Source organism: Capsicum annuum, chromosome 11 (genome assembly GCF_002878395.1).
Source record: "Capsicum annuum cultivar UCD-10X-F1 chromosome 11, UCD10Xv1.1, whole genome shotgun sequence".
NCBI classification, from domain to species: Eukaryota; Viridiplantae; Streptophyta; class Magnoliopsida; order Solanales; family Solanaceae; genus Capsicum; species Capsicum annuum.
Genome location: NC_061121.1, coordinates 89,975,025 through 90,047,113, shown reverse-complemented (window position 1 = coordinate 90,047,113; position 72,089 = coordinate 89,975,025).

The window sequence follows — 72,089 nt, the reverse complement described above, 5'->3', positions numbered from 1 at the left end:
GTTATCAAGCAAAAATAGAATGTTGATATAGAGGAGAACCCTTTCGACATTTTTTATCAAAAATTGAAGAAAACTAAAACAACATTGACTCAGTGGAGTAAGCAAACTTTTGGATATATTTTTCAAGAAATTGCTACACTTGAAGAAGAAATAAAGGTGAGGGAAAAACAATTTGATGAGGATCCTCAAGGGGTAAACAAATCTAATCTTTTTAAAGCACAAGCTGAACTAGCTGTGCAACTAAAAAAGGAAGAAGATTTTGGGAGGCAGAAGGTAGGCTTTCACTGGTTCAAGGATAACGAAAGAAACACTAAGTTCTTTGATGCTGTGGTAAGAGAAAGAAGATCAAGGCTCAAGATTCAAAGGATCCAGAATAATGAAGGAGACTGGCTTGATAATCAAGATGACCTAGCTGAGGCTGCTATCAACTTTTATCATAATCAATTTCAAAAGCAAGAAGATGCAGATGATTTCACAATACTGGATGGGCTTCCAAGGGTAGTAATAGAAGTTCACAATATGAAGTTAAAAAGTATTCCAACCATGGAGGAAGTGAAAATAGTAGTCATGGGTCTGAATAAAGATAGTTCAGCTGGTCCTAATGGTATGAAAGGTTCTTTCTTTCAGGATGCTTGAAATATATTGTCAAATGATTCACTTCAAATGACAATAGCATTTTTTGTGAGTTGAACTGCCTAGATATATCACAATACTAATTTAGTACTTTTACCAAAAAAGTTAGTGGTAAATACATTCTCAGACTTAAGTCCTATATCTCTTAGAAATTTTGTGAATAAGATTTTTTCAAGAATCATTTATTAAAGGCTAAAGAGTTTATTACCAAATATTGTATCTGAGGAATAGGCAACCTTTGTTCAGGGGAGGAGCATAGCAGAGAATATATTAGTGGTTCAAGAGATAGTTTTTAAAATTAGGAAAAGAGGTAAAATTCCTAATTTTGTAATAAAGTTGGATATGATGAAAGCATATGATAGAGTTGAGTGGTTATTTTTGACAAAAGTGATAAGAAAGATTGGTTTCTATAAAGAAAATATTGACATGATTTTTAGATTATTATCTAATAATTGGTATTCAATTTTGATGAATGGATAGCCTAAGGGTTTCTTTAAGTCCTCTAGAGGGCTTAAACAAGGCGATCCATTGTCACCAACTTTATTTATTATTGTAGCTAAAGTTTTATCTAGAAGTTTGAAGGAGTTGATAGAAAGAAAGGACTTTAAATTATTTGGTATGCCTAGAGAAAGTCAAAAAATCAATCATCTTGCATTTACAGATGATATGATTATTATGTGTAAAGCTGATTTAAACACATTATAGTTAGTGACATCAACATTGGACAAGTATGAGAAGATTTCAAGTCAAAATATCAACAAAGAAAAAAGTGCTTTGTAAATGCATGATAGGGTTTCTAATGGAGTAGTGGTTATGGCTGAAGTTGGTATGAGAATACTGAGGTAGAATTTTCCATTTAACTAATTAGGATGTCCTATCCTCTACATAAGGAAGAAGAAGGTTTATTATCATTATTTAATGAACATAATAAGTAACAAAATGCAAGCTTGGAAAGGTAAACTTTTGTCTTTCGGGGAAAGAGTTGTCTTAATCAATTATATTTTGCAGAGTATTACCATTTATTGTTTATCAGTGATGAATCCACCAAAGAATATAATATCTACAATTCAGAAAAGCTTTGAAATTTTTTTTTGGAGCAGTACTGTGGGAGGTAAGTGTAGACATTGGGTTTCTTGGCCCAAACTATGTTTGCCAGTAGAGAAAGGGGGTCTGGGTTTTACTCTTTTGCAAGATGTATCCACAACATTGTTTTGCAAATTATGGTGGAATTTTAGGGCTAGGAAAATTGTGTGGAGTGAGTATATGATGAATAAATACTACAGGAAATATCATCCATAGGAAATTATGTGGAAAATAGGAGAGGGTTCCCAAGATTGGAAGGAAATGCTACAAATAAGGGACCTCACAGATTATTGCATAATTTGGAGGCTCAAAAAAGGGGATGCTCATATATGGTATGATAATTAGAGTGGTATAGGGGATTTATACTTAGTAATGTAGGAGAGAAGAGAATGGGATGACAGTTACAAGCAATTCAAAGATTTGGAGGTAAATGGACAATGGAATGATGATGTACTAGCAGAGTTATTTACAAATGATATTATGGATCATATAAAGAAAAAGGTGAAACCACCTAATCAGTCAGGTCAAGGTGACAAAGCAGTATGGATCATAGATACAAAAGGAAAATTTAGTGTGAAATCAGCTTGGCAGTTTATGAAGTACAGAGAAAACAATATTGAATTTTACAAGCAACTTTGGATAAAAGGGTTTTCATTCAAAATATATTTCTTCATATGGAGAATGTGGAGAGGTAAAATTACAGTAGATACAACTATCAGAAGATGGGGAGTGGAGGGACTTTCCAGATATTGTTATTGCCAAATCCCAACATAACAGACTATGTCTCATGTGTTGTTGAGGTGTCATATAGCTAACAGGACCTGGTCCTACTTTTCTTCTTTTAAAAGTATAAAAATTCAAGGGATGGGCCTATGGAATACTATTTGTTCTTGGTAGGAAGCACCAGTCAAGGCAGGGGAGAAAGTATACTATAGAGCAATTTGAGGACTTATAATATGGAAGTTGTGGAGGAGAAAAAATTCTCTGAAACATGATGGTGAAGGAATAACACTGCAAAAGTTGATATTTAATGTGACTAGGCATCTCAGAATATTTTTTAAGGTTAGAAAGACAGCATTGGAGTTTCTATATGAATGGCCTAACATTTTAAAGTAGTTCAATCAATTGCAGCCTAAAATATCACCTATACCAGTTCTATGGGAGGCACTATCTCATGATTGGTTCAAGTATAATACTGATAGGGTATCTAAAGGGAATCTAGGAAGAAGTTCATGGGAATTCTATTTAAGGGATATAAATGGAGATCTATTACATGTAGAAGGGGCAACTATAGAAGACACTAATTCCATGGAGGCAGAGGCAATGACTATTCTATAAACAACAATAAATCGTAATAACATAGAGAAGAATAAAGAAATCATTCAAATAGATTCATTACTCATGCAAAAGCTTTTAACAAAGGAATGGGAAATGCCATGGCAAATAGCAGATAAGATCAATCACATATGGCAGCTTTTAGCGATAAAACAAGTGCAGATACAACATATTTATAGAGAGGGCAACCAATTAGTAGATTTTTTGATAATTTTACACTGGAGCAGTAATTCATATTCACAAGTTTCAGTCAACTACCAACTGCAGGTAGAAGGATTCTAAAAGTGATAAACAATAGTGTCTATACTTAAGGATATCAGTAGTTAAAAAGACCGGTAAGGCTAATAAAAAGGGGTGTACATACCACTAATTTACAAATAGAACACCTACACAAAAAGAAGAAAAACATATTTAGCCTATCTATACCAACCAAAGAAAAGCTTTCTCAGTAGATTTGGGGGTCACTTAGTTAGATCTTCAATGCATGCGAGTGAAGAAATTAGTTACACCCAATTATCCGTGGGTTCGAGCATCTCTCAATCTCTATCCCTTCCATAGCTACAAATCCATAAGGATACTGTTATGGATAAAGTCAGGTAAAAAAGATGAACATAGTGGAAAAAGCAGGGTACCTGGATACAAAATCAACTCTTAGTGGACAAGACCCAGATGTTTAGCAGAAAAAATCATTGCGTACTCTCTTATTCTGAGGAAATCAGCTGAAATGAAAGAAAGAAACTCAAATACAAGCAATGGTGTAGGATCTAAAGGTAACTCAGATAAGAATGAGGAAGGACTGAACTAACTCTTGCAAGCTGGACAAGAATCTGAGCTAATCTAACCACGTATGGTGTTTATTACCCACAGGAGAAGCATTTTAAAGTAAAGATTCCAAAAAGAAAACATGACAGAGGCAGTGAAAGCTTGCTGATAGTGGAGCTATTCTTATCTCAATTTAGAAACCCTACCCTCTTTTTATTATTTCTTTACTGGAATGAGTCAATTTGTTTGGGATGGTCTATTTGATATGTGTATTTCTTATATTGTACTTATTTGAATGGATTAGGCCATTATTTGTGGATTGAGTTAATTTATTAATAAAATTAAAAATTTAACCCAAAAAAAATAGTAAGATAAGGTACGATTTGATGTCCCTCTTTTCGTATGATGGATAGTGAGTTTTGGTTGCATTCTACCTAAGGTACGAGTTAGCATCTTACTTCTCATATAATAGGGTAAGGGTGGTATCTTTCCAAGTCATATGATGCTTATTGTCTAATTTAGTAGATTCTGACCAAGGTATGGTTCCTAGGGTACTACTTGTATGCTAGGGTATAAGTTGGGTACTTGTGGTCATATGTTATAAAGTATGGAGGTCCAAAGGTGGTTCTAGGGTATGAGACATGGGTACCACTCATACCAAAAGGTATGATTTAGGGGGATGGGTTATACTCTCCTGCAGTTGAGTTTTCAGCTTTTAAGCTAAGGGTAGTCTGGACATTTTCCACCCAAAAACACTTATGTCCCCCGTTATATAATCCTTGGTAGCCTCTCATATCTTACTTTGGAAATATAAAAAACTCTTAAATTCTCTCTAAACTCTCTCAAGAAGGTTGGCTAGGGTTTTCCTCAAGGTGGTCATCTAGAGGATCATGAGTCAAGTTTCTCTCCATGAATCTTCATAAATAAGGCATGCTACTCCTCCATCATTGTTAGTTCCAACTAAAGACATGTTTTAATATTTTTTAAACATTGATTATGAATCATAAATGGTGGTTTTGAAAACCAGTGTTGAGGGTTTTGATGCATATTGTTGAGTATTGTTTACTCTTGGTCTACATTATGTTTTCACATATTTTGGTGATGGTATGCGCATGTGGGTGCTTGGTGGTTTGTGGTTTGACAAATAGGTAACCCTAAACTTGATGGTTTATGCTTTGATTTTGGTCTTGGTAAAGGTATACCCTCAACATATTTGATAAAATGCCTATGAGAATATTTTTACTCTAATGTTGAACTTTCATTGAAACTATTGCATAGTATGATTTGGTAATGGGACCCTAAATTGGTTTGAATGGTGTTTGAATGACTTAAATGGTTTTGAGTGGTATGAATGGTTTCGAATAGTTAAATGGTAAGGTCTTTGTAGTCATAGTTATGGTTTAATTGAAAACCTTGCGGGGTATACGAGAATCCCCCAAGTGAATGTAATAATGAAATTGGTTTGAGTGATGAATGTCTTGTGGGGTACGTGGGAATCCCCTATGAAAACTTGATAATGAAATACTTATGGGTTAGATGGGACTCCCCCAAGTAAAATTAATAATGTAATCTATGGTTACATGGGAATCCCTTCTTCTATAAAAGGTTGGCTAAGGACATTGCTTGCAAGCTATAGTTGGTATGACGCTACCACTAATGATAGCCTTGGTTAACAATAAATGGAATTGGTGTTTTGGTTATGTCGTAATAGTTTTAATTAGGCAATAATGGAAGGGTGTGATATGTAATTGTAAAGGTATGAGTCCAAAGGACGGACAATGGAAACTCATGTTTCTCAATATTAGGATTGGTTATGGCTAACTCATAATATACTTATGGGGTACACGAGAATCCCCTAAGTATACTTGTATATATGTATCATGGAGAGAGAAGGGTACACTGGAATCCCCTACTCCTATGATATCTCCAATTCGTGCCCTACATGCATTGGGGCCCATTTAGGGGGTTACACTGGACCCATATAGCCTGTGGGTGGTTCTAGGATGGTTAAGATACACATACCCAGGTTAATGGTTTCAAAGGCATGATAAACCCAGTTCCCTTTCCCAGCATGGTTATATCTATAAATATGTATGGTTATGAATGTATATGATTGGCTTACTTAGTTTTAATGGTTGGCATTATTTTATCCTTATGCTTAGTGCGTGCTAGTATTCACGCACTTAGCCATCTTCAAGAACTTTATCCCTACACAATGTAGGAACCAACCATACTCCTCCTCCTACTCATTAATCAAATTTAAGGACAGTTGGTGTTGGATTGAAGTGGGGAACTTCCATAGTTTGGAAGGCATTAATTTCATGTTATGGACCTCTTTATATACTTTTGTCTTTTCATAGACTTGGTTTTTGTCTATGGTCGGGGGCATGTCCCGACTAGATACTCTTTGGTTTGGTTTAGAGGCTTTGTATGGACAACTGTGGACTTGGGTATAAAATGATCATGATATATTAATATATATACATTGGATTATCATTTTTGTTTTATTGGTTGGTTGTTGGGTGGATTGACATGGTTGGGTTGGTCTAGTAAGTAGACCTATCCTAAAGTCATTATATTTCTTATTTGCTATTTTGTTATATGTTCGGAATTCATCCGACTCAGAGGATATGGTGGTTGGTTGGATTGGGTGTCAGGGGTGGTCTCCGATCCTAATTGGACTTAAGATGTTTATTACAACAAGGTCTTGGTTTGGGTCGTGTCTAATGAGGCTACCCGTCGTGTAGTTCTATAGGAGAGACAATTGCCAAGCAGAACTTGATAGATCTAGAAGAAATAGAGTTCACGTACTCCTAGTTTATAACTATATGTAAGCGCATGTGATCTAGAGAATGACCTGGTTTATGTAGAGCCCATAGAGATAGGAGCTATCATTCCTCCCTAGTTTTCCTAGGGGATGAAGTTTATGATCATAAATTGTACAATTTGGCTGCTAAATCTAAAGGATGTGTTTGTGTGTTTGCCTATCGATGATGCAAGCATGCACATCATAAGTTTTATTTGAATTTTCACTTTATATAATATACCTACGGTGAGTAAAGAAGTGTTCAGACTCAGGTTTTTCACATTATCTCTAACTGGTGAAATGACCTTATGATTAGAGGAACTACTTCGTGGGTCTATTACTACTTGGAACAAGTTGCAGAAGGAGTTATTAGACCAATTTTTCCTCCTTCCAGAATGCTGAAATAGAAGGATGAGATCCATAATTTCAGGTAATTGTATTCTGAACCAATGTATATGGCATGGTTTTGGTTTAAGAAGAATTTGATGATGGTGCCTAATCATAGAATTTTAAGGACAAATTTGCTGAAAATTTTCTATCTTGCCTTGAATACTAGTTCCAAGGTTGTTGTGGACACTATTATGGGAGGATCTTGCATTGGGAAGCAACATCGGAAATCTTAGATCGGATCTCTCTAACCAATCGAGAGTGGCATACTTAGGAGGCAAAAAAAGGTGCCAACACATGTGCTATTGGTGCTTCCAGCGACTAAAGAATTGTAGATGATTCTATGGATCAAGAAGTTACACATGTGAGGACAGAGATTGGGTTACTGACTAAACAATTTTCAATTGTGAATTTTGAAATGTTGAATGTTGTTGGGGACATCCAAGCTACACTTCCTCAAGAAAGATGATATAGTCGCTTCTAAATATAGTAACCCGACAAAGGTTGGGGTCGAATCCCGAGGGAGTACGTGGTATTATGGCTCTCATCTATTGTAAGTAATGGGTGGGACTGGAAAAGTAAATAGGGAGTTTTGAGTATCAATTTCAAACTAGTAGAAAATATCAAATTCAGTTGTAATTAGTCATAAGTGAACACTAGGGTTGTGTTTCCCCGGGCTTCTGAACTTAGTAGGTTTTTCATGCTTTGTTGAACAAATCCGATACCTTGCATGCAGAATCGATAAGTTATGTACCTTCTACAGTCTTTTGGACAAGTAGAAGTATTTTTCCCTTTACCTTTTGAGTCTTAGGATGTCACCTTACTAACCCTAATCTTGATCTCTATTAACTATTATATTTTGAGACTCTAATTATTAGATGAAGTCTAAACATCTTACTAAGATGAAACCTAGAAGTGTGGATCGACAATTAAACTTATTACTATTTCCTTAATCTTTTCCTTGTCATTGCTCTTTTGGAGTAAGTAGCAATAATCTAGGTAGGATCTTAATGTGTGCACCCATTAAGAAAACTATTATACTAAATATAAAGCAACATATGCATGGGTATTCTTTCAGGACAACAATAGCACTTCCCCTACTTTGTCAATCCACTAGGGTTTCCACAACCCTAGCTATGGGTTGTAAGCCGCTCTTATGTATGAAGTAATCAACAACATTCATGATCAAAATCGTAGATCAAATCACAATAATAAGAAGTATAAAACCCACAATCATAACTAAATTAATCAACTAAAGTTAATACAAGAGAATCCAAAGATCAAAATCTAATATTGGAATCAAAATATGTTTGTGAGTATCGAAAGTGCATAACTTCTACTAAAAACCCATAAAGGATATTTATAGTACATGAGGAAATCCTAAAATCAAATCCCAAATGAAATAGAAGAAAAAAGAGTTGGTGCACACTTATGGTCCTACTTGCACCCTGTCCTTGGGCACAGATAGTACTTGCAGCCATTAAGAAGGGCGCAAGTGGCAACTTCAAGTGCCAGACAAAAATTTCCTACAAGTCAGCTCTTGGTATTTTGGACTTCTGGCACTTAATTTGCCCATATGCAGTCTACATGCACTACATGTGGTCCACATATTAAGTTAGTAAGTGTCAGGAGTTATATTTTCAGCTCTTTTTCGATTCCCGCACATGCTTTGATAACGAACAAGTTGAAAATTATCCCGAACATCCATAATTGTTTCAATAAATATCCAAAACACCTTTTTCATCTTTTTCACAAACATAGAATCCAAAACATGATTTCCTACAAAACATACCTAAAATGCATAATTTCTAACAAAACAGCCTCAAAAACTTACATATTTTCATAGTTTTAAGCGTCGAAAGTGCTATGTTTATATAGCATATCAGTTGTGGGTGCACAAGGCCAAGCACCTAAGTTGTATGATTCTGATACTGGTGAAGAGGCAAAGTATATAGATAGAGCATTAGAGGGTTTTTGATCCAATGGTCTGCTTAAGATACTTGGAACTCGAGGCAAGGGAATCATGGTCAGAATATAATGGGGACAAATGTAGGGATCAAAGGATAGAGAAAAATGGTGACTATAGGTGTAAATATGATTATAAGGAGAAGAGTGGTGCATATGTTCCATTGAAACCATGACACTGAGTTAAAGATGGAGGCATTACTCACTAAACTAGTAAAGGGGTCAGAAAATAAAGAAAGTTGAATTAAGAAGATATAGGTAGATATTTCTGATTTGATCTAGAAATTGGAATTGCATGCTACTGCAATTAAGCAACTTGAATAGAAATTTGGCCAAATGTCAACAACCTTGAATCAGCGTTAACCAAGTACTCTTTTGAGTAATACTATATAAAATCCAAAGAATGATAGACACTTTTGGCTATCATCACTTTGAGTTGTAAGGATACCATTTACCCCCTACACATGTATCTTATTATATTTGGGATAATATTGTTGATGTTGAATATACACCCGAAGTGGAATCTAAAAAGTTAGTGACTAGTGGTAAGTCATCATAAAAATTGAAGAGTGTTGATAGAAGAGATAGGAAGGATAAAAGAAAGGGGAAGGAAGTTGAGCATGTATTGAAGACTATTCCATGACCTCCTCCTCTTCTTCCTCAAAGATTGAAGAAGAATAAGAAGTAAGAGGAAGAGAAGTATCAAAAATTCATATCGATGTTGAAGGAACTATCTATAAATATTTCTCTTGTGGAAGCATTAAATTAGATACTAGGCTATCCAAACTTCATGAATGATTTGATTACTAAGAAATAGACGTTGACTTTTGAGCACGCTAATAATATGAACCATTGTAGTGCTATTATTTCTCTATCTTTAGTAAAGAAAAAGGAGGATCTCAGAGCCTTCACTATTCTATATACCATTGGGTCCTTCAAATTCTCTTGAGCTTTATGTGATTTGGGAAGTAGGATCAATTTGACATCATTGTTGGTGTACAATCAGTTAGGGTTGAGAGCTCCTAAACCAACAGTTATAAGGCTATTAATGGTCGACCGCACTATGACAAAATCGATTAGTGTATTATGTGATGCGTTGGTAAGGGTGGAATCTTTCATATTTCCAGCTGCCTTTGTGATCCTTGACTATGAGGTAAACTTAGAAGTTCCTATTATCTTAGGAAGGCCCTTCCTAGCTATAGAAAGAAATTGGTTGATATGGAGGTGGGACTGATAATATTCAAAGTAAATGATGAATAGGTGACTTTAATGTGTGTCATTCATTACAACAGCCAAAGGATATATGAGTGGTGTTTGTGATAGATACTATTAATAATAAAGCATTAATTGTCACTATTTAATAGAGACTTGGGGTTGAGGAACTAGAAATGATTATTATGATCTTTGACAGTGATGGTATCGAGGAATATGATAAGATGGTGAGCTCACTATATGGTAGAGGGTCTTATTCTTATACTCCTAAGAAGTTGGATCTTGACTTACAGAATAGAGCTAGTCCACCAGCTCTACCCTCTTTTGAGGAGCCATTAGTCTTTGAATTGAATTCCTTCTCATCTCACTTACAATACGCATTTTAGGGGCCAACAATACCTTATCGATTATTATTACTATGGATTTATTGGATTCATAGGTTGAGGCATTGATTGAAGTCATGTAGAAAATTAAGAGGGTCATTGGATGGACTATTATAGATATTGTAGGGATTCAACTCAGGATTTGTACTTACAAAATATAGCTTGAATCAGATTGTGTTCTCAGGATTGAGCACCAGTGTCATTTGAATTTACCTATGCAATAGGTAATGAAGAAAGATTATAATGTGGTTATATATAGACATAGTTTTCCCAATTATAGATAGCCCGTTTAATGTGTACCTAATAAGGGTGGAAAACTATGGTCCCAAATAAATGGAATGAGTTAGTACCCATGATATTTGATACTGGATGGAGAGTGTGCATTGACTATCAAAAGTTGAATACTTAGACTCAAAAAAACCATTTTCCTATTTCGTTCATGGATCAAATACAAGACAAACTTACAGGTAGGGGTTGATACTATTTTCTTTATAGTTATTTTGGGTACAATAAGATTTCTATTTCTCCCGAAGACCAAGTAAAGACTACCTTTACTTTCCCATATGGTACTTTTGTATTCAAGAGGATGTCGTTCGGACTGTTCAATGCCTCTACCACCTTCCAGTGCTGTATGATGTTGATATTTTCTAATATGGAAAAAGACACAAAGGAGGTCTTCATAAATGAATTTTTAGTTGTTGGGGACTCTTTTGATGATTCTCTGACCTATTTGGCCAATGCACTTTGAGAGATGAGGAGTGGAACCTAGTTTTTAATTAGGAAAAGTGACACTTTATGGTAAAGAAATGGATTGTTCTCAGACAATATTTCAAACAAAGGTATCAAGGTTGATAGGATAGAGATAGAGGTGTAGTTTTGGGTGACATCAAATTTTGACGTTGTTGTCGGGGGTTGAAGAGATGATAAAAAAACTACCTCCTCCGATTTTAGTCAAAGGTATCAAAAGTTTCTTAGTTCATCCTAGGTTTTATAGGAGATTCATCAAGGACTTCTCTAAAATTGCTAATCCATTATACAATCATTTAGACAAGGATGTGAAGTTTGTGTTTGATGATCATGTCTCAAGCCATTTGAGTGCCCTAAAAAGCTATTGATCTTAACTTTTATTATTGGGTATCTTGATTGGTCCTTACATTTGAGGTGATGTATGATGATAGTGGTGTGGCCTTGGGAGATGTCCTAGGCCAACGACATTAAAATATCCTTCACCCCATCTACTATAACAGCAAAGCATTAAACCCCGCACAGAAAAATTACACAGTCACTTAGCAGGAGTTACTCACTGTGGTTTTTGCTTTTGAGAAATTCTAATTTTATTTGATAGGGATAAAGTCATAGTTCATACCAATCATGTAGTATTGAGGAATCTCATATCGAAGAAGGATACAAAGATGAGATTGATTTGCTGGGTCCTCTTGTTACAAGAATTTGACTTAGAGGTGAAAGATCAGAAAGGCACTAAGAACCAGGTTGTGGATCACTTATCATTCCTTGAAGAGGAAGCAATGCAGAAGTTAGGGGATGAGCTTGATATAAATGAAACTTTTCTAGATGAGTGGGTCTTGGCAACATCTTAAGACTTAATTTCCTATTTCTCTAATTTTTCTAACTTTTATAAAGTGATCTTGTTCTAAAAAATTTTCCATTCCAGCAGTGTAAGTAGTTCATGTATGAGGTGAGGAAGTTATTCTGGGATAAACCTTATCTCTTTTGGATTTGTACAAATGGAGTTATTTGGAGATGTATTCCTAAAGTGGAGATGATGAGCAGTCTTGAAACTTTTCATTCATCACTAATTAGGGATCATCATAGTGGTACCCTCACAACCCACAAAATTCGATAGTGTGGGTATTATTGGCTTACTATCTACAAGGATCCTCATGATTTTTCTCAAGCCTGCAATTAGTGTCAGCGGCAAGGTAATATTTTGCAAAACATGAACTCCCCATCACACATATCTTGAATTTAGAGTTGTTTGGTGTGTGGGGAATTGATTTCATATGTTCATTTGTGAGCTATTATAGGATGAAGTACATTTTGGTGGTTATTGAATATCTTTCTAAATGGGTGGAGGGTGTTGCATTTTCTAATAATGAGGGTAGAAGTGCCACCATATTTTTGAAGAAAGACGTATTTCCTTGATTTGTCACTCTCTGTGCTACTATTAGTGATGGTGGATCTCACTGCTTTAATTTTCTATTCAAGACCTTAATAAAAAAAATATGGTATAAAGCATAAGGTGGAAACACTCTATCATCTTTAAATAAGTAGGCAGGTTGAGGTCTCCAATTAGGAGATCAAGTCTATATTGGCAAAGACTGCGAATGCTAATAGGATTGATTGGTCAAGAAAGTTACATGATGCATCGTAAGCCTACCGGATAGATTTTAAGACCCCCATAGGTGCCTCACCATAGTAGTATATGTATCATAATGCATGCCCCTTGTTGGTCGAACTGGAGCACAAGGCATTGTGGGTGTTGAAAAAACTAAATTATGAGTGGCATGATACGACTAATTTGAGGATGAGCAAGGTCAATTAGTTGGACGAATTTCGGCTCGAGCATATGAGAATTTCGTAATGTACAAAGAAAAGATAAAGTTGTATCATGACCAGAAGATTGAGAAAAGGGTGTTTGAACCCAGTGATATGGTCTTGTTATATAATTCAAGACTTTTCTTGTTTCATGAAAAGCTAAAGTCTAAGTGGTATGGACCATTCACTGTTGTTAGGGTGTTCTTGCATGGTGTTATTAAGCTAAAATATGATGGTGAAGCCTTGTTAAAGTACCATACGGGAAACACTGATGAGGTGAAATTATGTGTTAAGATGATCCTTGGTGAAGTTTGAGTAACCAAGGAAACTGTATCGTGATACAATTTAAATTAAGCGCTGCATGGGACGCAACCCATGGGCTAGTTGGTGAAGTCTAAGTATCAGACCTAGCCATATCATGTCACGATATTAAATTAAGTAATTCATGGGAGAAAAACCATGTTTTGTACTTATTACATTATAGGGTAACTTGTGTGTTCAGTGTGCAAAACTAGAAATTATAGAAAGGACCAAAAAATTTTCTGGTTCCCAGGTCCCTACGAGGGATCCTATTAGTTGTAGGGTGAAACAACCTGGGTTGCAGTCCCAAGAAAATTTCCTATAGTTTTGGATTCAGGGCTACATACTACTTGTGGTTACTAGTCGTATGATGGGGTATGAGTGGTATGCCTTGGTCATATAATAACCGGTGATGGTTGGTGGTACGAGTTGTATGGTTGGTGACGGGTCTTATGGTATGGGTTTTTCCTTCAATTATTCTGAGACTTAGTAAATTAACTTGGATTTGAGTATGAGTGGTTCACTATGAGCCATAAAATAGGGTATGAGTCCTACCATTGACTCGTATGGTAGGTAGTGTTCAAACTTTCTTTGATTCTATTATGTCAGGGATACGGTTTAGGTATATTGACTGTATAGTTTGGGTACAACTAAGTTTTGGGTAAGTCATATAGTGGACAGTGTTGGGTCCAAGGGGCAGGTTTAGGGTACGAGTGGTGGGTACCACTCGTATTGGAGGGTAAGCCTGGTATAAGGGAGTCGTACCATCTGCCAGGAATTGTAAGTAGTTTAAGTTAGGGGTAATCTGGACATTTCTGCACTTAACCTCTTAAGTCCCCATAACTTATAACTCTAGTGAGACATTATTTACCCTATTATTCTAATCTTACAAACTTATAAACTCTCTCTAGCTCTCTCTAAGTCTCTTGGGTAAAGAAAGGATAGGGTTTCATCAGGAGGATCAATTTGGGGCTTGTACGAGTGATTTCTCTCCATAATATTTATAATCTAAGGCATGTACTCCTCCCTCATTGTTTGTTCCAACTAAAGGCACGTTTTATACAATGTTTTCATGGTTTGATTATTGTGTGGTTTTGGGGTTTTCAAACATATGTTGGAGTTTTGTTATTAAATGATTGGTTATGGTTTTTTCCATCTTTTAATCACATTTTTACATAGTTTAATGATGGTTTAGACAATTAATTGCATGGGAATGGTAAATTGGTAATTGGAATTGGATTTGGAAACATTATGCCCCAACATGTTTGATAAAATGCCTATGATAGTGCTTTTACTATATTATTTGACTTTTAATGTAACTATTACATAGTAAGGTTTGGTAATGGAACCCTAAAATAATCTAAATGGTTTAAATGGTTTGGAATGACTAATGGTAAAGTTTGGTGGTCATGGTTATGGTTATTTAAACTTCCTTGTGGGGTACAGGGGAATCCCTCAAGTACATATGTTAATGAACAACTTGTGGGGTACATCGGATTCCCCGAAGTAAACATAATAATTGAACACTTGTGGGGTACACAGTCTTTCCCCAAGTTAACTTGTTAATCTAATCTATGGGTACATAGGAATCCCTCTACATAAAAGGCTGGCTAAGAACATTGCTTGCAAGCTATAGTCAGTATGATGATACAACTACTTATAGCCTTGGTTAACAATATTGGAATAATGGTTTGGTTTGTTGGAAATCGCTTTAATTAGGTAAAGATAGAGGGGTGTAATAGCAAACCGTGAAGGTGTGAGTCCAATGGACAAACACTGGAAACTTATGTTTGCCGATATAAGGGTTGGTCATAGAGACCATATATGATATTATGAGGTATATGGGAATCCTCTAGGTACACTGTACATATGTATCATAGAGGGAAATGGATACTCAGTAATTCCCTGCTCTTATGGTATCTCTGATTCATGTGGATACATGTATCAGGGCCTACTCACGGGGTTACACTGGACCAACATAGCCCGTGGATGGTTCTAGGATGGTTAAACTACACATACCCAGGTTAATGGGTTTAAATGCATACTAAACCCGACTCTCTTTCCTGATATATATATGTTTGGTTGTGTGTATATGGTAGGTTTACTTGGTTTTATTGGAAGATCTTATTTTATCCTTATCATGATTTCTTGCTAGCATTCACCTGTAAACCCATTTTAGGCAGTAGTATCCCCATGCGATGCTAGAACCAACCATTCTACTTCTCTTTCTTAGTGATTGGATTTGGGATCAGCTATTGGATTGAATTGGTGATCTTCCATATTTATGAAGGCTCTATTTCATATCATGAATGTCTTTACATACTTTGGTTATTTTATGGATATTGGTTTTTTCTATGGTTGGGGGCATGTCCCAATCAGATATTGTTTTTTTTGGTTAGAGGCTTTATGGAACTACTATGGGTTGGAATGGATAGGATTGGTATTGGTTTCAGCCTTAGTATTAACATTGGTATTGGGGTTGATACCATTGAACTGAATTTATGATTGTTCTATCATTTTATGTTATGTTGTGGACAGGAACTTGGTTTTTATATTGGTTTAGTTACGGTTGTTGGTTGGTAATAGAAGGTTGGGCTTATTTGGGTTGGTCACAGTTGTAAACCTACCCCAGAGTGTTAGGTTATGCTTAGACGCTATCTTGTTATACATTCGGAATCCATCCAAAATAGGGTACATATTTGGATGGTTAGGTTAGGTATCGGGGGTGGTCCTTGGTCCTAGTTATACTTGGGATGCCCATTAAGAAAAGGCCTCGGGTCGAGTCATGTCAAGTTGATATTAGAGCTTTAGGTTCATGGTCAATTAGGAGTCTACAAAGCCGTGTTGAGTAAAGACTCTTTTAAGGGTGCGTAGCTCACCATACTCATAAGGGAGAGGCTATAAGGAATTTTGGAATGTTTTATTTTCTTGGTATTCTATTTTCAAACTTGTAGTTGGAGTTCTAAAATCTTCTCTAATGCTGGTTCATTTTTTTTTTAGATCATGCCTCAACTATTTAAGATGTAAGGAAACTCATCTGTTCTAACAGAGGCTAATATTGCAAGGACATGCACTACTCAAGGGATCTATACTCGGTCTCAGGGTCCCTTCCCTAATATTTTTAGAGTTCCACTGGTTGCTACTAGTCTTTCTCATGATGATTTGACTAATACAAAAATTCATCAATCAATTCATATTATTGCTCATCTAGTTACTGCTCAGGCTGAGCGTGATGCGTCTAGTGTTTCATCTGCTAAGGCCACAAGGGTTGGCCAGTTTATGAAGATGAATACTCTTAATTTTACTGTTGTGAAGGTGGAAAAAAATCCTCAAGGATTCTTGAATAAGATGGAGAAAATCTTTAGGGTAATGCAGGCCACAAATGTGGAAAGGTGAATTTTGCTTCTTATCAGCTTAAGGATGTGGTGTACCAATGGTACAAAGAGTTGGATAGGGAAAGAGCTGATGTTGAGAAGTCAATTTTGAGGGAGACTTTCTCCAATTCTTTTTTGTATAGCTTCTTTTCTCAGGAGTTGAGGGAAGTAAAGCCAGAGGAATTTTTCAATCTAAGACAAGGAAAAATGTTTATCAAGGAATATGCCTTGAAATTTCATCACCTGTCAAGGTATGCTCTGGAATTAGTGTCTAATATAAGGGCAATAATGAGAAAGTCCACTTCTGGACTATCTCAGATTTGATCCTTGAAAGCAAAAATGTATTGTTGATCAAGGATATGGATATTTCTAGGTTGGCAGTTCATATGCAACAGGCAGAGAAGGAAAATAAGAAATAGGATGAGTTTGGGGAAAAGAAGGGTAAGAATTTTATGTTATCTATATATGTTAATGATCAATAGCAAGGTGGCAGAGATGGAGGTAAGTGGCCAAAGAAGAAACAGAGGACTTCTGGTTCCTTCTCTACAGCTAGTGCTTCTTATCTAAAGTAATTATGTGATAGGCGTCAATAGGGTGGCGATAATTTCTGGGTACAGGGTGCCTAATCTCAGGCAAGTGGGGCTTAATCGGCCTCATCATGCCCTTCTTATCAGTTCTATGGTAGGTTTCATAGGGGCTTCTGTGATGAAGCGAGGGGCAGGTGTTTCAAATATTGTCAGCCAAGCTATATGCTCAAAAATTATCTGGTTGGTAAGGGTGATTCGAAAGAGAGTAAGGCTATGATTGCTTCATCTGCTCATGCACCAAATGGTGCTTCATGTGTGTTTGTTTATTCTTTTTGTATCGGTGCAGGTCAAAATAGGTTATATTATCTTGCTACTCTACAAAAATCTGAGGCATCACCTGATATCGTTACTGGTACATTATAACTCTTTTCTCGTGACATATATTGTTTGCTTGATCCAGAGTCAACTCTCTCTTATATGACCCTATTTGTGGCTATGAATTTTGGGTTTGATCTCAAGGTTATTTTAGATTCTTTTTCTATTTCTACCTCCGTAGGTGACTCTATGTTGCTAAAAGAGTCTATGTGGGTATGTGGTATCTGTTTTTAGTAGGAAAACTTTGGTGGATTTGATTGAACTTGATATGGTGGATTTTGATGTTATTCTAGGGATGTATTGGTTACACTCTTGTTAAGCGTCCTTATATTGTCATCCCGTAAGGTTGTCTTTAGGTTCTCTGGTGAATAAATTATTTAGTGGGAGGATGGTTCCTTAGCTCCTAGAGAGAGGTTTATTTCCTATCTTAGATCTTGGAGATTAATCTCCAAAGGGTGTCTCTATCATATGGTTTAAGTGAAAGATTCTAACTCAGAATGTCCTTCTCTACATTCGGTTCCGGTGGTGAATGAGTTTCCTGAGGTCTTTTCGGATGACCTTTCTGGTGTTCCTCTGAATAGGAAGATTGATTTTGGTATTGATTTAATTCCGGACCCTCATCTAATATCTATTCCTCCTTATGGAATGACTTCGACTGAGTTGAGAGAACTCAAGGAGCAACTTAAGGATCTTTTGTATAAGGGTTATATCCATCCTAACATATCCCTATCCGGTGCACCGACGTTATTCATGCAAAAGAAGGATGGTTCCCTTCAAATGTGCATTGACTATTGACAATTGAATAAGGTGACGGTTAATAACAAGTATCCTCTCCCAAGGATAGATGACTTGTTTGATCAATTGTAAGGTTTAAAATTCTTTTCTAAGATAGATCTTCGGTCTGGGTATCATTAGCTTAAGATTAGGTAGGCGGATATCCCTAAGATGGTTTTTCGTACTCAATATGGGCACTTTGAGTTCCTAGTTATGTCATTTGGTTTGACTTCTTCCCCGACGACATTTATGTATTTGATGAATAGGGTTTTTACGCAGTTCCTGGATTTTTTATCAATGATGAATTTTGTTTTATTACAAGAGTGAGGTAGATTATGTGAATTACATATGTGTGGGGTTGCAGACCTTGAAAGAGCAACAATTGTACCATAAATTCTTCAAGTATGAGTTTTGGTTGAATGTTGTAACTTTTCTTTGACATATTATTTCAAAGGGATCATGGTGGATTCGTAAAAGGTGGTTGTGGTTAAAAGGTGACCTAGCCCCATGACTCCAATCGATATTCAGATCTTCTTGGGTTTGGCTAGGATTATAGGAGGTTCGTAGAAAGTTACTCAATTATAGTTTCCCCATTGACTAAGTTGACTCAGAAGAAGGTAAAGTTTTCTTGGTCAGGTTCTTGTGAGGGGAGTTTTGAGAAGCTGAAGGATAAGCTAACTTCGGCTCTAGTTTTGACATTGGCTGATGGTAATAAGGGGTTTGTGTTTTATTATATTACATCTCGGGTGGGACTTGTTTGTTTTTTGATGCAATATGGGAAGGTGATTTCCTATGCTTCCAGGCAGTTGAATGTGCATGAGAGGAATTATCTTACTTATGATTTGGAGATTTTAGCGGTGGTTTTTGCTTTGAAAATCTAGCGGCATTATTTGTAAGGAGTGCATGTGGACTTATTTTCTGATCATAAGAGTCTACAATATGTGTTCATTTGGAAGAAGCTAAATCTCAGACATGGGAGATGGTTGGAGCTTCTCAAAAACTATGATATGAGTCTTCATTACCACCCAAGTAAAGCTAATGTTGTTGTTATGCTCTTAGCATGTTGTCCATGGGGAGTTTAGCTCATGTGGATAAGGAGAAGCAAGAATTGGATATTCACCGCTTGGCTAACCTTGGAGTTTATCTCTTGGATTCCACTAATGGTAGTGTAGTGGTACAAGAAGTGGTTTAGTCGTCTGTTGGAGCAGAGATTAAGGAGAAGCAAATGCTAGATCCTATCTTGATGAAAATCAAGAGTGATGTTGGTGGGAAAAAGGTAATGGCATTTGAGAATAGTAGTGATGGTACTTTGCAGTATCAAGGGAGGTTATGTGTTCTTGACGTCGATGGTTTAAGGCAAAATATTTTGGCTGAGGCGCATGAATCGCGCTATGTTGTTCATTCCGGTTTGACAAAAATGTATCATGATCTCAAAGAGATGTATTGGTGGAATTCTATGAAGAGGGATGTGGCTGATTTTGTGGCCAAATGCATGGTATGCCAACAAGTCAAAGTTTAGAACATGAGGTCTGGAGGGTTGTATCAGGAAATTGAGTTGCCTAAATTGAAGTAATCAAGATTGATTTTTTTACCAGTCTTCTTCGGTCTCAGAGTCGACTTGATTCTATTTGGGTCATTATGGATAGGATGACAAAGTCCACTCACTTCTTGCCTATGCAGACTAACTTTTTGGTTGAGGACTATGTGAGGTTGTATCTTTAGGTGATTGTAAAGCTACATGGGGTACCTATTTCAATTATCTCTACTTGTGATACGCAATTTTTATCTGACTTTTGTTGGTCTTTGAAGAAGGGTTGGGTACTAAGGTTAGTTTGAGTACTGCTTTTCATCCACAGATGGATAGGAAAGCAGAGAGGACTATTTAGACATTGGAGGACCTGCTTTGAGCGTGTGTGATTGATTATGGTGGCAATTTGGTTGAGCATCTACCTTTGGTGGAGTTTGCTTTTAACAATATCTATAATTCTAGCATTGGTATGGCCCCTTTTGAGGCATTATATAGTAGGAGGTGTAGATCTCCAATTGGTTGGTTTGAGCTTGGTGAGGTGGATATGTTTTTCCCGAACTTGGTTGATCAGGCTATGAAAAGGTAAAGGTGATTCGGGATAGACTTAAGTCTGCCCAAAGTCGCCAAAATTACTATGCAGATGTAAGGCATAGGGACTTAGAGTTTGAGGTTGGGGATAAGGTCTTCTTGAAGGTATCTCCCATGAAGAGAGTGATGCATTTTGGTAAAAAAGGGAAGCTCAGTCCCCGGTATGTTTGTATTGATAATACTCAACTTACTCCCATGTTTAAGGGGTAAGGTGGTCATTTTCAATATCCCAACTAGCATTGGGGTCGAATCCATAAGGAGTGAAATGTATATTCCAAGTCTTATAGGTGCTCTAGTTACTAAAAGGATTCTCGAAATTCAAGAAAACACAACATATAATAAAAGTTGGGGGATTTGGTTTGTATCAACTTTTGGGTCACAACAAGCTATAATGACATATTTGGTTTAAAAATTAAGTTTTGGGAGGATGTTTGGATTATGTCTTCCGAAAGGTATAAAGTGTGTAGGTTAGAGATGGTTCAACATGATATCTAGTTGTTGAGTGAGATATAGCCTAGATCAAAAGTCTTTGCGGCTAGTTTTTCAACAAAACCTAAAAGATTTCACCCATTGGCTCTTTCGAGCACCAAACAAGAGTGCCATTCATAGTCACCCAATAACTCAATCGGGCATCCCTATTTCTAGGAAGATGCCTATGACATTTCTTACACTCCATTTACCCTTATTTCTAAGATTGTAAAAGGTAGTAAACCACATACTTAACTGTCCACCATTGCCTTGTCGCCCTATAGCCTTTTTCAAGGATGCTATGGGTTCCCATGGGTTCATATTCATCCCTCTTTCTAGGATGATGAAGGTTTTCTAGAGTTTGGGGTTTTCACCCATCAAACCCATTTGGAGATTTGGGGTTTTCACCCACAAAATTCGGACTATTAAACTCAAAGCTATGGTGAAATCCATACTCAACAACTAGAAATCATGAAAACACATCAACACCCACACACAAATATACTTTAGTTCAACATAATCCTAAGACTAAATTACTTAGCTACTCATGAAGAAAGTATAGAAATATATACCATAAGGATTATCCAAAGCATCCATCCTTCCCAAAACACTAACAATTCAAGTCTACAAAATTATTTACAATCTTTCCCCATTAGGGTTCTTATTTTTAAATTCAAAATTATCTATGATGTAAGAAATACCCAAAGAAGAAAGTGTTTTTTCCTACATAAGGTTTTGGATTAGGCTAAGTGAAATTGCTAAACTGCCCTGGACAACATTCCCTCTTAGCTACGATGACATGAGGTTGCCCACGGTTGTGTGTATGGTTTCGCGATTGCATTCTATTGAACATCTTGATTGACCACGTCTGCGGCCTTTGGCCCACGATCGTGGTAACTGGGGCTTATGACTGTTCCGGGTCTTCAGTTGCACTTCTTTGCTTCCACTTGATCTCTTTTAGCTTCAATCCATATCTTTCTATCTTACCAACTCTATGCCTGTAAAATATAGATATTAGTTCATTGAATCATGATTAAGTCTCATTTATTTATACAAAACTTGGTAGTGTGCATGAAAGTTGAGTGCAAATGAGTGGTTAAATCACCACTCGTCGACACCCCCAACTTAAAACCTTGCTTGTTCTCAAGCAACACCACCCCTTATAATGAGACAATTTCACATGTATGCCCACATTCTATTACCCAATGATTATGATGACTTTAACTTGATTATTGCCATAAATAGTTCTTCACACATGGGTAAAAATGATTTTGACTACATCCCTCAACATAAAATGAAATATTGAAGGGTGTAATAGACTGTAAGGAGCAACCATGTGACAACTACTAGTACTCTAGAAATGACTCACTTATTGACCTTAACCACATTGTACTACCTTTTGTCTCATTTTTTGAAAGATGACAAAATCACCCACCTCAACTTATTCACATCCCTGCTCAAAAGAAAGAAAATTTAACACACCAAGTCATCAACCATGCAATAAGGATTTTTAAGTACAAACACTCTCTTTCCTAAGAACTCTCAATGCTAACAAGTACCATATCATAGGATTGCCCCTATTTTTTAATTGCCACTACAATGACCATGTTTGGTTTGGAAACTGAAAGGATTTTTGTTTAGGCTCTTAATGTAGGTTTGGGGTAGGGTAGGATATCAATTTAGGACAACAAGGCTAAACCCTCCTTGAACTTCTACATCATACTCTTTTCACTTTCGATATTGGTCCACTTCTTTTCTTTCACTATTATGCCTACTTTGGATTTCTTGGTTTACCCACTTTATTTTCACTTCTCTCTCTTTTTTGTGCATAATTCATATATTTTTTTTCTTTGATGGATCCTTTCTTTCCTATAATCATTTTGCTTTATTTTCTTAAGCTTGTAGGCACTTTCTAATGACTCTGTGGCCCAACAACACCTCTTTCTATTTTCACCACCCCCAACTTAGGCTTTTAACCTGAATTTATATTATTAAGTTCAAGGAGGATCAGGTTCAAGAGAGGTACAATAGAAGGGTCACGGCTTGCAATGTGATTCCCAAAGAAAAGTCCAATGTCTCGAAGTAGGTGACTAAGGATTATATCTATGTATTGGTAGGCTTTTTAGGCTAAAGTGGGCTTCTAATGTCACAAGGATGGCCTAGGATAATTTTACCAACCAATTACAATCAATATTTAGCCTTGAAAGACTAATGGAGCAGGTTTTAAATGGTACAAGTACACATGAGATATAGACAAATAAGCTCCCACACATGGCATATGAATCTCTTCGAGGGAATTCAATTGCTCCTCCCGATCGAGAAAAATAATTTTCCTATGTCAATTTCTGGAGTTATAAAAAGAGAAAAAGTTTTGTCACAAAGTTGTTAACATCCATGCCCTTGAGTTTTTCAAAAATTTTGGATAGAAGGGGGTGTTTTGCATTCTCATCACACATAATTTGATAATCATGGCAACAACCAAGGATCTTGTCTCATATTAAGACTTTAAAATCGGGGTACCCACCCATAAGGCTACTCAGACTTTACCAATGGGTATGAATGTGATCCCAAAATCAACAATGTTGCAGGCACTCAGACTTTCCTTGCATTTGTGACCTTTATTCCACGAGTACTCAGACTTCCCCTGCATCCATGACTAAAAACCAATAACGATGCTTTCCCCTTAAGAATGTCGTCACTCAGTCTATCATTGGGAAAAGCTCATCAAGTGACGAAAATTAAATATAACAACAATCTAGGAACAAAGTAACTAATTCATGCAAATATGGGCACCATCACAGTGCCCAAAGATTCAACCCAAATAAAAATAAGAATCATCTAATAGAGCAAAAAAATATGCAAAAATATCAATAATATATGCCCAAATAAAATGAATACGGAGACAGGCACCCTCAACTTAAAAGGTAGAAGTGTTCCCATTGCATAAATAATCAAGGATAAAAGAGATAAGGGTGCTCCCTAAAATCGCATCAGGGGTTGATGTCACTCTCAAACTCAGCCTCATCATCATTATCGTCAGTTTGGACCAACCGGCTGAGGCCTCATCATCATTCTCCGCCCAGGAGAAAGGAAGTCGATCTTAGGGTTTTAGGACCTTTCATAGGTCCTTCATCCCCTTCACATGTTGTTGAAGAACTCATCCCTCTTCTTCTCCCTTATGACCATCTTTTCATGTGCAATCCAGAGAAATCTCGATGTGATTCTACAAAATATGAGTAGGCTTTCTTAAGCCTAGCAATAGTAGCTTTCAGCTTTTTTTGGTCCTCTCAATACTTCTTATAATTAGATCGTAACAGATATGAATGATGAGTGGTGAAGGGCTTTCCTGGTCCCTAGGGAAAACTAGACACAAGCTCCCTGATGAAAGCAATATTAACTGCAATATCCTTAAGAGGCTGATGGTAGATGACCTATGAAACTCAGGCTCAATACATGCCTACTTCCCTAATATGATCTTTTGCTTCTTGCCTTTGCCAGGTGCACCCTCCGCTCGAATCATCAAGGGGTGGATGGAGCAGGAAGGGGAGGGCGCACCCAAACATTTCCAACATACTCCTTAACCCCTTTTCTCCTACAAAGCTCAATAATCAATGAGGGAAAAAAGAGATGCATACCACCTTGGTCCTTGAAGTTATCTATTTCATTGACTAAAGCTGACCAATATCCAGAGGAATACCGTCTAAGATGCAAGCAACCATTCGAGCATGCAGACCTGGGATTATTTTTATGTGGGTGCAAGGAGAGACTCAGCTACATATAATGTACAACCAAATTCGAGCCTCATAAGTAAAGTCATTCATGGAGATGTTGCTTTTTGTTTTTGTCCATGAGACTTCCTTTCTAGGACATAATCTTTTCACCAACCAACTTCTCGGCTTACACCCTTTTGCTTTAAATTCCTCCATGTCTACATATGGGAGCCCATAAACATCATTAATTTGCTTCACCCTAAAGCACACCATTATTTACTAGATCTTAGTAGCCATGTTGGATGGGTCCAAGAAAGAAACTTCTCTAATGTTGTCATAGAATTCACAAACCCATTGCTCATTTGTATTGTATGGATCTGGGGAAAAACATCACCACCTTGTGGCCTCAAGCTTGTCATGAAATGCTAAAAAAGCAAATCTCTCTCTTTGGGAGAAGCTTTTTCCTCAGAATATCACTATAGTAGTGATTGTGGCACTCGGCTGCCATGAATCGAATATGATCATACTTGTCTATGAGATTATCCTGAAAGCACTAGGAACAAACAACATTAATCATTGATATTTTTATGCACCAACTATGCCACATTGTTCACTAAAGCTCATTGAATAGGCACTTGGTAGTGTTTGGCTAAAAATTGGTGTTGCAGGACTTTTGGGCATGGTAGTAAACTCCCTCGGTTACCACAATCATAGGCTATACCTGCATCCGTGCTGACGTAATTACAGTTCAATTACTGCAATCATGGTAACTAAGACCAGTTCCTACCAGCTTTCCATGTTCAACGTCTCCAAATTTGTAGACCACTAGCATGTTCTATAATATGGATTAACATTAATACTAATGAAAAGGCTATTAGGTGCTCGATTATGCCTTTTTGAATACAAAAACCATTATTGAATACTCATTTGGGTAATATATCAATAACTTGGAGTGCACACTCTATTTCGCACACATTTTTGGGTACTCAAGACTTCCCCACTTATGTGTACACCATACTCTAGCAGCTAAACACCACACAAATACCCAGTATGAAAACATGGAAGCATAAAAATTAAAGATTTAGGCCCTCTCTTTATTATGCATTTTATGGCCTATTTTTAAAAATCAAAGCATGAATTCATGGCACCTAACGGGTTTGTGATGGAAGAGGGATGCAAGGATACTGTAGGGGAGCTCACAAACTTTGCCAGAATTTGGTTCGATTCAAGCATAAAACTTAAAAGGGAGTGTGAGGGAAATGGGAAAAATTAGTTAGTCATCTAGCTTAAATGACCATGATCACGGTCATATGCCCGCGGTCATGGGTGGCCAAAATCGCTCCAAGGGGCCACGATCGTGGTAATTAAGTGCACTTTTGCTCTCCTGTTTTCCCCTGTTCAACTCACTTATAAAATTGACAAATTTTTCCCTATTCAGTTTTCACTGCAAAAATTTGCACACTTTCCCTTTTTAAGCTCATCCAATGCACCCCATAGTGTCATAAATGCATGAGTTATTCTAATGCAAAAACCAACATCTATGCTACAAAAACATAACAAAATTATAAGAGCCACTTTCGCGGCATTTGTGGGTTTTCTCCTACATGGTGCCTTAGTTATTGTCATGGAATGACGTCTTATTTCTTTAATTCTCAAGGTGGTCTTCAAGCCCCCCGTCATTCACCTTCTCAATATCAACATCAACCACAGACACAACTTGAGGTTCCGTAGATTATTTCTTTTTCTTACAAACTTTGAAAGAGACCTCATCCTCTTGCACTCTAAACTTTATTTCCCCCATATCTAAATTAACAATGGCTCTTCCGGTGGGTAAGAATGGATGACCAAGGATGATAGGTACCTCGCGGTCTATTTCACAGTCCAAGATAACAAAGTTCGTTCGAAGTATAAGCTTGTCCACTTTAACTAGGACATCTAGTAAAATTCCCACCAGCCTTTTCATAGACCGGTCCACTATTAAGATTTCCATAGAGGTCGGGGTAGGGAATTCCAATCTAATATTTGTGTAGATGAAAAATGGCATAGGGTTGATGCTCTCACCAAGGCGCATAGAGATTTCGCAAACACATGTGTCCTGATGGTACAAGGAATGGTGAAAGCTCTAGGATCATCTTTCTTTTCCTCTATCTTACTATCCATGATAGCACTAAACCTATGTATGCCTTCAGTGGTGTCACCTTTGACGAGCTTCATTTGAGACATCAACTTTTTCATTAGATTAGTATATCTCGGGATATCTTGGATCACCTCAAGCAATGGGATGTTTATTAAAAAATTGCTAAGCTTTTCCATTAATTTTTTCAACTTGTCACCCTACTTTTTTATGTAATCATTGAGGGAATGGGAGGGGAACTTGGATTATGGGCCTTCCTAGACTTACTTAATTTTGTGGCTTTTCATTCTCAACCACTTCTTCATCAACTTTGTCAGTCCCTTTCTCATCATCTTCTTCCTTGATTTTGAGGTAACACTTCTTTTGGCTTAGCCTTAGGCATCTTCCCACTCAAGTCTCCTTTCAAGAATTCATCAAGTGTCTTCCCACTCCTAGTGACAATTTCTAGGACTTGAGTGTTATTCTTTAGATTAGTAATCGTGTCACTAAGGATTACACCTCTAGGCCTAGCATTTAATTGCGTGGATATATTTGCCCAATTTTGGTCTCCAATTAATTGATGGAGGCAAAGTGGGCCACCATGGTTTGAGAGAGTTGAGAGAAGTCACCTTTCAATTCACGAACCATATTTTCTGTACCTTTCACCCTATTTAAAATTCGGGCCAAAACATCCTCGATCTTAAAGTTCTTAGGGTCAATGGATCTTGACTCTTTATTCTTAGCTCAATCATGGGAGGGGCATATTGAGTTCATAATCCTGCTCTCTATCCATACAATCCCTATCATGGTCACGGTCCATCAAACCTTGATTCCTACTTTCGTTTGATAGGCAGGGCGGGACCCTCTCCCCCAAATAATTTGCTAAATACTGAATCTGCTCATCCAACTTCTTGGACTCCTCATCATCCTTATAGGCTGAAGATGCTACATTGTTTATAACTTTTGTGGGTGTACCCATAACATGCTTTGTCAAGAGCTCAAGTTAGGTCATCATTTTTTCTATGCTCTTTTATATTTCTTCATCCCGCTTTCTTTGCTCTTTGTCAACCATGAATCTAGAGAGAGATTTTGGGAAATTTGGTATCCCGGGCATGCCAACCCCGGGCATGCCAACCCTAATTTTGCTTTGTCACCTCCAAATAATTGAATTGCCACATAGTAGTGCATCTTCACTAGGGAACCTCTTTCCGCATTGTCCACCACGGTTTTGTTAAGAGGATCAAGGGCTCGATTGAAGATTTGGAGAAACAACTTCTCTAGGACCTTGTGGTTTGGACATTTTACCAATTTTCCATTTTATTTTTCCTATTCTTCAAGCAATGGTTCCCCGTTCAATAGCCTAAAATTTATGATCTTATCCTGCATTTGGAGAATTTTGGATGGTGGAAAGTATCGATCAAGAAAATTGTAATATGCTCTTCCAAGTAGTAATTGGACTGGGTGTAAGTGAATGGAACCACAAAACAGCCTCGCCCGTTAAAGAGAACGAAAAAGGTAAAGACGAATATACTGTTGAATGATGTATGTGATGTTGAAAGGTACACACACCTCCATAAAATTTTTCAAGTGAAAATTGGGGTCCTCATATGCTTGACCACCATATATTCCTTTTATTTGTAACATATGTAACATAACACTAGTTACATGGAAAACTCTGTTTTCATTAGTTGGTGGGACACTCATTTGGATCGCATCATTAAGTTGTCTCTCTTCATCAAGAAGAACATCAAAGGGCCTCGTGTTACTACCATTGTCAATCATTGTTGCAACAACACTACGATCACCTAAAAAAATAAAAAACAACAAAGAGAGTAAATCATACCACCCCGAGTATACCCAAGTCAAAATCATATCGTATAAGTAAAATCTATATTCCACTTTCTAGAAACAGTGCCATTTTGATAATGCTCAACTTACTCCCATGTTTAAGGGGTAATTGAGTTGTTGCCAATATCCCAACTCGCATTGGGTCCAAATCCACAAGGAGTGAAATATAGATTCCAAGTCCTATGGGTGATCTAGTTACTAAAAGGATACTCGGAATGCAAGCAAACACAACATAAAATAAAAGTGGGGGGATTTGGTTTGTATCAACTTTTAAGTCACAACAAACAATAATGACACTTTTGGTTTAAAAATCAAGTTTGGGAGAATCTTGTAATTATGTCTTTCTAAAGGTATAATGTGTGTAGGTTAGAGATAGTTCAACATGACATCTAGTTGTGAGTTAGAGATAGGCTAGGTCGAAAGTCTTTGCGGCTAGTTTTTCAACTAAACCTCAAATATTTCACCTAGTGGATATTTTGAGCACCTAACAAATGTGTCGTTCATAGTCACCCATTACCTCAATCAGGCATCCCTATTTCTAGGTAGATGCCCATGACATGGCTTACACTCTATTTTCACTTATTTCTAATATTGCAAAAGGTAGTAAACCATATACTTAATTGTCCACCATTGCCTCGTCCCCATATATCCCTTTTTCAAGGATGCTATGGGTTCTCATGGGTTCACCTTTATCCCTCTTTCAAGGATGATAAAGGTTTTATAAAGTTTGGGGTTTTCACCCATCAAAACCATTTGGATATTTGGGGTTTTCACCCATAAAATTTAGACAATTAAACTCAAGCAATGGTGAAATCCATACTCAATACCTATAAATCATGTAAACACATCAACACCCACACACAAATACACTTTAGTTCAACATAATACCAATACTAAATTACTTAGCTACTCATGAAGAAAGTAGAGAAATATATACTATAAGGACTATCCAAAGCATCCATCCTTCAAAAAACACTAAGAACTCAAGTCTCCAAAATTAGTTACAATCTTGACCAATTAGGGTTCTTGTTTTTAAATTCAAAAATATGTATGAGGTAAGCAATACCCAAAGAAAAAGGTGTTTTTTCCTATATAAGGTTTGGGATTTAGCTAAGTGAACTTACAAAATTACCCTGGACAACATTCTTGCTTACCCGCAATAGCATGAGGTTGTTTGAGATCGCAGCTAACACGACCATGGTATGGTTCCATGATCACACTTTATTGGACATCTTGATTGATCGCGACTACAGCCTTTAGCCCATGATCGTGGTAACTGGGGTTGATGACTGCTCCCGGTCTTCAGCTGCTCTTCTTTGCTTCCACTTGATCTCTTTTAGCTTCAATCCATATGTTTACATCTCACCGACTCTATGCTTGTAAAATATGGATATTATGTCTCATTATTTATACAATACTTGGTAGTGTGCATGAATTTTGAGTGCAAATAAGTTGTAAAATCACCACCCATCAGTCGTTGTGCAGTTTTGTGGAGGGTTGGTAACATGGAGTATGAATTTGAGTTTCCTTCTAGTTTGAGATCTATTCATCTGATATTTCATATTTTTATGTTGAGGAAGTGTCTCGGTGATCCTTCTTTGGTGGTTCCCTTCGAAGGATTGAGTAGCTCGAATTCTTTATCTTATGAAGAGGTCTTGATTGAAATATTGGATTGGCAGGTTCATTGGTTGTGGACCAAGGATGTGGCCTTGGTTAAGTTTTTATGGTAGAACCATAAGGTGTAAGAGGCTACATGGGAAGCGGAAGCAGACATGAAGTCAAACTATCCGCATTTTTTTTTTGCTCAGGATAATTGTACGGAAGGTATGTGTTCCTGATCACGTCTTTGTTTTATAACTTGGTTAGAGGTTGGATTAATGTTTGATAATAGAAATGACTCTATTTGTGTTGGACGTACCTTGTCCTTCATTCGGGGATAAACGATTCTAGTGGGGAGACTAAAATACCCTAGATTATGGTCCTTAGATAATATCCTAGATTTTTGGATTCTGGGCTACATGCAACTACTCCTGCATAGTGATCGGATTTGGGATCATCTATTGGATTGAAGTGGTGAGATTCCATATTCTGGAAGGCTCCATTTCATATCATGGATGTCGTTACATACTTTGGTTATTTTATGGATATTTATTTTGGCTATGGTTGGGGGCATGTCCTAACTGGATATTGATTTTCTTTTGGTTAGAGGCTTTGTGGAACTACTATGGGTTGGAATGGGTGGGACCGGTATTGGTGTTAGCCTTAGTACTGGAATTGGTATTGGGGATGATACCATTGAAATTTATGATTGTTCCATCCTTTTATGTTATGTTATGGATAGGAACATGGTTTTTATATTGGTTTGGTTATGGTTGTTGGTTGGTAACAAAAGGTTAGACTTCTTTGGGTTGATCACGTTTGAAGACCTATCCCAGAGTCTTAGATTATGCTTACATTCTATCTTGTTATACGTTTGGAACCATACAACATAGGGTATGTATTTGGATGGTGGGGTTGGGTATTGGGGGTGGTCCTCAATCATGGTTGGACTTGCGATGATAGTTATGACAAGGCCCTGAGTTGGGTCGTGTCATAGGGATATCCTACAACTCAACGCCAGAATTCGTATGGAGCAAAATCCTAGACTCTTCCAAGGTAAAAGCTCTCTAGAGTCATGAAGACTCTCAAAACAAGTCGTTGTTAGTTGCAACAACTTATAACCTTGAGTTGTATGACTAGAGAACCCAAGTAAGTTTCTATTTTAAATGAAGGGAGTCTATGACTCATAGCCTATCACCATGAATCATCATCGGGCCCAAATCATAGAACCAACGAGTTGACCTGACCTAATTTGTATGAATTAAAAGATAATTAACCCCCATAATTGCCCCACCTTCTATTTTAAAACGCACGTGACTCCCTCCATTCCCAAAACCATTACATTAACGGCTAAAATACACTCCAAATTTATCCCCCATAATAAAAACTTAAATTCAACTCTCCCAAAAGATCTTTTCTCAAGAACTAAGGCAAATACTAAACTTCTAAAGGATCCAAGAAAGTGTTCTCTTGAGGTAAGTACTTCACTCTAATGTTCTATATTCAAAGTTGATACTAAATTATTGTAAATATATTTGGATTCCTTGTTTGATGTTGTGCACAAGGTAACAACCTACTAAATTATTCTTGAGAAATATTAAGAATTTTGAATAAAAAGGGGAGTAGGCCAAATTGGTTATTAAAAATGGATGTGGCGATGAATTAAAAGTATAAAGTAGATGTTGAACTCATAGGGGAAGTCTGAGTACACCTTGGGATTATGAAATCAAAAAGCAAACACCTGAAGCACCTATGTTACAATCGCTATGGCACTCATAATAATTTATAGGGTGATCTGTCAAGTCATTACGTGACTTTTAGCCACTGATAACATGGGTGGCAAAGGGTGATTCTCTCTAGTAACACTATGACTCACACTGTGAGTCATTATCTCACCGTATAACTCATAGTGTAGATTCATAGTGACCTGGCAGGAGAGCTCAGTGAGGCATAGTATCTAGTAAGACTACGAGTGTTGGTGATGAGTCATTGCATGACCCAATAAGTCATTAAATGGACTCATAATGTGGCCAGGGTATGGTCCCCATAAGTCCATCTACCCTACGAGTCTCTAGAAAATTTATAGCCTCTGGCAATGATTTATATCTTGACTCAAAGGTGCTTAGCGACTCATTAGGAGAACTCATATGGTGACCAGTGAAGATTTCCATAAGTCCATCCACCCTACGAGTCTCACGACGACTTATTTCCTCGGGTAATGAGTCATACCCTGACTCATAAGGTGCTGAGTGACTACTACATACTTATTGTTCTAACTTGCTTTTTTTCCCTTTTCTTTGTATTAACTAATATGTGTGTCTTAACAGGTACAAATAGCACCCAAAGCTGATTCCACAAAACAAACACAAAAGAAGCACGCTCGCTCCTCCACTCGACTTCTTAGGAATAAAGCCACTAACAATAATTCAAGTGGCTTTATCAAAGAATATCTAATTGCAGAGGTGGTTGAACCAAGGAAATGCTTACTGTAGGGCACAAAGGGTTCACACCCGATCCAATTACCTCCATAGGCTAGGCTTTGGATGAAGAACTCCAGTCAGTCACCACCCCACTCACCTTTCTAGTCTAAAGAGGGGAAGGAGGATGAGTCCAATTATAAGGATGAAAATAATTAGGCTGATGATGTATCGGATAATGGATTCAACAATAAAGAGTTTGAGAATGTCGATTCGGAAGATGAAGAGGAAAATAAGGATGAAGAGGGACATGAATCTAATGATAGCCTAGTCGAGGTACCTCCTCCTCCCCTACCTGAGCTATTACAGATTAGACCTACCCTAATATGCATCATTAATAGATAGAGGTACCCCCAAGATGTAACAACTATATAGAAAAGATAGTGTTACCACCCCTACCACCCAATGGCCAAATAAAGAGTTCTACTTAGAGCACAAAGTGAGTATGGTGCGCATGTCTGAGATGCAATAGTTTGATGCCCAATTCAGACAGTAATATTTTGAGTGGATGACAAGATCTTTAGGTTGATATAGCTCGACATTGGTTCAAGAATTTTATGCTGCTAAACAAATAGAGCTGAAGGGGGTTTACCCACAGGGGATGGTGTGGAAGGGTGGTGACCTATTATTCTTGATTTTGATTAGAGGTATTCTAGTGAACATTTTTACTCAAATGATTTCTAGATTCATTCAGAGATCAACTTTCCAACTGCTGGTAAACACTTTTGAAATTGATCACCGAATGGATAAAATACAGAAAGTGGAGACTAAGAATATTGGGTAGTTGGATAAGTTCACCCATTTTGGGTGGATGGCTAGTATTATTATTGCAGCACGAGAAGAGGCGTCGTGGTGGTCAGCCCCTTCGACACAAATCAAGAAGTGGATATAGATTTTTACTGCAAAGACGTATTAGACACTGGTCTATCATCGATTGAGTCCCATAAAGGTGGAGAATGTGTTGATTCTTGATAGAGCTTCCCTAGTTGTGGGTATTATAAAGGGATACTAATGAGGTACAAGCAACACCTCCTTTTACATGATAGTAAGATCGCTGTCAAGATATAGTAACCCAACTAAGGTTAGGGTTAAATCCCAGGAGAACACGTGGTTTGACAGATCTCAGTGGTTAGAGTCTATGGGGAAATTTGATTTTAGTGGATGGCACTTTTAATGGATGGGATTTTGGGTGTTTGGCACCCTCTTTGTCTACATCTGGTCCATAGATGTACATGTTGTCCATATATCAACTTATTAGGTGCAAGGAGTCAGTTTTTTTGCTTTTCTTTGAATCTCTAACATGTATTGATCATGATCAATCCAGAAAATATCTTAATCATCCATAATCACTCCAAAAGTTGCCAAAAACACCCTTTTCACCATTTTCTTGAACTTATCTTCCTAAATATAGTTTCGTGTAAAACATACCCAAAATAGATCATAACTAACAAAAAAGCCTTAGAAACTTGCATATTTTACTCGTTTTAACAATCAAAAGTGTTATATTTCTATGTCATATCAGCTACGAGATCGACGTATCCAAGATTATTCCTATAGAAATCCACTATTAGGCAGTATAGATACCACATTAGTCTTCCCATGTTTGTTTATATGAATTTGTTTGGTAGAGCGTGCATTAAAGATTTTAGGAGTGGATCAGTTTTTAATGGTCTGGAAGACCACAAATTAAGGCTTGATAAGATATTTTGCAAACCCCATCTCAAAGTCTAAGGTGGGAACTACACTACTTCAGGAAACTTTTCAGGCTGGGGACAGACAATGTTGATACTCTGAGGTTTCCAAATCTTGGTGACACCCCCATAGAGACTTACCACTCTAAGAGCTAGGCCTTTACTAATGCTGCTGGTTTTTCACTGGCCTCGACTGTGTATCCTACTGTGATGCCATTTACATCTAGGCCATCTCCAAGTGGTTATGTCCTAGTCCCATAGTATTTTATGAAAAATATGTTAAAGGTACTGGGTACCCTTAAGAGATGAGTGACAAATATTAAGCATGGAGTGTATCCTTAGGTGAATAAGGAGATCCAAGGGGATATTAGAGGTATACAAACCCAATTTGATGGATTCGAGTGGTGGATCAGCCAAAAGTTAGCGAGCATTTAGGCCCTAAGATCTGGTGATCATGCAAGTGGATTTAGACATCCTCTAGGCTATGTTGAGGATATGCATGTAAGGACATTCCCATTATTAAAGAGATACCTATTGATTTGTACTAGATATTTGGGGCATGAAGAGAAAGGAAAAGACTACTGAGGAAAAATATGGTAAAAGAGGGAAGAAGAAGATGAAGAGAAGAAATAAGAAGGATGATATAAAGGTGACTGCATATGCATATTGTACAAGACTACCAAACGAGGGACCATGAGATGGGTACTAGAGCTGGCAGCTCCCAAGTGGTTGACACGATAGATATAGTTGTAGTAGAGTTGAGTGAAGTACCTTTCTACTTCCCTAAAGCCAAAAACCATTGAGCGCACCGACCATCATTGGCGCCACTATAGATGTAAGCATCCCATCCATCTTTAAGACCACGACTTTTTAGAGCAGGGCCCAATTTTAGGGCCTCTCCTGCTGAGAGTTCATAAGTGGGTACCTCTCATTCCCAAGTATGTCTTCATTCCCTCTTTTTACCTTTTATATACATTAGGTACATTGCATAATCTTTAGTTAGTGGTGGGGGGTACCATTGTCGAGGGTGTTTCTTTCCATGTTTCTTCTCTCGTCGGTTGTGTTATCATAGTAGAACCGGTATGTTTAGGTCGTATTGTGTTTTTGTTTTTTGTTATTTGGTCTTGTTTATGTTTAACTAGGAGAAAAATTTATAAGCTTTGTGCATTTAACGTATTTTTAAAATGTCTAAGTGTTTTTGATAAAAAGGACACCCCTCCAAAATGTTTATTTTGAGTTGTGTGATGTGTTTATATGTGTGACCATTGTGAATTTTATGTGGCATTAGGATTAAGGACATAATAATCATAGCTATCATTTACATGAACCATATCGGTAGTAATTTGTAATACAACCATGTGCCATGTGTGTGTGAGATTATTACCTAGTTCCCCTTATTCGTTTAATCAAGAACTTGCCCGATTAGTCTTGCCTAGGTTGTAGGATAGTCGACTAGAAAGTGATCATAGACTATTCTTGATTTAGTCCACTCTTAGCCTAAATGACCTTCCAAATGAGAATAAAAATCCATTGATCCCTATGTTGAGCCTACATAGACTATTTTTTTTGTTTTCACCTTTTACCTTCCTAATTTAGTTAGAATGAACCTATTTTAGTCGTAGTCCCTCTTTGGACATTGTGCACCTCAACTCAGGAAAATCATCTAAGTTGAGGGTGGCTATCATAGGGGTGCATAATTAGAATTGGGTATGAAGAAGGATTTTAATAAGATAAAAGAAAATAGGGTTGCATGAGGTAAGAAGAAGAAAAAGGGAAAAAGAGAAAACAAAAGAAAAATGGAGAAGAAAAAGACAAAGAAACCACACCCAACCTAAATAAGCCAGGAAAAAATAAGGGAGGAATAAAAGAAAAGTTGGTTGAGAAGTGGATCCAAAAATATAATTGTAGTGTCAATAAGGGTTAGTCATTTAAGTCCTAAATGTACCATACCAACCCCCAAGCCTATGTTACAAGACGAATAAAGTCCTAAAGTCCTATAGTGATCCTAGTCTGACCGTGCAAGAAACTAGGGTAAAGAAAATAAGGGAAAAGATATGATATTCTACACACATTGATTAGAACTTCTTTTATGAGTGTGAGTGTCTCATGATCGTTCCTACATTGACATGCATAATCATATTGTGAGAGGGGGACTTCTTTGTTTAAGGGTGCATAGGTTGTGTTACTAGCTAATTATCTATACAGGTAGTTTGATTTGTACATATGCTTTATTGTTTGTTGCCAATGTAATGTCATAAATTGATTCCTTTGTGTTGAAATATTGGGAAACATAAATCCACACAATTGGTTTTTAAAACTGAAAATTAGAAGGGTGATGTGTTTTAGCTGAAATTGAGTTAACTGTTGTAGGCACCTTAGGTTTCTCTAGGTTAAGAATCATTATGTATTTTTTGTTATTGTTCTTGTTGACTAAGGACATGCAAACTTTCTAAGTTAGTAATGTTGATTTGCCATAGTTTCATGGCACTCTTAATACTTAAAACTATGAAAATATGCAAATACTTAGGCCTTTCTATTAGATATGATATGTGTTTTTGTGTAAGTTGATGGAAAACAAGGTTGGAAGTGATGTGGACCAAAATAAGAAGAAAAAGCTCTAAAAATTAAAGTTGTTGCCTAGACCGTGATTCATTGGGAGACTATGACTCATAGCCCAAGGCATCATGATAACAGTGATGATTGCTTAGAGAAGGAGTGAAGTTGAAGTTAGCTACAATACGTAAGGATTGGTTCTAATCAAATATGGCCAAACTTTTGAATATATATAAGTTGGAGACCTAGTGGAAATAAAGGTGACTATGAGTCATAATGATAGTCCATAACTCGTGGGGGGGAACTGTTTTGATAACAGTGAGAAAAGTCTCAAAAGGTGAAAATAAACTAGAGTGACAATGAGTGCAACCAATAACTCATAAGGTCTTTTTGATGATTCGTCATCGCTGAGTACAGAAGGAAGACAATGGAAGCTGAAAACGAGTCATCATTATTCTAGATGACTCATTGCCTGAGGCATAGCCATTGCTGACCTTATTTTCCTATTTTGTTTTGGTTAGGTTTCCTATGTTGTTTTGAGATGTTATAAGTACCCCTTTGATATTTTTGTAATAGTTTTATGCACTTCCTACATTCACAAACATATATTTATTTCAAGATTAGAATTTTGATCTTGAAATCCTTTGTTCTTTCTTTCTTGGTTGATTATTAATTTGAGAATTTGGTTTTGGTTCTTTAATTATTGTGATATGCTTTATTCATTGAATTCCATAGGTGTTCTTGCAACTATGCATAGCAAAACCACCTAACTGGGGTTGTCGGAACCTTGGAGGATTAATGAAGTAGAGGAATTATGAGGTCTTTCTAAATCACTGTGTGTGCATGCATTGCGATTTTGTTTGGGTTGTATGCTTTCTTCACTACTGCAGAAGTTAAGGAATTGCATGTATTTAAGGTGATCATCACAAGAGTGATCAATATTTGAAAAAGAAGATTACAACAGTAATTAAAGTCTACTAACCCTCATCAAATCAACTTGAGACCCAAAAGGAGATAGTTGATCAACGGTCAGAGAAAAGGGTTAGTAAGGCAACACTTTAAGTTTCATAAGGTGAAGAGTGAAATTTACCAAGGTGTTCACAAGATGGTTGGTGATATCTATCTTTTCAGCTCGGCAAGAATTGTATTAAGATAGTCAGATTGATCATGATAAGCCTATTGCGTTAGGAAGCCAGGGAAACATAGTCCTAGTAATCATCTTAGATTAATTTTAATTAAACTGATCAAGACTTGTTGCTACTTTATTATTTTCACAGCAAAGCCCCCATTTACTTTTTCTATATTTTTTAGCTAATTCAATAGATTCGTGAGAGATATTCAACCTATTCCCTATGGGTTCGACCCCAACCTCTCTTGGGTTACTATATTTAATATCAACCATATTACACTTCAAGGAGGTATAGTTTGGGTAGCATTAACTTCTCTCTATGGCTCATTTCCATATTTTCTAAGTAGGTTACTATTGGCAGTTTGTTGAGGATTTTGCAACTATTGTAGTATCAATGACCAAACTGACCAAGAGAAGGTTTCTTTCTAGTAGTATAAGGAGTGTGAGTTAATATTTTTAAGGGTTAAAGATTTTCTCACTTCAGTTTCTATATTGGCTTTTCTTTTAAGGGCAGGGGATTAACTGTATATTGTGATGCTTTTAAGGCTGGCTTGGGTTGTATTTTAATCTAGTAAAGCTGAGTTATTACTTATGCATCAAGGCAGCTGAAAGTGCATAATCAAAACTAGCTTACACATGATTTAGAGTTGGTGAAAGTAGTTTTTGTGCTTAAGATTTGGAGATATTATTTATATGGCATTCATTGTGAGATCTACACTGATCATTGTAGTCTTTAGCACCATATGACTAAGCGAGATTTTAATTCTAGGTAGTATTGATAGATGGAGTTTCTAAAGAATTATGATATCTTTATTATATATCATCCAAGCATAGCGAACATGATAGTGGATGCCTTGAGTTAGAAGGTGGTGAGTATGGGTAGCTTGGCTTCTTATAGGCAAAGATTGATTGTTGGCATGGGATATCCATTTCTTATCCAACTTGATGGTGAGGTTAATAGTTAAGATTCTAGAAGGATCCTAGCTAGTGTTTAGGTAAATTTTACCTTATTTGAGGAAATTCAAAGTCATTGTTCTTAGGAAAAATGACTTTGTTTCATCCTTAATCAGGTGTTAAGGGGTGAGTCCGAGAGGGCTACCATAGATTTTAAGGGTATTTTGAGATATCATAGCTGCATTTATGCTCCAAGGGTTGGAGACGTGATTCAATTTATATTGTGTGATGCTCCCAGCTCCAAATACTTTAGTCACCCTAGGTTAGCTAAGATGTATAGGGTTTTGAAGCAGCACTACTAGTGGAGTGGCATGAACAAAGATATGGCAGAATTTATAGCTCATTTCCAATGTTGTAAGTAGTTGAATAACGAGTATTAGAGGCCCAATGTCCTAATTCTGAGATTGCCCATTCTTGAGTGGAAGTGGGAGCAGATCATAATGGATGTCAATATTGGGTTATATCACATGTTTTGTGGTTTTGATTCCATTTTGGCCATTTTAGATTATTTGACTAAATTGACATATTTTCTTTCTATTCAGATGTTCTTCAGTGCCAAGAGGTTAGCCCATAACTATGTTTTTAGATAGTTAGCATACGTGGAGTTCCTTGTCTATTATTTTAGACAAAGTCTCAGTATTCACTTCTAGTTTCTAGAGGGTTTTTTAGGAGGATTTGGATACTCAGGTGGATGCTAGAATTACTTTTCACCTTTAGATTGATAGGAATTCAGAGCGGATAATTTAATTTCTTAAGGATATGCTTTGAGCCAGCATTATAGATTTTAGAGATTAATGTAAATAACACTTAGAATTAGAAGAGTGCACATATAATAATAGCTACCATTGAATATTGATATGGCACCATTTAAGGAACAATATAGTAGGCATTGTCGCTCTCTAATAGGATGGTTCGAGACCTATAAAGTTAGGCCTGTGATACTAAATTACTTTGGGAGTTGTTGGATATAGTCAGGGTAAATTAGGATAGGTTGATGGAAACTTAGAGTAGGAAAAAGGCTTATACAGACCGTAGACTTTAGGCCTTGAAGTTTGGAGTTAAATAGCGTGTATCCCTTTAAGTTTTGCCCATGAAGGGCATAATGAGGTTCGAGAGGAAAGGAAAAATCAATCCTAAATATATTCGACCTTTTGAGTACTTTGCACAGTTAGAAAGGTGGATTACGAGTTGGACTTTCCCTAAATTTTTCATTGTTCATCATGTTTTCCATGTTTTTATGTTGTAGTATTACATCCTGAATGAGTCACATGTGTTTCGATGGGACTTGGTTCAGTTGGATAAAAGATTGGCCTTTATAGAGGAGTCGATTCTCAAATTTGCTAGGGATATCAGGCGGTTGCACTCTTGGGAGATTGTTGTAGTTATAGTTTGATAGAGACACCGCCTACTATAGAAGGCTACTTAGGAGATCGAGAGCGATATACAAGCCCAGTATCCCCACCTGTTTGAGCCTTTTGGTATATCTTAACTCTTACTTTTATGGAAAAAAGTCCTTTTAGTAGTGGATATTTTAATGACCCTTCAGATCATTTTTTGCATTCCAACACTTTTTTTCCATTGATAGCTTTTTGATAGCTTTCTCGAATCATTTTGACTTACAGGAGATGACAATTCAGTTCCCGTGTAGTTCATTCGATTTATAAATTCAATTCTCTATTCTACAGTTTTCCCTAGTAAGGATTGGCTATCATGTGTGTACTTTAAGTTATCAGCCTTATATGATAATTTTGATAGTTTCATCTGCTCTAGAACATCGATTTTAGGCTAGGGTTTGGGTCCCAAGACTTCCAAACTTATTTATGGTTGTTGGGAAGAAATTGATAAAAGTGCCCTTTGGGTGTGGGGTCCATATTTCATCACAAAGACTCCATATGGAATTTTTTATTGCATCATTGAGTTCAAAATATCAAATTTGATAGGGTAGCATAGTCTTTTTGTGTTCACGAGATTCCAAATGAATCTTAAGGGCTTGATGGAAACTTGGAAAAACCAAGTTCAGCTAGTGCATGGCCTCAGTTGATGCATCTGCTAAAGTTGACCTTTGGTCTCTTTAGCAGAGGTCATTTATCGACCAAGGCTAGTCTTTCCTTAGTGGCTTTATTGGAGCCCTTACCTCTAAAGCGGGTATTTCTTAAGTAATACCTTGACCACTTTAGCAGAGGGTGACCTATGGCCAGGGACCACTTTACCGGTACTATGTCACTTTAGCGGTGATCACTTAAGTGGTCAAATGACCGCTTAAGTGTTTAAGTGACCCCTTAAGTTGTTAAGTGACCGCATAAGTGGCACCTGGGAGGGCATCTAATTCAGCCCTTACTTAATTTTCTCCCATTTCTCGTAAGTCTCAAGAGCCATTAAGCCCTAGAGAGTTTGGACAATTGAGAGACTAATCTTTGGGTGATCATGGGGTGTTGGTGATTTTGGAATAATCATTTCCTCGACGTAATCCTTGTAAGTTTCCATATAATTCTTGAGTTAATGCTCTAATTTTTTCATAAATCCCTAGTTTCTTGATTGGTTGAGTCTGGTATCGTTTGATCTTGGAATTTACCATTTTTGAGGGTAAATGATCCTTTAACATAGAGGGACGTATTGATAATTTCAAAAGTGTGAATCCATAAATGGGACTCACATGGAATTTTTACTTTATTTTTGGACCCAAAGCATAAAATTCTATTGGTACCATTATTCTGGTATTAATACATAGATTGCTATTTTGATAGCGTGGTATTGTGCAAAGGCTTCTCAGAGGGGAGAAATTGCCAATTTACTAGACTTTATTGGGCTTTCTTTGGAATCTAGGATTACTAGGCTTACCTTTTGTCTTATATTTAGCTTAATTACAGTATCGATATGGTATTATACTAGTTTCAGGTTGGGGATTAAGACTTGGAGGTATATTTTGCAAATATAGGTTATTTAGCCGATTGGTGAACCGTAATTACGCGTATTTGACTCAATTATCCATTGTTTAGGTAGAATTTCTATTCTAGAACCTAATTAGTCTTATTTAGCAGCTTGTAGTGGAAAGAACTTAGTCTAGATTAGGGTAGAAATTTCTTTAGAATGGACTTTCGGTGTTAGAAGTGGGCCATTCCGGCTCACCTTAAGCGAAGATTACTGTTAGCTCCTTGTAGTCTCAATAGAGCTTCTTATGTCATCTTAATTACATTTTTGAGCTCGAGGAGGTTTTAGGCGTATTATGGCTTGTGATATATGTGTGCTTGGGAGATATTAAGATCAGTTCAAGTCCAACAAATTATGACATTAAGACTGGTTCAAGTCCAGCATCTATGATGATATTACTTACAGTTCAAATCTGGTATTCAAGAGGAAATTATTTTTGGATTAAGTCCTGCATATAAGACATTATTTATGGTTCAAGTCTGGCAATGAGAAGTTATTTATTGTGGTTATGGAACTAGTTAGAGTATGGTATTTATGGTATGGAATGATCCACGACTATGGTTTTGGGATTTAGATGGTTAGAATATTTATAGTTAATAATACTTCTTGATTGCATCCATTGGGCATATAAAGGCTCACTTTGGGTTATTTACTTTTGTTTGCATCTTTTGGGCTTATGGTGGCCCACTTATGCTAGAAATAGCTCTATTCTCTTTAGAGTATTTATTTCGGTTGCTTACTTTGAGTATTTTGAGCAGTATTATAAGTTTTCCCTTTTTCCCTAACTTAACTTATCATCCCACATTTTATTATTTTTATATTATGAGTTAACTCAGTCAATTGATGATGCCTACTGAGTACCCAATCCTTTGATACTCATACTACACTTTTGTATCCTTTTTACTCATACTACACTTTTGTATCCTTTTTAAGTGCAGATCTGAGTACTAGATATCGACAATGATGTTGTGATTTCCGATCAAAATTTGGAGATTAGGTGAGCTCTTGGAGTCGGAGTGGACTTTCTCTCCTTTTTCTGTTTTGAATAGTCTTTCTGCTTTGAGACTATTATATATTTGACATTGATAGTACTCTTATTCTTTTGCAAGAGGATCTTGTACCGACCTTACTAGGTCATGGGATATTTTTACTTTTCTCTTCTTTTCTCTTCAGTTATGCTATTATTCTTGTGTTTTGTAGCTTGTAATCTAATTACTTGCATAATTCCAGCATTTATGCTATTTTCCACCAACTAGCCTATTACTTGCCATTTCTGGCAATATTTGACTTACCAACTTGAGGGATAAAGTAGGTGACATCATGACTCATGAAATGGGGTCGCGACAGTGAAGGATTGAACGCGTTCGCAAGGTGCTATATACTAAAGTGTAGAAAAACCCATTTTCACATTTTTCCTCTAATTTTGGAACTCAAGCTTTGGATTTTGGGCTATTTCTTAGGGTTTCTTAACCATTCGAGCTTGGATAAGCATCAAAACCTTATTCCTAATATTTTTTATAGATTATATCATCAAAAACACCGTTAAGTCGTGTTTTCAAAATCAAAATTTAGTGTTGGTAATATTTTTAAAGGGGTTTTATTCTATTAGGACCTCATTTTTACCTATTTTTTCATGGGTTTTATCCTCTACACTCCTCTAACCTTGGGGGATGTGTTTTTTAAACAAAATTTTAGTATTATCCCTTTCATTTTTTAACTCATTTTTCAAACCCATTTTGGACCAGCCCAAATAAGGGCAATATGGGTATTGTTAGCTTTTGTTTAATGCATAGATGTTATATTTGAATATTGTAGTTGATTTTGAGGTCATTCATATGGGGATAGCTCCATGTTGAAGCACTTTTGATTTTGATTTCATTATTTTTGCGGTAGGTCATGGACTAACTACTTGTAAATTGAGCTGGGTAGTTAATAAATATGTAAAACATACTATGGGTTAGGGAAAATAACTATGGATTTTATATCTCAAGAATATTATTACTATTTTGTGCTCGTGTGGGGTTTTATAGTCAGATGTTGTTGACTTGTGATATTTGATATTGTTTGTTTATTTTGTGGGTGCTTCATTTAACATCATTGGCATTATCTGTGCATTTGAATGCCTTCATTCTAGATATGATACACTTATAGGGACTTATCATGCTAATATAGGCCTTATTTGATCATTGGTTACCTTTATCATGATGAAATTACCCATATTAGGGGTTTATATGATATTAATCATGTCTTACATGCATAATAATTCTGACAGTGCCTAATTAGAGTTGATGATCATAAATTTTGGACATTTTAAGTTGATTATAGGATCACTTATATACATGCATGTTGATGGATTAGATATCATAATATATAGTTGATTATGAGCATTAGATCCTCATTCTATACATATACATTCATGAGATACTGGTATAATTGAGAAACACTATTTTTGGAAAAAATAAGACACTTTTATGAAAACCCTCTCCGTGAACACAAGCCAAAGAGGTGAGTAGAGATTCAGATATAAGATATAAAATATAGGTTGCGAACCCTCCATGGGTCCTACCTGAGAGCTACGAGCTCGATAGGTAATGCAATGTCTTTCAACGTTCATCCCATCCATATTGCATTGCATTCCATTTACACAAGTAACTTGCTTGATTTCCTTATTTTCCTTGACTTGTGCTTAGTTTCAATGTATTTTTGTGTATGTTTATGTTGATTTACATTTCTCTATGTATATGTATATCAGAACTATTAGAGGAGACAGTGTAAATGTCACAACCTAAACCAGGTCCTAGCCGTGATGGGAATCTTAAGTCCACCGAGGAACGGAGATCACCCCCTTTGCCTAGTCAAACAGAACATAATACATAAATAACTGCGGAAGAAATCCAAATAGACATGAAAAAGAAAAGCAGATAACTCAAAAAGAAACTACGAATCCATTGACTAACCCAATCCACAGTAATCCACAACATCTTTAACATCCAAAGAACAACCTAAGTTGGGATATGCCCCCAACAATAGCCAAAGAAGAAACCAAAGAAATAGTCTAGGACATAAGCTAAACAAAAAAGTAATAGGCCTTCCAGAAGAAGGAGGCTCACCACTTCAAGCTGACTCAAAAAAAAATCCAAGAATCACCTATCACTACATAGGAAAAGCAGAAGTGTCTCCAACGCCTGCATCATGTGTGGATACAATGTTTGAAGACAGTTAGCAGGGTGAGCGATAGCATGTAACTCAGGGAATAAGGATAAAATAATTCCATGTTGAAATCAGTCCAAAATCTTTCAAAACCAAATGCACACAATCATTTATATGTATAGAGATATAAGATGCTAGGATAAGGAACAAGATTTAGTATTAGAGTAAAACATTAGCCTAGATTGTCTATTTCAAACCATCATAAAAACACCCATAAGCGTCTAGGCCTCCTTGCTGGATAGGCCCCAGTGCATGTAAGCCACACGAATCGAAGCTATCATAGAAGGCTGAGGAAGCCACGATCCTACGCCATCCATGATAAGAATATATTTCAAGTTTGATACAAGAACACGGTCATCAAGACCAACCATCATGCTGGAAAATATGAGTTTCCAATATCAGTCTCTCAGGAACTCCACCTTCATGGCATAGCTATACCCTTTTTTAAGATAAATTAAAACTTTTACGCACATTACCAACCATTAAGAAAGAAGTCATCCGTTAAGGCATGATCAGAATGGTATCGTCATACCAAATAAACAAGCTTCCAAGCCAATGTCATTATGCAAAACCAAACAATTTAGCCAACTGGGACTCTAACCTATCAGCTACTAGCGGAGGCACACTGCCTCTATGCCATACCAATATCGCGGAAGGTAACCTCCATGGCACGCCAAAAACGCAGAGGCTTACTGTCTTAGATTATCAAAACAGCCTCGAATCCCTTTTAAAAATTCCTAAACACTTTTGAGACACCCTATTAACATACCTAAACACAATTTAAGTAAAAAATGGATGTTTTGAACACAAGAGGGCAAAAAATAAAATGATAGAAATTTTTAAGGGTGTTATATTACCCCCTTCTCCCCCGCCCTTTAGGATCATTTGTCCCTACATGATGGGCTAGGAAACTATTAGCACGAGAATAGAAAGCGTATACCATAACCCAATGATAAACTCAAAAAATAACAAGAGGAAAATGAAACTCATACCTTGAGCACCTCCGTTTGACACATGAAACATGAATGAGTACTTAGCCTTCGTATCCTTTTCAGCTTCCCAAGTAGTTTCTTCTACCTTTTGATTTCTCCAAAGGACTTTTACCAAAGCCACATCCTCGGTCATCAATCTATGAACCTATCTATCCATAATCTCAACTATGAATTCCTCGTAGGACAAATAATTTATCACGTCAACACTCTCAATGGGCACAACTAATGAAGGATAAGCCGCACACTTCTTTAACATCAAACATGAAATACGAGGTGAATAAAACCCAACTTTGCAGGCAGTTTTATCTCATAGGCAACATTACCCACTCTACTCAAAATTAAGTATAGGCTAACACAATGGGGATTGATCTTTCCCTTCTTCCCAAATATCATCACTCCATTCATGGGAGACACCTTCAAGAACACCCAATGGCCTACGTCAAACTCTAATTCTCTTTGCCTCACATCCGTATAGGACTTTTGGCAACTCTAATAGTCTTAAGCCTATCCATGATTACCTTCACCTTCTCCATAGATTGTTGAACCAAGTTAGGACCAAAGAACCTAATCTATCCAATTTCAAACCACATAATAGGAGAAACAATATCTCCTATCATAAATATCCTCTAACGGAGCCTTCTGAATACTCGAGTGATAACTAATATTATACGTGAACTCAATGAGAGGAAAGTGATCCATCTAAAACCTCCAAATTCAATCACATAGGCCCTTAGAATATACTCCAAGGTCTGAATAGTCCTCTCCACTTGTCCATCCATCTGAGGATGCAAAGCAGTGCTAAGGTTCACCTTCGTACCCAAACCTCTTAGAAATGAATGCCAAAAATAAGAATAGAATTATGTACCTTGGTCAAAAATAATGGAAACTGTAGCACCATGTAACTTGATGACCTCCTAAATGAATAACTTAGCATAATCCTCTTAGAGTAGTTAGTCCTCACTGGAAAAAAATGAGCAAATTTAGTCATCCTATCCATGATGACCCAAATCAAATCAAAATAATGGAGAGATCGTGGAAGACCTGTAACGAAGTCTATATTGATCACCTCCTATTTCTACTTGGGAAACTCATCGATGAATGCATTGATAATATTTATGTTTTAAATAGTCTTGACTTTGCTACCTTAACCGTCTTCACTGTACAAACCAATGATATTTGGTTATGGTAAGAAATATTGGGCATTTTGGTATGCATATCATTGAGAAACTGTCCAGACTGGAATTGGTGAAGGGTCTGCCTAATGAAATACCTAGGCTTTGAACCATGAGAAAATCTCCTCATTTAAAGTCACTAGACTAGATACGACTTAGGGTACTTATCATACCTCATAGTTATAACTTGATAACTCTCTCTCATACCCTACATAGTGTGGTGGGAGTTACTCACTATCCTAGGTATGAGTTAGCCTTTCTTCAATCGTACATTAGGGTAAGACTCATAATAAACCTAGTCGTACAGAGTGTTGTCTTGAACTTGAGTGGACTATTTTTTATATGAGTCAGGGGTACAGTTTAGGGTACAAGTCATACCCTTTGGATATGAGTCAAGGGTATGTAGTCGTACCCTGACTAGTGTATGAGTCCTAGGTAAATCCTAGGGTATGAGTTAGGGTACCATTCATAGCCTAGGGTACGATTGACTCAAGTGAGTCGTACCCATCTGGAAGGCCACTTTTATCTTCTAAGTCAAGGGCTTTATAGTCATTTCCTACCCCAAAAACCTATATTTCCCTCACTATATAAGTGTGCATGTCCTTCTAAAACATATTTCAGTGGATCAAACATCCTAAATACTCTTTCAAACATATTTTTGAAGAATTGGAGGATAGGGCTCCAAGGGTGTTCATCTAGAGGCAAAGTAAAGTCAATTTTCTTGGTGGATCATCTTGTTTAACGCATGTAACTCTTTCCCTTGTTTAATAACTCAAAAATTATGTATTTTACACATGGATCAAAAATTACAAATGGTGATTTTGAATTCAAATGATAAGGGTTTTGTTGTCTAATGATGAATAATGTTGGTTCTTGCTTAGACTTGTGTTTATATAAGTTATTGGTGATGATTTTCTTATATGGGTTCTTTTTGTATGTGATATAAAACATGGGTCTTGAGTAACCCTAATAATGATGAATTATTCCATGAATTTGGCCTTGATAAAGGTATGCACATAGGGTGTTTGTGAAAATATCTAAATGAAATATCTAGTCACATATTGACAATATTTTGAACTAGAAAATGGACCAATAAGTATGAATGGTTAATAAGTGGTATTGTAAAGATATTGTTGGTTGATGTCTAAAGAGGGGTTAAATTCTCTAGCATGAAATTGAATTGTGTTTAACTAAAAGGTGGTATAAGATTGCTAATGAGGAATGAATGGATTATAGGGGTCTTGATGGCCATAAAATGAATTGAATGAGGAATTGAATTAAGGCATTAGCCTAATGAAATATTTGAATGACAAATGACCATGAAAGTCATGTGTGGTGTGGAATTGGTTAAAAAGGTCAAAGTCGTAGAGTGTTAAATTAGTTAAATGGGCTAGAGTCCCTAAGTATTGAAGTGAATGAATGGTGAGGTATGAAAAAGGGTTAGAGTCCCAATATCAATAAATGATAGTCATAATGGATCGAGATTAGAGTCTCTTTCATATCAATACGGATTAAGGTTAGAGTCTCTTGCCTAGTGAAAAAAACGCAAGAGGCTAGAGTCTCTTGCCTAATAAAAACACAAGAGGTTAGAGTACCTTGCCTGAATAAGCCATCTTGGGTTAGAGTCCCCTATCTAATATGGCTTATGGTTAGAGTCCCTTACCCAAATGAAATGGCATAAGGTTAGAGTCCGTTTCCTAGCTAAAATGGCTCGTGCTTAGAGTCCCTTGCTAAATGAATATGCATATGTGGTTAAAGTCCCTTGACTAATAAATGTGTATATGTGGTTAAAGTCCTTCACCTAATAAGAAATGTGCGAACCTGTAAGTGTGGAAGATTGGAGTCTCCACCACATGGCATGTGAATTAGTACATTGAGAATGTTCCTAAGTATTGTTTCCTTTTGACACATTGTGAATATGTTATATATATTAACCTACTCTTCTAATTATGTATATAAATGTGGTAGAACATGATGTAATGATTTGTCTTTAATTGATAATGTTATTTATCCTTATCATTGAGTTATATGCTAGAGCTCTAACTGCTAACCATCTTCGAATGCTATGTCTCCATATGACATAAGGGCCAGAGCATCTTCTTCTCTTCCTGAGCAGTAACAAGTGTTCGAGAAGATTGTGTAATTTACATAGAAGTGGTGAGCTTCCATACTTTGGGAGTGTCACATTTCATGGTCTTTCATTTATGTCATAGACTTGTCTCAGATTTTATTTTTTGCCATTGTCTACATATATACACTTAAGATTTGTGTAGTGATGTTATGGTGACTGTGGACTTGGGTATATTGGTTAGAAGGTTGCCATTAATGAAATGTTTGATATTATATGTGTGACTATCGATATTACTTTCCATTACTTTGATATATGGTCAAAATTCATCCAATCCTTTTGGTTCGATATGATGGTTAGATCGGGTTGACGGGGTGATCTCCAGTCCAAGTTGGGATTCAGATGCCCATACGACATGGCTCGATTTCGGGTTGTGTAATCTAAACTCAAGTTTGAAAAGGATCACATCTGTGATGCCTACTAATTTGGTAAATTGATCCGGACATGATTCAAAGTCAAATACACTGTATCTACTACCAAACTGCTTCAAACAATCCACATGGATCTATTTGACACCTCCAAGACCATAAGTATTGGTGGAAAGAGATATATTTTCATTATTGTTGATGATTACTCACATTTTACTTGGGGGATGTTTCTTGCTCATAAACACGAGGATTTCATAAACTTTGAGTTCTTTTGTAGAAAAGTACAAAGAGAAGCTGGACACTTCATTATTTATGTTCACAGCGATCACGAAGGTGAATTTGAAAATAAGGCATTTGAGGAGTACTGTACTCAGAACGAATACTCTCAGAACTTTTCATTACCTCGGTCTCCTCAGCAAAATAGTGCAGTAGAGCAAAAGAATCGGTCTCTCCAAGAAACTGCCAGGACCATGTTGTTAGAACATAATCTCCCAGATTACTTTTGGGCAGAAGCAGCAAGCATAACATGTCACATCATCAACAGATGCCTGATCAGACCTATTCGAAAAAAGAGACCTTATGAACTCTGGAGAGAAAAAAAGTACAACATTAGATATTTTCATCCTTTTGGATGCAAATACTTTATCCACAACAATGTTAAGAATAACTTGGGAAAATTTGATCCACAAAGTAACGAAGGTATTTTCCTTGGGTATTCTCCAACTAGTCGTGCTTACAAAGCTTACAATAAAAGAACATTATGTGTTGAAGAATCTATGAAAATTTTATTTGATGAATCTAATCACCCCCTCTATGAGTTTTAAGTATTGATGAAAAATAAGTGAGCGATCTATAATATGGAGAAAATGCTAGCACAACCTCTGAGCTATCACAAGACAAGTAGACTATACTCCCTCTGGAGTTAACTTCTACAGCAAAAATAGTGAAACTGTGTGTTCCAAGAGAATGAAAACACGATGCTATCTATCCAAATAAATTCATTATCAGTAATCCAGATGATAGGGTGCAAACAAGAGCATAATTGAGAAAACAAGCATTTGTTACCCTTGTATCTCAAATTGAACCAAAGAAGACTGATGAGGCCCTCAAAGATGAATCATGGGTCGAAGATATGAAGGAATCATTGGATTAATTTGAAAGAAACAAAGTTTAGACTTTGGTTAAAAGACCCAAGAACTGCTCAGTAATTGGAACTAGATGGGTCTATAGAAACAAATTGAATAAGAAAGGTAAGGTTATCAGAAACAAAGCCAGACTTGTAGCTCAAGGCTATTCCCAACTAGAAGGTATTAATTACAATGAAACCTTTGACCTCGTAGCAAGGTTAGAATCAATTCACATTTTATTAGCTTTTGCTGCTTTCAAATGATTTAAGTTATATCAACTAGAAGTCAAAAGTGACTTTTTAAATGGTTTTAATCATGAGGAAGTTTTTGTAGAACAACCCCTAGGGTTTCAAAATGTTTCTAATCCAAATCTTGTTTTTAAATTGTCAAAAGCACTCTACGGTCTCAAACAAGATCTAAAGGCTTGGTATGAGAGATTGGGTACTTTCTTACTAAATAAAAATTTTGAGAGAGGTAAAATTGATACAACTCTATTCATAAGAAGCTTGATTCAAATCTTTTTATTGTACAAATTATATTGATGATATCATTTTTGGTAGTTCTAACATCTTTCTGTGTAAGAATTTTGCTAATTTGATGAAAAAGGAATTTGAAATGATCCTTATGGGAGAGCTCACATTCTTTTTGGGATGACAAATCATACAAACTCCCAAATGTACCTTCATCAATCAAGCTAAGTACACGAAGAAACTCATCAAAAAGTTTTATATGAAAAAAGGAAAGGTCTATGGAGCTCTGATGAGTCCATCCATAAGCATTGATTCAGAATTATCTGGAAAGGACATTGATGAAAAAATGTAGAAGGAAATGATTGGATCACTACTCTCTTTGACCGCCAGTCGACCAGACATCATGTTTAGTGTATGTAAGTGTCCCAGGTTCTAGTCGACTCCCAAAGTGCCTCATCTGAATAACATCAAAAGGATCATCCGATAACTCTAAGAAAATCAAGACATTGGACTATGGTAACCTTTATCTTTTCATTTAATTTAATTAGATATTCAGACGCTGACTTTGTAGGTGATGAAAGTGATAGAAAAATCACTAGTGGAATGTATCAAATTCTTTGTGATGCCTTGATTTCATGGCACAGTAAGAAGTAAACTTCAGTTGTCCTTTCAATAACTGAAGTCGAATACATAACTGTTGGAAGTTATGGTACTCAAATTTTATGGATTATGCATCAATTACATGATTTTAATTTGTCTTTTGAATCCGTTCCCATAATGTGAGATGACACCAACGCTTTTAGTTATCTAAATATATACTGTGCATCATTCTTGGGACAAACACATTGATATTAAGCATCATTTTATTTAGGATTATGCAGAAAATAGTGATTTTTTATTAACTTTTGTTGACTCCAAAAATCAACTGACAGATATTTTTACAAAACCTTTGTTGGAAAACAGATGTTGTTAACTTAGCAAAAGACTTGGTATTCTTAGTATTAATGAATTATGAGCTTTATTTTTGGGCAAAAACAATTCTCTTTTTACTTGTTCTAATTTTCTCATCTATTTTTAACTAAAAAAACTGGTTTTCAAAAAGAAAGTAGTCATTATTATCACCGATATTCACGCCACCTCTGCTGCTTCTACATCTCCATACCTTCCCAACACCCTCCTGCCACCCTTTCACTTCTATCAGTCACCTTTTCCCCTTACACCTCTTTTTTTTCAAATATGAATAGATCATACTGCGTATTTTAATCGTACGCCTTCTCTGGAATTCGTCCTCTGAATTTTGGTTAAGTGTTGTTCCTTCCTCCTTGCATCCCTTATCTTGTGGTGTCTTTCCCATGATTTTCCAGCCTCTATATCATCTATATATAATTATATTAAGCTCACAAAGGATCCTACAAGAAAACACCATGAAAATTAGAAGCACAAACACACAACATCCATCACGATGAATAAAAAACAAGAGCTTAGACTAGGTTGATTTCCATGATTTTTCACTTCAAGTTTCCACTCTTCCCTTGATCCATTTGAACTTTATACACTCCTAACAACTTGTTACACATATAATAACAGATTTAAAACCATTTGGAACACATAGAATGAAATAGAATCCAACAAGATAGACTAGATAAGCAACTAGCTCAAGCTAGAAAGACTAGTTTTCTCTATTGAACTCTAATTGACTCTTTGAAGTCTAAACTTGATGGCAAACCTTTGTAACCAATATAAACACATGCTTAAATACTTTGATACACACTTATCTCACTATCAACCAATATAGTATAGAATCATTCTTAAAATAAGGCTAAAAAGGACTAGAATGCATAAATACACCCAACATCACCACCTCACACTTAAAACCTTATTCGTCCTAAAAAAACTCTTCACTATAATCATCATTAATTATGGAGACTCTACACTTCTACTAAATGCAAGAAACTTAAGCTAGAACTGTAATGACTATATAGAATGCAAGTTACTACATTAAGCATGTTATTTACACAATTGAAAGCTTATGAACACTACTCCAAAACATCCTAGACTCAAGAATTGACCCACCTTGTGGAAAACTCATGCATATTGCTCAATTAAGGACATCATACAAATCAACCACACTCATCAAACATGTGCCCCTCACAATAAGAGAGTTACCCATATTCACTCACAATTAAGCAATTCATAACATGATAGGTACAAGAATCAAATTACACTCACTGTCACAAAATATTCACAAGTGACACACAATGAACCATAGGCTTGACCTCAGTGTAATGCTCCACTAATATCAGAATGTAAAGCTTAGGATCAATTAGGACTTTTCTAGGTTGTAATATAGGCTAAGGGACAAGTAGGAACTAGGTGGGAATAGTGACTAGCCTCTCTAAGTGCTTTAATACACTACATTATGCATTTAAACCAATCTCCAACAACCAAATTACTCTATTTTTGTCTACCAATATCTTTTGTTTTTGCCCCATCTCTTTTAAGCATTTATATAAACACTTGGTGGACGCATAATTTACTACCACAATAATCAATTTTTCTTTTTTTCACAACCATGGCGATATTTTTGACATAATTTATATCACATTTATCCACCACACATCAAATATAAACACAAATAACCATTACCTTGGGGCATCAATTTCACCTTTTCCTTCTTATTTCTCAAACTCCTTACTAATTCATTTTTCAATAAAGTACCTAGGAGCTTTTTGGATCAAATTACGATCTATCAAAGAAGGGATTAGGCTACTTATGAGGTTTCGAAAGAAAAAGCTAAAGCTTCAATGGGGGTTGGCTAAGATTAAGCATAGGGAAAGGACAAATAGAAGGTATAAAAACAAGGATATCAAAGAAATGCCTATATCATCTCCTAAACTCACATTCTTTATTTTGCTTCACACACACACACCGGGCAAGTTCTAGACATCACACACAACTAGGAATATACATAAATCTCACACTCATATGGCACATGCTCGACTCATATAGGATCTTCATAGACTCCCAATCAAACAATAACACAAAATTAAAATTAAGCCAACAAGTACAAGAGTCATTAACATCAACCTAAGAATTTCAAAAGTAGCAATTCACACCAATCAACATGCTTTTACAAACAAACCCACTTGCATCATGCAATCAAAAAATAGCACCAACTTAAATATCTTACGCAATTTTTTTAAATTGAGCCAAAATTTGGGAATTTCCCCATGGTGGTATGGCTGCTGGGATACTAAATAAAATTAGATACTGTACTTGATAGCGCCCAAGCGAACACGTAAGTGTACGTGGTCTAACAAATAATATAGTAGCCTTCAAGAAAGCGAAGTTATCGATCCCACAGAGACTTTATTCGGCTATGATTTGATTTCAATTCACAATTCAGATTTAATTGATGCAAGAGTAACCAAATAAAGAGTTTAAAAATTGTAAATTAAAACTAAACAATGTGAAAGTAAAGGTCTTGAGATAATCAATAGGAGAAAACCCAGGGTTGAAGAACTCTGAACAATTATATTATGCAATTGGATTTTATTTGTTAACTTGCTTATCTTGGTTGTTAATTCGTAGGGTTAACTAAACGATTATGGTTTCTCAACCTCGAATCTTTTACCTAAGTTGCAATTTACAACTATATCGTTGAGCAGGAATGTAATAGTTTACTTAAATTCTTTACAAATATCGTCCTATGTGTGAATGAAGTACGGTATCTAAGTACATCCTTGTCCTAGATACTTATTTGAATTCCTTATTTCATAAAAAAATACAAACCAGACTCTTGCTTATTACCATGTTCTATCTCCCTATTCCCTCTCCAAATTCACAAGGTCGACAATATATATATTATAAGGGTGATCAACCCTCAAAATAATTAAAAAATAATAACAAATAACCAATAGTGATAAGCAAATAAAAAAAACCTAATCCATAGCAATAATACTCATGTTCTTAGCTTCAACCCTGAAAAAAGGCATTTGGCCATGCATAGTCATAATCCTAATCACAAGGTTGTAATTAATGACAAAAAATATGTATGAAATAAATAAAATTAATAAGAACCTAATAATGAAGTTGTATCAGTCTATTGATCTCCAAAATGTGTCAAAAGATATGTTAAAATATGATACAACATGTATTTATAGCATAAGGGTAAGACAACTCCAAATAGAAGTCAAACTAGCTTGAACTGCCCAGGTGTGGAGTAGAGCGTGCGTTTCATCCTCTATTAATATGGAATGGATCATGCGTCGCACGCTCTATTCCATAGGAATAGAGCATGTTGCGCATGCTCATCGCACGCTTTCTCTGGAATTTGTCCTCCTAATTTTTGTTAAGTATTGGTCCTTCCTCCTTTCAATCCTTGTCTTGTGGTGTATTTTCCATGATTTTCCAGCCTATATATCATCCATATATAATCATATTAAGCTCACAAATAATCCTACAGTAAAACACCACACGAATTAGAAGCACAAACACACAACATCCATCATGATGAATAAAAAATAAGAGCTTAAACTAGGTTGATTTCCATAATATTTCACTTCAAGTTTCCACTCTTCCCTTGACTCATTTGAACTTTATACACTCCTAACAAAATTTTACACATATAATAACACATTTAAAACCATTCAGAACACATAGAACACAATGGAATCTAACAAGATAGACTAGACAAGCAACTGTCTCAAGCTAGAAAGACTAGTTTTCTCTATTGAACTCTAATTGACTTTTTGAAGTATAAACTTGACGGAAAACCTTTGTAACCATTATAAACACATGATTAAACACTTTGATACACATTTATCTCATTATCAGCAAATACAATATAGAATCATCCACAAAACATAGCTAAAAAGGGCTAGAATAGAGACACTAGAATGCATAAATACACCCAACATCACTACCCCACACTTAAAACCTTGTTATTTTTTGAAAAACTCTTGAATATAATTATCAATAACTATGGAAACTCTACACTTCTACTAAATGAAAGACACTCAACCTAGCACTATAATGACTACATAGAATACAAGTTACTGGCCTAAGCATGTTATTTACACAATTGAAAGCTCATACACTACTCCAAAACATCCTAGACTCAAGAATTGAGTCACCTTGTGGAAAACTCATGCATATTTCTCAATCAAGGAAATCATACGAATTACCCAAATTCATCATACATATGCCCCTCACAACAAGAGAGTTACCCATAATCACTCATAATTAAGCAATTCATGATATAATAGGTAGAAGAATCAAATTATACTCACTCTCACAAAAAATTCACAAGTGACACACAATGAACCATAGTCTTGCCCTTAGTGTAATGCTCTACTAATAACAGAATGTAAAGCTTAGGAAAAATTAAGACTTTTTTGGGTTGTAATGTAGGCTAAGGGACGGGTAGGAACTATTTAGGAATAGTGACTAAACTCTCTAAGTGATTTAATAAACTATATTATGAATTTAAACCAATCTCCAACAACCAAATTACACCATTTTTGTCTACCCATATCTTTTTCTTTTGCCCCATCTCTTTTAAGCATTTTTACAAACACTTGGTGGACGCATAGTTTACTATCACAAGAATCAATTTTTCTCTTTTTTCACAACCCTGGCAATATTTTTAACGCAATTTATATCATATCCATCCACCATACATCAAATATTAAAGCCAATAACCATTACCTTGGGGTATCAATTTCACCTTTTCCTTCTTATTTCTTAAATTCCTTACTAATTCATTTTTCATTAAAGTGCCTATGAGGTTTGTGGATCAAATTATGGTTTATCAAAGAAGGGATTAGGTTACTTATGAGGTTGGCAAAGAAAAATCTAAAGGCTCAATGGGGGTTGACGAAGATAAAGCACAAGGTTAGGACAAACAGAAGGTCTAAAAACAAGGCTATCAAAGAAATGCCTATATCATCTCTTAAACCCACATTCTTTATTTCTCTTCACACATACTCCGGGAAAGTTATAGACATCATATGTAATAAGGCATATACACAAAGCTCACACGCACATGGCACATGCTCGACTTATATAGGATCATCATAGACTCCCAATCAAACAATAACACAAATTTAAAATTAAGCCAACAAATACAAGAGTCATAAACATGAGCCTAAGAGTTTCAAAATTAGCAATTCACACCAATCAATATGCTTTTATAAACAAACCCACTTTTATCATCCAATCAAAAAATAGGACCAACTCAAATATCTTACGCAATTTTTTTTTAAATTGAGCTAAAATTTAGGAATTCCCTACCCCACACTTAAAAATCTACTTTGTCCCCAAAGTGAATTTAAAGTAAGAGATAAAAATACTCCCAGAATCCTCTAGGCCTAGCTAGTAGCATCTTTGAGTATAAATGAGGCCTATGGGACCCCGCACTCAGTCTTTGCTATGCTTCTTAGCTCAAGTTTATGGCACTCAGACTTTCCATTAATCTGTGACTCAATCAAAAATAAAACTACATGAAATAAAAACTAAAAAAAATGAAAAGAATACATACCTAATTAACTTGGGTTGCCACCCAATATGCGTCTAATTTAGTATCGCGGTACGACCCATATCAACTCAGCCATATTACTTCACCTTTTTACTCCCTTTCAGGAGCCATTTTTTCATTCGTTTTTGACCTCTTGAGTTTGAACTATCAAGGTCAATATCTCTCTTAACATTAACCTTTAGCATATTTGGAAATAGTGGCTTCATCTCAGGCAACTCAATCAGGTAATCCAAAGAGCTCTTTGGTTGATTAATCACCCCATGCTTGTCCCTTTCAATAACATTGATCACACATAAATATTTAATTTGGGATGTTACATTGGGTTCTTTGTAAACCTCAAATACCACCTCTTCATCATCTACCCTCATCTTGAGTGTGCCTTCTCTAACATCAATCAAGCCCTCTTCAGTTGCTAAGAATAGACGCCCCAAGATAATTGGTACCTATTCATCTGCCTTAAAATCAAGAACAATAAATTCAACAAGTATAATGAATTTACCAACCCTTATGAGGACATCCTCAATTATTCTATCTAGATATGTAAATGATCCATCTACCAACTCCAACACCACAGTGGTCGATTTCGATTCTCCTAAGCCTAATATTTTAAACAGTGATAGGGGAATCAATTTATTCTTTCCCCTAAGTTACTCAATGCATGGACCTCTTTGCTCTCTATTTGAATAGGGATAGAAAACCTTCCCCGATCTCTCAATTTCTTAAGGATTTTTTATGTCATCACAGCACTACACTCTTCAGTAAGTGTTATAGCTCCCACATCTTACAGTTTCACCTTATTAACCACTACATCCCTCAAGTACTTTGCATACTTGGGTATACTCTACAAAAAACATCTAGCAAAGGTAAGTTAATGTGAAGCCCTTTGAATGTATCAAAGAACTTTTTGAACATAACATCCTCCTTCGCTTTTATGTACTTTACTGGAAAGGGTGATGGCAACATCTTTTTCTTCTCTTCTTCAACAACTTTTTCTTTCAAGTACTCAGACTTTCTGATTTTTTAGTAACTCTGTTTTTACCTGTTGGGTCACCATATCAGCATCTACCTCCTTTGTTACCTTGAGAGGTTTTCCTTGAAGCTCTTTACCACTTCTCAAGGTAATTCTCAGAACCTTCTTTGGATTTTCTGTATTTGCTGGCAACCTACCTTATGGTCTAATATTTAATGCTTGCTGGTTTTCCCCATGTGCAACTCTAAACTTCTTGTGGCTACTTGTAAATTTTTCAAGTCTGTAGTAAACTGTGCCTAATTAGCTAAGATCTGCTTCATCATCTCCTCCATATTGCTAGTATATTGATTTGGTTGGGCCTATGGCTATAGGCCATTCCATGACTAATTTGGTGACTGAGTCTGCCACTTCATGTTGTAGTCATTACCATAATTTGGCCTTTGAGTATTACCTACATACATTATAAATTCTTGATTTGAGGCACATATGGCCACTGTATGACCACTATTTCTGCATACCTGACACCAACATACAACTTGTTGGATGACATTGACTGTGGTTTTAGGTTGTGTTGTTCCCAACTTCATGCTGCTGAATGATGTGTTGATCAAATTTTGTAAAGAAGAAACCTGTGCTGATAGGGATGTGAATAAATCCACCTCTAATACACCCGCAATTCTTTTTGTGGCGCTTCTAGAATATGAATGCCACTCTGAATTTCTTTATGATATACGGTTTAGTAATGTGTACAGCTCATCATAAGTCAATTCCAGTGCTTGACCACCTATGGCTGAATCTAGAAAAATCATCGTATTGTGATCGAGAGCTTCAACAAAAGTATCAACAAGTACCTCATTGGACTATTGGTGCTGTGGAAAATCCCAAAGAATAGACTTGAAGCATTCCCAAATATGATATATATTTTCATCAGGCTTCTATTTGAAGCTCACTATCTCACTGTAAAGTCTCATAGTGTTTCCTAATGGAAAGAATCTGATGAGGAACTTTATAGATAAATCATCCTATGTGGTAATTGAATTATCTGACTCTTCATTCAACCACCTTTTTACTTTCCCCAAAAGTGAATGGGGAAACAGTGTCAGCCTCACATAATCTGGACTCACCCTAGTCAGAGTGAATTTATCAATAAGCTCAATAAATGTCTGTAAGTGGACTTGTGGATCCTAGTGTAACAACCCTGCAAACTGTCCACTGCTAATTAGAAGCTGCACCACATTATGTTTCAACTCAAAATTCTGCCAATTGCTGGTCTTTGAATTGGGGAAGTCAAGTTCGTCGGAAGTAGGACTAATACTTCCCTAACAGTCCTTCTGACTGCTTGTTGTTCATCTATTGGAACAGTATACTCTTGGCCTTATTGGATTTACGGAATTTAGGAGAGAAGGATTACTTCTCTCCTATATTAGTGAAAGTCTTGCTTGGGTTCAGGGCTTGGTTCTACCAACTCCTGATCCCTTTCTAACTTATCAACCTAAAAACCTATTTCCTGCAATAACAAAACCAAGACCAAATGTAAAAACAACAAATAAATCTAAAAGTAAAACTAAAATAAACAATTGCTAAATTACAAGTCCCCGGCAATGGTGCCAAAAACAAAACAGTGCCTAAGCGTGCACAAAAGTGTACATGGTCTACCAAGTAATATAGTGGCCTTTAAGAAATCTAAGTTATCAATCCCACAGAGACTAGATTCGGCAATAATTTGATTTTAGTTCACAATTCAGATTCAATTGATGTAAGAGTAACCAAATAAAGAGTTTGGAAATTGTAAATTTAAACTAAACAATGTGAAAAGTAAAGGTGTTGAGATTGGATTTTATTCGTTAACTTGATTATCTTGGTTGTTGATTCGTAAGGTTAATTGCGCAATTATGGTTTTCCAACCTCTAATCTTTTACCTAAGTTGAACCTTACAACTATATTAAGCGGGGATGTAATAGTTCATTTAAATTCTTTACAACTATCATCCTATGTGTGAATCAAGTACGATATCTGTAACACCCTGGACTTTTACCTAGTTTAAATTCATCCCAAAAATGTCAAAGACTTGCTTTAAAGATGAATACATTTTTATACATGTGGAATCTTCAATATTTTGACTCTATGTTGTGTGGGAAATTGAATAATATTTCTATCGATATCAAATTTTCCCGAATCTGACACCTAGGTGAAGAGTTAGAGCCATTTTAGTAAGACAGTGTACCACCAGAGCCAACAGCACATCGCAGAGCCAGCCAAAATGGTAATTGTCAAAAACTAGTGAGCTTCCACGATATTGGCACTTCACGCCAAGGCTCAATTTTAGAATTATCCTTTTCTAGTGTTCCAATGCAATACCACCGCATCAAGGTGAGCTTCCAGGTCGCGTCCAAGGTGGCAATATGATTGTACTGCATCGCGCTACCATGTAATTTCCCAATCATCATTTTTTAGTGGCCTAGAGTGATATTAGCACATCGCTCTAAGGGTCTAGATTGGGAAAATTTCACGAAAAATAAAGTTGTGCCCAGGGTTAAAATAGTCTTTTCCCATGATTTTATTCCGCCTAGATGTGGGATTTAAGCCCTAAAAACATGTAAAACCCTTCATTATTTACTTTTCCCAAAAATCAAAAGGTAGTTCTCTCTCAAGAAAATAAACCTTAGCTCTCAAGAATTAAGGTCAAACCTAAGAATTTCTTCAAGAACTTCAAGAATCTCATAAATTAAGGTATGTTAGATGTTCATCTATGGGCCCCTTTCAACCATAGAGTCAAAGAATCTATTTTTAAAACTTCAAGAATTATGATTCATGATTTACATGTATGGAATTGGATTGTATTCATGTTTTGACATTGGTTGAGTTTCAATCCTTGATTAACGGTAGATTTCATGAAGTTGTATAGCATGTATGTTGAGTTGAGTAATCCCATGTTATAATCCATGAATTTGCAAGTTAATTGTTGTATCCATGTTAACCCTAAGTGTTTATGATTTAATGAACCAAGTATGCTTCCTATGTGTTTGATAAATTGTCTATGAGAATGAAATAATGCCATTATAGCATGCTAACATGTAATCCTCATACATGTACAAGTTAATGCATCACAAGTGTTTGATGAAATGTCTCTATGAATGAATTAAAAACATAGTGAACATTGTCATGTTATTCAAGATCATGCTTTGCTTTACTTTTCATGCTATTGATTCTTGGGGGTATTTAATACCCGATAATATAGCTATTGCTTAGAGCCAATGTTAGTCGCAGAATAATATCAATTATGTCATGATTAATAGTACTCTTAGTCCATTACAGAACTCAATAGAATTCAGTCAGTTACAGAACTCAGGAAAACTCAATAATCTCAGTATTTGTCCAGTCTAGTTCAGTATACTCAGTTCAATGTCTTTCAGTTAGGAGTAGTATTTAGCACCGAGTGAGCCTAGGGATGGGGGTACACCCGTTAGTTAGGATTGGGTCCCTAGAAGCAATCCCTAATCTCCAAAACTACGTAGCTAGCGTAGGTTATGAGATGTCACCTGTTAGATAGGACTGACATACTCAGGGATAAGCCGCTAGATTAGAACAAATCTCAGGGGTCACCCATTAGTTAGGACTGACTCCATAGCAGTTGTCTTTACCGGTGGCACAATACTGACACCATTTCAATTGGGGTTACAGATTAAATCCCAGCTTAGTTATCTTCTCTTATTTGGGGCATGTTGGTTAGATGATTACTTCCCAGAGTTTCAGTTCCAATCTTCAGTTTAGAGTTCAGCTCATTTTTAAAGAATCAAGACTATTAGACACAGTCAATCAGTATTTGTAATTTAGTTATCAGTAATTTCAGATACCAGTTATACAGTTAACAGAACTCAGTACTTAGCTTCAAAAAAGCTTAGTTATAGTATACATGTACTCTTATATTCAGTTACTTTATATTATTTAGTAAGTTATTGTTCATGCATATGAACCCTTGCATTCAACCTTACCTCATCTAGCATACCATTACTTTCCCATATACTGACGCATACTTTCCTGCACAATGATGTTTCATATCATAGGTTTGGATGCTCAGGTTCCCGACTACGCATAGTAGATTCAGATTCAACCCGCAACAACATATTTAGTAGTGAACCCTCATCATTCTAGGATATTCTTTTATTTTATTATTGAAGTAGACTCAGTATTTTAGTAGACGGAGTTAGTTGGTGGATTGTCCCATCAATTCCACTTTCAGACAGTTTCAGTTAGAGAATTTTCCAACTAGTTTCAGTCAGTATTCAGTTTTACAGATATTATCACAGATGTTATATTTTATTAGTATTTTAGATGTTTTGAACCTTATGAAATTTCAGCCTATTCTTCCACATTTATTTTAGTATTATTGTTTAGTGCTCATAACAGATATCATTCATGGGTTAGCTTGTGGTCCTTTAGGGTCGTAAGTACCGTGTGACAACTAGGGGGTAGTCCCAGGTCGTTACAATATCTAAGTACATCCCTGTCCTAGATACTAATTTGAATTCCTTATTTCATAAAGAAATACAAACCATACTATGCTTATTCCCATGTTCTATCTCCCTATTCACTCTCCCAAGTTTACAAGGTCGACAATATATCATTATAAGGGTGATCAATCCTCAAAATAATTAAAACAATAATAAATAAATCACCAATAGTGATAATCAAAGAAAACAAACTTAATCCATAGCAATAATACTCATATTCTTGGCTTCAACCTCGGAGAAAGAGTGTTCATCCACACATAGTTATAATTGTAATCACAAGGTTGTAATTAATGACTAAAATCATGTATGAACTAAATAAAATCAATAAAAATCTAATAATGCAGCTGTATCAGCCCCTTTCTCTCTAAAATAGTTCAAAATATATGTAATAATATGATACAACATGTATTTACAGCATAAGGGTAAGCCAAGTCCCAATAAAAGTCGAATTAGCTTGAAACACCCAGGTGTGGAGTGGAGTGTGCGTCGCACCCTCTATTCATATGGAATGTAGAATGCATGTGAATTTCTATTCCATAGGAATAGAGTATGCTGCAGATGCTAATCTCATGCCTTCTCTGGAATTTGTCCTCCAAATTTTGATTAAGTTTTGGTCCTTCCTCCTTTTATCCCTTTTCTTTTAGTGTCTTTCTCATGATTTTCCAGCCTCTATATAATCCATATATCATAATACTAACCTCACAAAGAATCCTATAGTAAAATACCACACGAATTAGAAGCACAAACACACAACATCCATCACGACGAATAAAAAACAAGAGCTTAGACTAGGTTGATTTCCACGATCTTTCACTTCAAGTTTCCATTCTTACCTTGACTCATTTGAACTTTATAAACTCCTAAAAACTTTTCCCACACATAATAGCACATTTAAAACCATGTGGAAGACATATAACACAGTAGAATCCAACAAGTTAGATTAGACAAGCAACTAGCTCAAGCTAGAAAGACTAGTTTTCTCTATTGAACTCTAATTGACTCTTTGAAGTATAAACTTAATGGAAAACCTTTGTAATGATTTTAAAAACATTCTTAAACACTTTTATACACATTTATATTATTATCAACTAATATAGTATAGAATCATCCGCAAAACAAAGCTAAAAGGGGCTAGAATAAGGATACTAGAATGCATAAATACATCCAACATCAACCTACATCCTGCTTCTCCTCCTCAGCTATCCTAACCATACTCTCTTCTCCCTCTACAACCCTTTAAAATTTATCTTCCATCTTCTCCCTGACTAGAAGTCGTTCAATGGCAAATATGTCTAAATGTCTTTCAAAAGCGCTCTCCGACTGTCCTGTTCTCCTATTCGAGTCCTATAATGAATTCTCGATATATGATCAGTCAAATCTTATAAAAAGAAATCATCCTACTTCTATCCCATCCCCCTCTACCAAAAAATCTCATCCAATCTCTCACAACTCCCTCCCTCCAGAAGACATGCTCAAGTTTAGGACATGTTCTCATAAAGACAAATTCTTCACCTTTAAAAGTCACTTTGTTATACCCAGATGCATTATCAATCTCCATCAATTGAAAGATTTCTTTTGTAATGTCAATCACTTCTTTAAGTTTTAAGACTTGTCTTTAGTCTTTTGTCTTGTGGACTTCTAGTTTATGAGGATCCAGTCTATATATTTTATATAAATTTCTATCTCTCTCTTGATAGTGGTGAACTTGAGACTTTTTCTTGGCACAAGAATCATTCTAAATGGTTCTAAAATTCCTTTAATACAAAGTTCTATAGTGAAATTAGTTTTATGAATCATAACTGGCCCGATGATTTTAAGGTCAGCTTTGAAGAAGCCAAAAGGGTCCTGTCTGACCCTGACTTTGTTTTGACCAATTTTGGTCCCCTGTCCCTATGTTTCAAGTTTTGTATCATGGCCTACATAATTTCTATTACACTGATCTCATAGAAAGGATCCGTCAGCAACATTACCGGCCATGATGTTTTTGTGTTGTATTAGCTGGTTAAGAAGATCAAAATCAATTAGGAAACCTGGGTTCGTGAGTACATGCTTGAATGTATAGCAGATGTTCATACCTCAACCAGTTTACCGTATAGTCTGCTCATTACTTAGATTTTTCTATACTACTCAATTGATCTCTCTGCTTACCTCCTAGTAGAAGTTGTTGCTACTTATGACTCCAAAACCTTTGCCAGTATAGGATATGTTTTGGTTAGAGATGAATGGTGCAAAAAAGAGTCTGCCGGGGCAAAGTCTGAACTCCCTAAGGTAAGAAAATCTATTTCTAACCCCATGAATACTGTCTTAAAGGAACTGAAGGAAATTAAGGATCACTCTAAAGCCATCAAGGAGGGTGTTATGCTGCTATAGGAGTCAACTTCCACACTTTTGGATCTCGCAAAAAGCACCAACACAGACATAGGCATGGTATGATTGGCACTTGACGGGTTCAAACATGAGGTTATCAAGTTGTTTACTCGAGCATTCACCCACATAGATTCCATAAAGACCCAAGTCCACTCCTCAAATAAGTATCTAGCCATTTTCATTCAGAACTTGCACTCCTTCTTCAAGAACATTGAAAAATCGTATGACACTTTCTTCCATAATATGCACAATACCCCTGACCTACTTTCTAAAGAAATGGTAAATGATGAATATTTTATTCAAAAGGAGGCCTATCCCTTGTTTTGTTGGGTTGTATGATGATATTTTTTACACTATCTGCCATACTTTTTGTTTTGCCTAGTACTTGTTATTTAATAGATTATATCTCTGCTATTTGTATACTGCCTTTTTCTTGCTACTCTATGGTTCCTTTTTATCATGCCAAAAAGGGGAGAAAGACAGGAACATCAGAAGTGACTACAAGTCAGTGGGAGCAATTCAACTATCAATAAGTAAGAGTCAACTGATACTCATGAAACTTAGACTAGCAGAAGTGTTTACAAGTCTGGAAGCACACCGACTACTGTGACGGATAGAGAAGTCAACTGATGTTTATACTTGTTTGTAATTATCAAAAGGAGGGAGATTTTTAGCCTCCTATATTTAAGTTTTAATAATAACAAAAATAATGAATGAATTTTTGCAGGACATTTGAAGATCGTTAATGATGAAAGGACATCTCACACAAAGATATCAAGGATCAAAGAAGGGTAATTCAGAATGGAAGCAAGCAAGAGAGCCGACTCCAAAAATGGAAAAACATTAAATATTTAAGATCTATGACATCTAAAGATTATGGAAAACAAATCAATAAAGTACAAGAATAAAAGGATGAAGAATCACAATCCCAAAATCACGGCATATAAAATCAATCAAGACTACAAGAAAAAGAAAGGAACACAATAACTTCTACATGGACATATCTGATGTGGACATGTATAGCTATAGAAGTTGCACCACGTATGGACATATCGGATATGGACGTACTTTATGGTTCAATCCCTCAATTGAGGAATCAATTTAAAAGTCTTAATTAAGAAAAAATCTCTTGGGTTTCCTTAAAAGGAGCAATGATAGAAGAAGCTGAAGACTATAAAAAAAAAGACAAAAGGCTAAAGAACTCACGAAACTTCAAGGAGAAATCGGAAAGTGTCTAAATCTTAGTCTCACAAAGCTTTGTAATCCCTAGCTTACCATAGTTATGTCAAGAATAGGATTGATTTAACTTTGAAACGCAAACTGAAGCTATGTCACAAGATCTGAAGAGCAAAATAATTCTTCAAAACTTGTTTCTCATCATTGTACTAGAGCCCAACATTGAAGATCTTAGGAAACGTTGAAACCCAAGGGGACTAGAAGTATGCACCACATTGGTGTTCCAAACTAGGATAAACCTTCCTGTATTTACTTTAAATTCAATTATTTACTTGCTTGTTTTTTTCAAATCTAATTTTTTTTGTGAAGTATACTGATCTACAGACAAGTTGACTTTGAGGGGTCAATAGTTGACTCATAGAAATTTTCAATTTACACCTCCCCCCTCTTAAATTTTAGATCTTATAATAAATTTTCTGATGCATAATATGTGCTTCCTTATATACCCAATATATCTTTCATATTTTTTGATTAAGAATTTGATTACGAAGTACACCCTTCCATCCCCCTTATGTTTGAGTGATACTATTTGAGTGGATGTAGGATTTAAAATGTTTGTTTCTTTACATATCATCTAAAGTGTCAAAACAAGAGGTACTCACAAACTAATTCAACACTTAATGAAGAATATTTACATTGAGGTCTAAATTTTCTTTATTAATTACTTAGTATTCTTTAAGACAAACTTGGGTAACTATTTAAATCTTAAAAATCTTGAATGCTAAACTTCATTATTATAGTTTTTTCGTTATCTAGTTAATAAGATATTAATTTCATTAATGAACTTTGACCTAGATGTATATAATAATCTCTCATATGATTTCAAAACAACAATTAGTCTTCAAAAATAAAATTACAAAAAATATAAATATACACTCATGATATAATCTCCACATTATCTTAAGGAATATCTCCATAAAATATTAAAGTGAAATCATGAATGAAAAGTAAAACTCACTGGAATTGTTGAAAATACCGAACTATAAACCCAGAACACAAGTAATATGATAGGTTCCTTTGTTGAAATAGGAGTCATAAATTCATAGAACAAAATCAAAGATCTTCATTTGCACATAAGTTACGTATCTACGCCATAAGGTGCTATGATGAATTTTAACCTTGATGATGCTTCTAAGTACATCATTAGTTGCTCATAAAAACTCAATACCTCTGCTATATCAAGTTTATCAGAATTTAGAAGGATGAACAATCATCCTTGAAAATGAAGGGGAATATGCCAATACGAGTTTTACGAAAATGAGTTCAAATGGTGTCCCATCAAACTCTGTCGGTTCCACATATCTGTGCTTCTTAAATTTTTGATCGATGTTGTTTCAATCTTCAAGATAATGTGGGACTTCAAATATGTTTCTTTCACCCAAGGTACTGAAAACCCATAAAATTTAAAATGGTGCAAGAAGAAAAATGTTAGTAATGCATAATATGAATATCACCTCATATAAAAATTTGTGTTTTAACTTTAATATATATCCATTAGTGTAAATAATTTACTACACTAATAGGTCAATGTTTATGTTCTTTAGCAAATAAAAGTGTCCTACTTAAAGAATACAAAGTCCAATATTATCAATATTACTCGTTGATATTTTTTAATTTGTATGACCTGATATTTATAGTATAAAAATTATTATATTGTTAGTGAGTATATATGTTAAACTCTAAAATCATGGAGAGTTCAACTTATATACAATGCTAATGTAAAATTTACAGTATCAAGTCACAATAATGTAGCTACAAGTAATTATGTAGAATTTGTGACATTAAAAATAAGATATATTACCTACTACAACACGCAAAGGTTATTCAATTATGTAAATAAGCATTTACACTATCAGTGTATAAATGATGCAAACTCAATTTTAAATAACTGCATGTGAGAAAATGTTACATCTATTGCTATTGCGCGCAAGTTTTTTTTTTGATTGAAATTGCGCGTAAGTTTAGAGAACGTCCAATCAAGAAAAGAACACTAGAGACTTGATTTATATCCACAAGTGACACACACAAATTTACATTTTTCAAATGCTAGGATTTTGGTTGAAACCTTTTTGAAATAGTTTTTGCACCCAAATGCTTGGTAAAAGAAAATAAAAAATAATAACTATATTGAGAATATTATAATAAAAAATATTTAAATATGTCTTAATTAGATTATATTTACTCAAATGCAAGAATACTGCCCTGTCAAATTAGAGCATATAGAAAGAAGATTTTGACCATGTAATAAACCTCTGATGTTTAGGATTTTTTTATTCTTCATTGATTTGTATTAGTATGCCCAACTCCATAAAGTTTGTGAAGTTTTCAAGAAAATTTGCACGAATTTCATGACACTCATAAATATTCAAGAACTTGATCCTAGATACAAATATATTAAGGAAATGAATGCCATTGAAATGCATTAATTGTAAGGTCGAAATTAATGGGGTATTCAAGAGGGCCAAAACTAGTAAACTTCAAGCTAAATTCAAGAAGATTTGAGAATAATGCATTTTGAGAAGGTGGGTGTATTATGAAATTAGTGACATCTAGATATATCAGTGTTGGAAAACTAAATATGAAAAAGGCAATGTATAAGGACTGTGGTTATAATTCTTTAGGGTAAGTTCCTTGCCATCTTTTCTTTTACATAAAACAATCAATTTTAAGGTCCCAATTTTTGCAATAGATAAAAAATAAATCAAGGACAAACTTGATTATGGAACCAACATGTTGCCAAAGAATATGGTCAATCAAGATACTAAAGTCATATATTCAATCAAACTTATATTACTGCTTATCTGTTCAAAGAATTCTCTATCTAGAACTAGGGTTGGATGTATAGCCAGAAATATTTTCATTTCTTTGACAAGACGCATGTTTTTGCCAATTCTCAAAATGACATGTCCTTAAATATTTCATCAAGGATATTTATGGGCAAATTAGAAATGTTGTCTATCTCCTTTTCATCAATGATCACTTCTTTATCGCAATTAATAATGTTCATCGTTCTATACATAATAAAATCCAAACATTAATACATATTTTAAGAAAATAAAGACAAATACATATTCAAAATTTATAGATTGAAGGTCTTTAAAAATTCTTTGGAACCCTAGAAGGATTTTATTAGAATAAAAAAACATAAGACAATAGGATGTATGAAATTTTTCCATGTCCATAAACTATTTATACAGAACAACTTATCTTTAATTGATTTTAAAAACTTTAGAAAATTACATAGAAGTACATGAATCCACATAAAATTAGTACATCTGTAATATGGATAAAAATTTGAATCATAATTAAATTATTCAAAAAAATTATATCAAAAATTATTATGATTGTGTATCTTAATAATGTTATATCCATTTCGTGTTACATCTAATGGATTTCAATTTTTACATGTATGACTACATTAACTCTGAAATAAAATTCAATGCTTAATTTATGAACTATGAATTTATTCAATTCATTTGATTTTAATTTACATCAGTAGCTTATAAAATGTTCGTTAATAATAAGGATTCTTTTGATTTTATTTTATAGTGACTCATCAAGTCATTTTTTATAATTCAACATTATTTTAGCATTTAGATCTTTTTCATTACTGCCTCATATCATTTATAACTTGTTGGGACTAACAGTTTAGTTACTGGAAGGTTTGTTTAGTTTTTAGCACCACTTTTCTATTTTAAAATTTTTATTTTAAAGTTTTTGCTATTAAGGATTGGTTACCGAGCCTAAACTACAGGTGAAAGACCTTGTATTTCAATTCTAATTGTTTTGTTTGATCCAAAAAATTGATTTTAGGCTAGAGAGATCCTTGGTTCAAGTCATAAAGATTCTAAATTTATTTTGGAATATTCGGTGAATTTTTGTTAAAACGATTCTTGGATGTGGGACCCATATTTCATCAAAATGATCTTGGATGAAAATTTCTATGGCTTTGTTGAGTCTGGAATGTTGAATTTGATAGGGTATCATAGTTCATTTACATTTGTGGAATTCTAAATGAATCCCGAGGGTTCAATTGAAACTTAACAAATTTCGCAAAGTTATTTGTGAAAGCGTCGGTAGGTGTGACCAATTAAGTGGATATTTGGTCGCTAAAGTGGTCAATTTACCACTAAGCGGAAGCCCAAACCCCCCTTATCGCTAAAGAGACCCTAGCTAAGTTAAGGTAAAGGAACAAACCTGGAACAATGCTCTAATACAATAAATAAATAACCATAATAGATATAATATCAAGTGATTGGATACTTTAGAGGTAGGGTACAAATGCAGATGGACCTCTTTAGCGGTACCTTGACACTTCAGCGGTGACTGCTTAAGCAGTCATTTGACTGCTAAAGTGATCGTCATTGCTATTTATCAGGGAATCCTAATTTTGGCTCATTTATTACAAGTTCTAACTTCCATCAACACTAAATAGATTAGAATCTAAGAGAGATTAATCATTGGGTATCAAGAGTGAGTTGGAGACATCGTTGTACTCATTTCTCCATCGTTCATTTCATAAGTTTCCTTTACCTTTTTCTTTAAAATTTTGATTTAGATTAAAATCCCTAGTTTATTTTATGGGATGATTTAGGGTTTGTTTGTGCTCTAATTTCACCCATTTTTAAGGATAAATGATCCTTGAGCTTAGAAGTGTGTTTTGATGGTTTTAAAGTTATGATTCCGCAAGTAGGCTCCACATGAGATTTTTAGCTTAATTTTGGACCCAAAGAATTTATATGCAATATGGGTATTTTTTTTCTTATATTGATGCATATTTTATCATTTTGATTGTATGGCATCATGTGGAGGCTTAATGAAAGAGGAAAGATTCAATCTAATAGACTTTATCAAGCTTTCATAGTGTTTAGGTAGGCTAGGCTTCCTTCTCACTTTAATTGAGCTTTATTATGCTAGTAGTGTAGTATTATGCTAGCAATGG